Source organism: Sorghum bicolor, chromosome 3, assembly GCF_000003195.3.
Source record: "Sorghum bicolor cultivar BTx623 chromosome 3, Sorghum_bicolor_NCBIv3, whole genome shotgun sequence".
Taxonomy (NCBI): Eukaryota; Viridiplantae; Streptophyta; class Magnoliopsida; order Poales; family Poaceae; genus Sorghum; species Sorghum bicolor.
In genome coordinates, this window is record NC_012872.2 from 9,472,860 (window position 1) to 9,543,822 (window position 70,963).

General features: G+C 45.6%; 4 protein-coding genes and 1 long non-coding RNA gene across 6 annotated transcripts; 4 read left to right on the forward strand and 1 right to left on the reverse strand.

Moving 5' to 3' along the window:
- On the forward strand, window positions 13,830-18,436 carry LOC8085045 (uncharacterized sugar kinase slr0537). The gene is made up of 8 exons (XM_002455295.2): window positions 13,830-14,164; window positions 16,193-16,456; window positions 16,541-16,612; window positions 16,705-16,743; window positions 16,861-16,968; window positions 17,061-17,158; window positions 17,325-17,436; window positions 17,818-18,436. Exons 1-8 carry the CDS (start codon window positions 13,976-13,978, stop codon window positions 18,064-18,066), a joined length of 1,131 nt encoding a protein of 376 aa, XP_002455340.1. The 5' UTR covers window positions 13,830-13,975; the 3' UTR covers window positions 18,067-18,436.
- Window positions 20,059-23,396, forward strand: LOC8085046 (iron-sulfur assembly protein IscA-like 1, mitochondrial). The gene is made up of 4 exons (XM_002455296.2): window positions 20,059-20,249; window positions 20,457-20,699; window positions 22,815-22,932; window positions 23,010-23,396. The coding sequence occupies exons 2-4, from the start codon at window positions 20,519-20,521 to the stop codon at window positions 23,101-23,103; spliced, it is 393 nt and encodes a 130-aa protein (XP_002455341.1). The 5' UTR covers window positions 20,059-20,249; window positions 20,457-20,518; the 3' UTR covers window positions 23,104-23,396.
- Window positions 23,598-30,778, reverse strand: LOC8085047 (transcription factor bHLH110). The gene is made up of 7 exons (XM_002457483.2): window positions 30,183-30,778; window positions 28,892-29,543; window positions 24,790-24,993; window positions 24,531-24,596; window positions 24,345-24,410; window positions 24,097-24,156; window positions 23,598-23,990 (listed from the first exon to the last, which is right to left on the reverse strand). Exons 1-7 carry the CDS (start codon window positions 30,353-30,355, stop codon window positions 23,841-23,843), a joined length of 1,371 nt encoding a protein of 456 aa, XP_002457528.2. The 5' UTR covers window positions 30,356-30,778; the 3' UTR covers window positions 23,598-23,840.
- On the forward strand, window positions 25,006-29,010 carry LOC110433813. 2 transcript variants are annotated; one of them, XR_002451153.1, is made up of 3 exons: window positions 25,006-25,963; window positions 28,554-28,659; window positions 28,902-29,010. It is a non-coding gene; the product is annotated as an uncharacterized LOC110433813 (long non-coding RNA). The 2 variants fall into 2 exon arrangements; XR_002451154.1 differs by having other exon boundaries at window positions 28,563-28,659.
- Window positions 66,806-70,952, forward strand: LOC8072364 (omega-hydroxypalmitate O-feruloyl transferase). Its single transcript, XM_002455297.2, has 2 exons — window positions 66,806-67,562; window positions 69,715-70,952. The coding sequence occupies exons 1-2, from the start codon at window positions 67,059-67,061 to the stop codon at window positions 70,702-70,704; spliced, it is 1,494 nt and encodes a 497-aa protein (XP_002455342.1). The 5' UTR covers window positions 66,806-67,058; the 3' UTR covers window positions 70,705-70,952.

The following is a 70,963-nucleotide window of genomic DNA, read 5'->3' on the forward strand; positions in this document are numbered from 1 at the left end:
CGTTGGATCATATGTTGGTGTCAAAGAGGTGGCAGTGAAGGTGGCTTGACACGTAGGAGCATCAGGTGAATAGGATGCAGCTAAAGGACACCTGACCATCATATGCCAAACAAATTAAACGTGTCCAGAAGAATAGATGGAGCCACCTGGTGCTACAGTAAAGAAAGGTACGCCGTCAGACTACTTCAACCAAGAGTACGACTACTCCGATCAAGAGTAGATTGCTCCGACTATGTTTGCACGACACTAATATGTAAATCCGTAGTTGTGCTATTACCACGGGGCAAATCCTTACCTTCAAACTATATAGTCTTGCACTCTTGCTTCACATATTCTTACCATCTAGTGAAGTATGACTTTTAATTAATTATAATTTTGTATACTAGAATAATACGTAGATTTCCAATAGAGTTCACATGTTGTCTTGGGAAAGTTACAAAAGTATTGAGTGTTTCATCCATTTTCAACACTCAAAAATTCCTGTGTGTTTCATCCACTCTTAACACTTTTTTCTATTCACCATCTTGTGTTAGTCTCTAAATATGATGGGCTTCACCGTTTCTGGCGAGAGGTGGCTTCTACATTGCATCACGCCATTAGGTTATGACTTGGGGCCTCTACTGAGGTTTTCCCATTGCCAAGCTATATCATGGCTAGAGAGGAATGTCGACTCAGCAATAAAGACGGCTTGCGGGCAGGATGACAAGGGGTGTTGGTTTGGATGGTGGATGATAATAAGCGACGAGAGTTAAAGGCGATAGTCTAATGGATATGAGGTGGTAATTGTTGGAGATGAGGTGTGAAAGATAATACTAGAGTGACGTCATTATAGAGGAGATGAGTATTCCCAATTCAAGGGTTAGATGTTTTACCTTTTTGGTATTGTTGTAGCTAAAAATATGATGAACATATCTAAGGTTCTATTTGGAAATTGACTATAACAATCCCCACAAAGATGACGCGAGCCACACTTTCTCCAATTGGTGTTTTGCATGTCGTAACTCGCCAAAGGTTCGACACACGCTCTCCTTCACGCTTGCACCCCCATTCATTTTCACGTGTTGGCTCACTAAAATTTCAATGAACTTTTTTCCTGCTGCACTGACAACACATCGCAGCAGGCCTCATTTTCACGCGAGTCGCCTTCTAAACAAGCCCGCGTGAGCCACACTTTCTCCAACAGGTGTTTTTTGTGCCACAACTCGCCAAAGGTTCGGCGCACCCTCCACTCCATGTCCGCACCCTATTCATTTTCACGTGCTGACTCACCAAAAGTTCAACAAACTTTTTGTCTGCTGCACTCACGACACGACGCGACAGGCCTCATCTTCACGCGGGTTGCGTTCCAAACAAACTCGACGAGCCACACTTTCTCCAACAACTGTTTTTCGTGCCGCAACTCGCCAAAGGTTTGCACACCCTCCGCCACGTCTGCACCCCCATTCATTTTCATGCGCTGGCTCACTAAAAGTTCAATGAACTTTTTGTCTGATGTACTCACGACAAGGCGCGACAGGCCTCATTTTTACACGGGTTTCACACGTTGGCTCACTAAAAGTTCAACGAACTTTTTGTCCACTGCACTCACGACAAGGCGCGACAGACCTCATCTTACGCGGGTTGGCTTCCAAAGAAGCCCTTGTCGACGAAAGCTAGTCGGCAGTCTACCTTGGGGTATACCCACGGTAGTAGTTTATCGGTAGACGGTGCGCAAACTACGAACTCGATGGTGACGCAAGACACGGACAAGCTTTTTATCCAGGTTCGGCCGCCGAGTTGGCGTAATACCTACGTCCTGCGTCTGGTTGTATTGATTTGTGTTGAGAGAATAATGATGTCCTAGGGGGGTCCCTTGCCTCTCCTTATATAGTCCGGAGGACAGGGTTACAGATCTGGAAACTAATCCTAGTCGGTTACAATTGCCATAGATAGTTCGATATCAATTTCTATTCTAACCGACCAGAATCCTGCTTGATCTCCACGTCTTGTTTCCTTGCGCGAAACTCCAAGCTGTCGGACCAAACCTTGAGCTTGTCTCGTAATGGGCCAAGCCTTCTGGCCCAAGTCTAGCCGTAAGGGTATAGGGGTTTATACCCCCACAGCTAGTCCCCGCGCACCATGTATTGTGATGTAACACGCCATCTTGAGCTTCTTCGATCAGTGAGGCTTGACGTCTTCAATAAGCAGGAAAGTCGTCTAAACAGTTACAACGGTATTTTGACCAACTCAAAAGACAGTTGATCAACATTGACATCGAAGAAGCAGGTTGTTCGAAGAATGCATGGTGCTCTAAATTAAAAAAGATTTCTTTCTTGGTGAAGTGTGCCCACTTTACTTTTCTGAAAAGTATAGACCTCAAGAAAGCAAGCATATTCACCGCAAGGTGAAGTGTGCCCACTTAGTCCCCGAGCCTGGTAGTAGGTGACGTAGGTACGTGGTGCCAGGGTCAAAAGAAAAGTCCTCAAAGAAATTCTGCAACTGAGATGCATCGCCAGATGCATCGTACCGATGTAGTCCCCGAGCTTGCTGGAAGACGAAGTATGAGCCTTGTAGCAAGGTCTAAAAAATTAATTTTACCAGTCCGTCTGCAATTGAACAGACTGATCGACCAGTCCCCTGGTGTACAATAGTATGACCATCAGGACCCAAGTACCAAGTGCACTCCTTAGAATCCTGCGTTGCTATGCTGGACGACCAGTCCCCGAGCATCAAGCGCTTAGTGGTCGGTGCGATATTTTGAAGTTCCGAGTCGATAGACTGGGCGACCAGTCCCCGAGCATCAAGTGCTCGGTGGTCGGTACAGTCTTTGAAGTTCCGAGCCGATAGACTGGGCGACCAGTCCCCGAGCATCAAGTGCTCGGTGGTCGGTACAGTCTTTGAAGTTCCGAGTCGATAGACTGGGCGACCAGTCCCCGAGCATCAAGTGCTCGGTGGTCGGTACAGTCCCCGGATTGTTGACTCTCTGCCATATTTGTCTTCTTGTTTTTGAAAAGATCTTTCCAGTTAAAGTTGACGTGACGGGGCCTCCTGACGGGGTGTCAGATGGATGCATGAAAAGTTGCGTCTGGCAACTGTGCAGCCACCCTTTGCATGGTTTGAGAAAAGGAAACCATCAATTGGTACGAAAACTCCGCCGCATTAATCGTCTATAATCATTGAAAACCGAAACGCCGCATCCGCCGCACAGCCCACCCACTTCCCGAGAATACGGGAAGTGGGAGAGGTGGATTTGCGGGTTATAAGAGCTCGACAGTTCCGCCTGTACTGCTTACCCTGCCATTGCCTTCAAGCCTTCCACCCTTGCCTCTTTCAATCACCGGCATCTTCCTAACTCAAGTCCACTTCCTCACCTCCAATGGCGAAGAGCGACTCCAATAAGAGGGCCGAACTGATGGCCAAGGAGTGGAAGAAATCCCGCAGCACCACCAAATCTCTTGGTGACCTCGTCGATATGGGGCTTCTGCACAGCCCGGAGCTCGGCGGCTGGAGGGCACCGGAGGGGGAGAGCTACCCCGACCCCCGCGCCGGTGAGATCGTCGTGTTTGAAGATTTCATTAAGAGGGGATTTGGGGTTCCTGTTCATCCTTTTCTTCCAGGTCTTCTTTTGTATTATGAGATCGGGATTTGCAATCTGCACCCGAACTCAATTCTCCTCATTTCCACTTTTATCCATTTGTGCGAGGCCTATGTTGGCATAGAGCCGCACTTCGATCTCTTTCGTTATCTTTTCTGCTTAAGGAAGAAGGGAGCAGTTGGAGGCTCCAAGATTGCAGGTGGAGTATACCTCAATCTCCGGGACGGGATGAAGAACCGGTACCTGAACTGCCCTTGGAATACCTCTCTTACCGAGTGGTATAAGAAATGGTTCTACGTCAGGGAGGAGCCGGGCAGCTCCACGTTCTGTGACGTGGGGTACATCCCCGAGAAGAGGGTCAGTTGGACCGACCGCCCAGAATTCGACGGACAAGTAGCAGACCTGATGAAGCTGATCGACTGGTCGCGCTTGGACGGGCTAGGGGTGGTCGGGAACTTTGTTTGCCGCCGAGTGATGCCCTGCCAGAAGAGGGTGCACTCGGCGTATGAGTACGCCGGAAGCCAGGACCCGACCAGGATGAGGCCTGAGGTCCTGGAGAAGGAAGAGGTGCAGCAGTTGTTGAACGAATTGTTCAACTTTACTTACGGGGGCTTCATCCGTGGTAGTGATCGGGTGCAAGCTTTCAAGCTGGGGCGACCAGCCCCTAAGGTAATGTCCTTTACTAACTGACTCCTTAGCATTCGTTACATCGTCGGATGCCGATTTGTCTGTATTTCTCTTTGTAGATCGGAGATGTGGATAGGTGCACAGTGTATGTGTCACTAGCGCCTGGGATGGAGCCTTTAGAGGACGCTGCACGGTGTGATTGGTACACCAGCAGTGAGGAGGACCAGGCCCGCCCCGTCCCGACCACCGAGGAGAGGGTGGAGGGGAAAAGGCCACTGGCGGCAGATCCTTTGCCGGTACCGACATTGCCGGCGGAGAGCAGCCAAGCGCCGAAGCGCCGTCGGCTCGTGCGGATCATTGACGACGACGACGACGACGACGAGGAGGCCGCACCGTCGCTAGTTCGACGACCTCGGAGCCGCCCAGATAGTGCGCCGGCCACTACTGATCAGGTGGCCAGCGACTCTCCTGCTCCGCGTGTTGTCGAGATGGGAGCGCAGGTGCCGACTGGCCGGACGAGGAGGTTCACCGCGACCCACCGTCGATCGGACCTGTAAGTGTTCGACTTATGTTTTTTTTATTGTACTTTTGTTCTTTTAGCGCGGCGTCGGATGTCAACCCCGGCCATGCCGCCGACCAGGGGACGGGTGAGCCTGCCTGCGCTGCTGAAGACGCGGCGCCGCAGACCACGGAGCAGCCTGCGGCTGCAGCCGTGCCTGTGAGCACTGAGGAGCCCCCAGCCGCGGCACCGACCACGACGAGCAGCCCGGCCAGGGCTGAGGAGGCTACAGGGGCACCTCCCCCAGCGAACACCACAGAAGGGGAGGGGAGAGCCCCGACCCCTCCTCCCGCCAAGGAGAGCGAAGTCCCCACGCCGCCCCGAGCGGGGGCCGCTTCGACTGCAGGCTCCCCGGGTCTGGCCCGGGGGCCAGTAATGCCTTCGACTGCTACCGGGGGCAATACGACGGGTGAGGAGGAAACCCAGGCAGCCTCCAACGACGAGGTGGAGGAGATTCAAGGTCGTCCCCGCGATGGCCGCCAACACGTGTATGTGTGGCGCCAACGCGGGGATCACTTCATCGGGCATGAGGAGCTCGCCGAGACCGAGGAGGCCGCCAGGGTCGAGCGCGCGGCCAAACGCCTCGTCGACGAAGTCAAGGTAAGCGGTTCTTTGCACTATTGTACATTCTGTGCGTTGTTTTGCTTGGTTGTCATATGTTCGTTTTGTAGGGCGCGATGAAAACGGCGAAGTACTGGAAACGGTGCTTCGACCAGATAGAAGGCGTTGTGGCCGAGAACAAGGCCCTGGCCGCGGAGGTGGACCGGCTGCGATCGGAGGTTGGGGAGAAAATGGCCGAGATGAATGCCCAAGAAGAGCATCGTCTCGAGCTTACCCGTCGCTTGGCCGACCAGTACCGTCAGCGAGAAGGTTAGTCACGCGCTCTGAGCGCCTTCGTGTAGCTGTGTAGTTCGCTTTGCTGACCAGGTTATGATTCACTTAGGCCTGGAGGAGGAGGTGACGCGCCTCCGACAGGAGAAGGAGCAGCTCAGCCAAGAGCTCGCTGGTGCGCTGGAGTCCGGGCGCCGAACAGGAGAGGAGTTGGGTCGTAAGGACCGGGAGTTATATGGTAATACGCACCGCCTCGTTATCTGCCGCTTGTCGCCCCCTTTGTTTTTTGATATGTCGAAGATAACGTCCTGCTTGACTTGCAGTGCTCAAGGTGAACGCCAAGAAGCACCTGGATGAGCTGGTCAAGGACCGGGACTCCTGGAAGGTCAACTGTTGTAAGATCTGGAAGGGAGTATCCCCGGTCCTGGATCTGATCAGTCCCGAGCTCCCGAAGAGCCAGCCCCGCGCGCCGAAGTTGACTCCGGTGGAGAAGGCGCAACGGGCGTGGGACTGGCTCCAGCAATTTGTGAAGGACGCTGGGGAGTTCGCTGGCGCGCATGTCCTTAGCATGGTGCACGCCCACTACCCCCTAGTCGACTTATCCAGGCTGGAGAAGGGGTACCCCAAGGAGGTCGGCCCGCAGGAGGCGGACGAGCTTCGTGGTGGTCTGCTGGACTTGTCGTCGATGGTGATCGGCGACATCAATCTGTGCGGAATGGCCACTCCCCCTGACCAGCCAGGCTCAGACAGGTTGGCCAGGGAGCTGTCGGGCGCGTCTGTTGCGGGAGATGGGCGGTCGACGCCTGCGGTCTCGACCAGCCAGGTGCCGGTGGCCCCGACCCCTTCGTCCGGGCAGCAGAGCCAAACGGGTGATCAGCCCGAGCAGTTAGGCCGATAGGGTAGTCTGTAGGAATAGACTAGCGTCTGCCCGTTAGGGTATTTATTGTAAACTTTGTATGTAAAGTTTGTAATAAAGTTTGCTTTTGTCATGACTGTTATTTTGAGCGCTGTATAATTATCTAAGTGACGTGTCACCGTATTTGACTTTGTAGTCGCTAAGAGCTTCCGTTGCACAAGGTTTACCAAGAGTTCTGCGTGCAACAAAGGGTAAAATCGTCGCAGTTTGTCTATGTGCCAAAAGTTAGGCACGCGTGTCCCGTCTGGGTATGCCAATCTGTAGGACGTGGGTCGTGTGACTTCGGCGACCACGAAGGGGCCTTCCCAGGGAGTGGAGAGCTTGTGCATTCCCTCTTGGCTTGTTCTCCACCTAAGTACCAGGTCGCCGACCACGAAGGAACGGTCCTTGACGTTCCTGTTGTGGTATCGCCTGACTGCCGCGAGATACTTTGCTGTTCGGAGACAAGAATTCAAACGCTTTTCCTCCATGCAGTTGATTTCGAGTTTTCTGGCGTTGTTGGCTGTCGCCTGGTCAAAGTGTTCAATCCTAGGAGATCCGAAGGTTATGTCAGACGGCAGGACTGCCTCGGAGCCGTAAACCATGAAGTAGGGAGATACTCCTGTGTTTCGACTGGTCTGAGTTCGGAGGCCCCAGACCACGGCAGGTAACTCTTTCATCCATCGACCGGGTGCTCTGTCGTTCTCGGTGTACAGCCTTTTCTTTAGGGCGTCAATGATCATTCCGTTTGCGCGTTCAACTTGACCATTGGCCCGTGGATGAGCCACTGACACATATTTTATGACTATGCCCCTGTCATCGCAGAAGTCCCAAAATGTGGTGCCAGTAAACTGAGTACCCAGGTCGGTGATTATGCTGTTCGGGATGCCGAATCTGTGTATGATTTGATTGAGGAACTCCACAGCCTTCTCGGAGGTTGCTTTGACCAGAGGCATGTATTCGATCCACTTGGAGAACTTGTCGATTGACACGAAAACAAACTTGAAGTTGCCGGGAGCTGGTTTAAATGGCCCGATCATGTCAAGCCCCCAGCAAGCGAAGGGCCAGGACGACGGGATGGTTTGAATTTCGTGAGCGGGTACGTGGGTCCTCTTAGCGAAAAACTTACATCCCTCGCAGTGTCGAACCAGCTTTTCTGCGTCGTTGACCGCGGTTGGCCAATAAAAACCTGCTCGGAAGGCTTTTCCGACCAACGTTCTGGATGCGGCGTGATTGCCGCAGGATCCAGCATGTATGTCTTCTAGGAGCTTGGTACCATCATCCTAGGATATGCACTTGAGCAATACTTCAGAGCTTGCGTTTTTTCGCATGAGTTTACCGTCGACCAGGATGTAATTCTTTGACCGTCGAATGAGGCGCTCGTCCTCTGTTTTGTCCTGAAAGCCTGTCCCGTCCGATATATACTTGATGAACGGTGTACGCCAATCACGACCACCGGTTGTCGGAGTGGCATCGTCTACGAGCATTGCCTCGGTGGGTTGCTTTTCGACCAGGGTGGAGCCTACGCTTGGCTCGTGGATGTCCTGGACAAAAATACCCCGTGGGATCTGGGCCCGAGATGACCCTAACTTCGACAACGCATCTGCTGCCTGGTTCTTATCCCGGACCACGTGGATGTACTCTATGCCGTAGAAGTTGGTTTCCCATTTGCGAATTCTTTGCAGTAGAGATCCATCTTCTCGTGGGTTGCGTCCCACTCCTTGTTGAGCTGATTGATAACCAAAGCGGAGTCGCCATAGACATAAAGGCGTTTGACTCCCAGCTCAACGGCGAGCCTTATGCCGTGCAGGCATGCTTCGTATTCGGCGACATTGTTTGACGCTGGAAAAAGGATCCTAAGGACGTAACGCAGTTTGTCCTTGTTAGGTGACACGAACAGTATCCCAGCGCCGGCACCGTTGATGTTCAAGGATCCGTCGAAGAACATTGACCAGTGGTCGGAGACATCGGGAACGGGAGGCTCGTTGAGATCCGTCCATTCAGTAATGAAATCGACCAGGGCCTGAGACTTGACTGTGGTGCGGCGCTGGAACTCCAGGGAAAATGGGCATAATTCCATCGCCCATTTCACGATTCTGCCGTTGGCGTCTTTATTGCGCAGAATGTCCCCGAGAGGGAAACTGGTGGTTACCAAGACTCGATGGCCGTCGAAGTAGTGCTTCAGCTTTCTTGATGTTATTAGAATGGCGTATATGAGCTTCTGTATTTGTGGGTACCTGGCCTTGGACTCGTTTAAGACTTCACTTATGAAGTAAACGGGTCTCTGGACTTTATAGGCATGACCTGGTTCATCTCGCTCGACCACTATTGCTGTGGAAACAACCCTGTCGGTTGCAGCAATGTAAAGGAGTAGGTCTTCATCGGGCTGAGGCGCTATAAGGACAGGTGGTGAAGTGAGGAAAGCCTTAAGCTGAGTGAACGCGGCGTCGGCTTCTTCTGTCCAAGAGAATTTTTCCGACGCTTTCAAGAGTTTGAAGAAAGGGAGGCCTTTTTCTCCTAGCCTTGAGATGAAGCGACTGAGGGCGGCCATACACCCGGTAAGCTTCTGAATATCCTTGACGTTCTTGGGTGGTCGCATGTCGAGTACTGCTTTTACTTTTGAAGGGTTTGGTCGTATGCCGTCGCGACTGACAACGTTGCCGAGCAGTAGACCGGAAGGAACACCGAAGATGCACTTTTTGGGGTTGAGCTTCCACTTGTACCTATTAAGTGCCTTGAAAGTTCGGTCTAAGTTGTCGATTAGGGTGCTCGCGTCCCTTGTTTTTACGACCACGTCGTCTACATAGGCCTCGACGAGGTCATCACGAATCTCGTCGTGGAGGCACTGCTGGATGGCCCATTGATAAGTGGCTCCGGCGTTTTTGAGTCCGAATGACATGGTCGTGTAGCAGTATGCGCCGAAAGGAGTAATGAAAGATGTTTTGATCTGATCGCCTTCTTTTAGCGAAATCTGGTGGTAACCAGAGTAGCAGTCTAGAAAAGAGAGGAGTTCGCATCCGGCCATTGAGTCGACCACCTCATCGATGCGAGGGAGACCAAAAGGATCTTTAGGACAGTGTTTATTGAGATCAGTGTAATCAACGCACATTCTCCATTCATTATTCTTTTTGCGTACAAGAACCGGATTGGCGAGCCAATCGGGGTGATACACTTCTTTTATGAATCCGGCTGCTAGAAGCCATGTTATTTCTGTCCTAATAGCCTCCTTTTTGTCACGAGCGAACCGTCGCAGCTTTTGCTTGATTGGTCTTGCGGTCTTCGAGACATTTAAGGAGTGCTCGATCAGGTTTCGTGGGACGCCGGGCATGTCTGCGGGTTTCCATGCGAAAACGCTCACGTTGTCCCTTAGAAACCTGACGAGCGCGTCTTCCTATTTTGGATCCAGATTGGCCCCGATGAGGGCCGTCTTCTCGGAGCTGCCGTCGACCAGCTGCACTTCTTTGTACTCCTTGGATTTTGAATTCTTCCTGGCTGTCTCTTGTTCGGGCAATCGGAGCTGGTCGGGAGGTAGCTGCGCGGCTTGGGTTGCTGTTTCTGCCATGTGGATTGAGAGGTCGATTGCTTCGGTGATCTTGAAGCTCTCTTCTTCGCAGGTATACGCGGTGTAGACATTGCCTCTGATGGTTAGGACGCCCTTCTCCGTAGGCATCTTAAGGACCAGGTATGAGTAGTGCGGGACTGCCATAAACTTTGTCAGCGATGGTCGGCCCAGTATAGCGTGGTAGGTCCCGTCGAAGTCCGCGACCACGAAGTTGATGAACTCCGTTCGAAAGTGGTCGGGTGTGCCGAATTGGACAGGCAACGTTATCTGTCCGAGGGGCACTGAACTCTGACCTGGCAAAACCCCCCAGAATTGGGCATCGTAAGGTTTTAGTTGTGCCGGAGATATCTTGAGAGCGGGCAGGCTGTTGCGGAAGAGGATGTCGATAGAGCTTCCCCCGTCCACGAGCACGCGCTCGAATCTGATGCTGTTGATGCAAGGGTCCAGGATCAGAGGGAAACGACCTGGCTCTGGGATGGCGGCCCACTGGTCCTTCCTACTGAATGAGATCTCTCTGTGCGACCACGGGGGAAATTTCGGGTCTGCGATCAGCCCGTCCGTGCTGTCTATGTTGAGGCAGGCTCTCTTTAATAGCTTTCTTTCCCGCTTAGATTCGATGGAGACCTTGCCCCCGAAGATGGAGTAGACCACGTTAGTGGGGCTGACGTATTGGTGTCGGGGGTCCCTATCTTGGTCCTCATCCTCGTCTTCGTGGTCGTGCCCGTCTCGCTTGCCGTTTTTCTTGGCGGAGTCGTCTTGGGCGGCCCGCCGTGTATAGATGCTTTTGAGGACGCGGCATTCCTCCATGGTATGATTAGACTTTGGATGTAGTTGGCACGGTCCCTTCAACGTTTTGTTGTAGTCTTCTTGGTAGTCCTGCCGCCCGTTGGGGCGCTTGATCGTATTTACTTCGTGGTCGTAGTCGCGGGGGCGCTTTCCTCTGAAATTGTTGCGGTTGTCGCGCCGCCGATCCCAACCTTCTCTGTGATCACGGTTGTCGGGGCGGCGGTGGTTCCTGTTGTCGTAGCGACCGCGACCGTCGTCTCGCCGGGGAGGCTGGTCGGGACCTCTCACATCGTCTCGGATTAGTTTTTCTGCGTCGTCAGCATCGGCGTAATTTTTGGCCGTGGCGAGGAGCTCCGCCACCGTTGTTGGCCGTTTACGCAACAGCTTGTTCCTCAGCGCTTCATGGAAACGCAGGCCCTTGATGAAGGCAGAGATGGCCTCGTCGTGGGAAATCTTTGGGATTTTAAGGCGCATATCCGAGAATCGTCGGATGTAGTCGCGCAGAGGTTCGTTCTTCCTGTCCCTTATCCTTTCGAGGTCATACTTGTTTCCAGGCTGCTCGCATGTGGCGATGAAGTTGTCGATGAAAGCCTGGCGTAGCTCTTCCCAAGAGTCGAAGGAGTCCTCGGGCAAGCCAAGGATCCACTGATGACCAGCCTGGTCGAGGACTACGGGGAAGTAGTTGGCCATGACGTGCTCATCTCCTGCTGCTGATCGGACGGCGATTTCATAGAGAGTGATCCAGTTCTCTGGATTTTCCTTGCCATCGTATTTTTTAAGTTTTTCGAGCTTGAAATTGCGGGGCCACACGACCTGGCGGAGGTGTGCGGAGAATTGTCTTAGGCCCGGGGGGCCGTGTGTTGCATCGTACTCAATACGGCGCAGGTTTTCGTGGACTGCTCTCTCTGTGGCACGCGTGTTGATGCGGTCCCGGGCATCTTTGGGAGGGATGTTGTGCCGGAGATCCCTGTGTTGGTTTACTTCTTGACCGCGTCTGCGGTTCTGCTCATGGTGACCGTCAGTGTCCCGACCACCATCGTCGTGCCGTGAATCTTTTCGATGGTTGTCGGGAGAGCGGCTACGGCGACGCCTGCTGGGAGGTGGTGAGGTCCGGCTACGATTAGTCTGGTCGGAGGTGGCTTCTGTGTAAGAGACGTCCTGGACTCTCTTGAGCAGAGTGGCTGTCTGTCCCATTGCGGCGATCAGGTGTGCTCGGATGCTGGTCCGGACTCCTTGGCACTCAGGGGTATCAGGGAGCCGATCTAGATTAGCCATGGCGACAGCCACGTTGGCGCTTGGCGTCTTGTAGACTGGCTGGTCCCCGACCATGTCAAAAGCGTCGTTGAGATTATGCGGTGGAATTTGTTGTTGCTCGTCCGCACGTCGTCGGGCGCGATCGGCGTTGCGCTGCTCACGGAGTTGCCTCTGCTCATCCGTTTCTCCATCGACGACCGGTTCGTCGGCGCTGACGTTGAAGACAATATCTCCTCGCCGAGGGGGGAATACCGGGAAACGAGGGAAACCCGGAGGGTATGAAGGCAAATCCAGGTCGTAGTCCTCGTCTTCGGTGTTTATAACTTCGGTGGGGACGGAACCGGGCTCGAGTTGGTGCTGGAAGCCTGGCTGTCCCGTAGTTCTCGGATTGCCACCATGTTGACGTAGTGACGACCGTTCCTTTTCGGCGGCCAACCCGCCTTGCTGAAAACGGATTGGATGTGCCGTGAGTAAAGAGAGGCCGAGTTGTTCAGGCCGCAAGGATGATCTCCCTTCTTGAGCTTGACGGATCGTCCTGAGGGGGTTGAGGTTATTGTCAGAGACGTTCCCAGCCGTTCGTGTGTAACGACACGAGTTGGGTGGCGGGATTTGAAAAAATTCGTTGGAGCAGCTTGATCAGGCTGATGCAGGACTCCGTCTACTAGTTGGGAGGCTTCAAGTAGCTTGGAGTCAGCGCGATCAAGCGCTTGGAGAAGGTCCGAGCAGTCAATCTTCTTTCCCTTGTAGAGCGGGAACGGTGGTCGGGCGCTCGGTGCCGCCACGCGAGTGGTCGGAGACGGCGTGATCTCAGATCGGATCTGAGTTTCTTTCGAAACCGTGGTCGTGAGGCCGCCGCTGCACGTCGTCCACGTGATCTGGCCGACGGTGAACGTGAGGCCTTCAGGCACGGTCGCGGAAGCTGGGATCGTAACCATCTTGTTCGCCGGAGAAGTTGCACGCACACCCCCTACCTGGCGCGCCACTGTCGACGAAAGCTAGTCGGCAGTCTACCTTGGGGTATACCCACGGTAGTAGTTTATCGGTAGACGGTGCGCAAACTACGAACTCGATGGTGACGCAAGACACGGACAAACTTTTTATCCAGGTTCGGCCGCCGAGTTGGCGTAATACCTACGTCCTGCGTCTGGTTGTATTGATTTGTGTTGAGAGAATAATGATGTCCTAGGGGGGTCCCTTGCCTCTCCTTATATAGTCCGGAGGACAGGGTTACAGATCTGGAAACTAATCCTAGTCGGTTACAATTGCCATAGATAGTTCGATATCAATTTCTATTCTAACCGACTAGAATCCTGCTTGATCTCCACGTCTTGTTTCCTTGCACGAAACTCCAAGCTATCGGACCAAACCTTGAGCTTGTCTCGTAATGGGCGAAGCCTTCTGGCCCAAGTCTAGCCGTAAGGGTATAGGGGTTTATACCCCCACAGCCCTAAACCTCAGTGCTCACAATTTTGCTCTCACGCATGGGTGGTTGAGGGGTTTATATTTGTATGCATTGTTACAAGTGGTGCACTCATGGTTCATAAAACAGTGGTGCGGTAAGATTAAAAAAAACTGGTGTGGCTTGACCACTTGGGTCACCTAGGTAATTATTACAAGAAAAAAAGTTATTAGAACCTTAATAGCAGATTTATATCCACGTAATGGAGCATGATGCATCGAGATCCATGCAAGGGTAGTGATGAAGAGTGTCCAAGAAGCTTGTGTGTCCGCCCGGTCTCACCTCCTCCTATAAAACGGGAGCGAAGACGGCCCTCCCCTCGGAGGCTTGCAATCCCATCTGCTCCGGACAGAGCCTCGTTCCACACCGCCGGCGACCTTTTTCCTCCTCCGCTCGAGGAGTGGGCCGGGCCAACGGAGGGAGACCATATGGGCGCGGAGGCAGGGCATACGCAGCAGCAGCCTCCCTCCTCCCTCCGACCCGGCAGGGAGGCGGCGGCGGCGGCGGCGCCACCCGCGGTGCTGGGGCTGCAGCTCTCGGCGCTGATCGACCACGTCGCGCGCGTCGACTGGTCCCTCCTCGACCGCGTCTCTGGCGACCGCGGCGGCTCGCAGCAGGTACCTTTTCTTCTCCTTCCCTCCTTCCCTCCCTCCCTCCCTCCCTCCCTTCAACCACGCCCAGCACAGACGTATAGTTACAATTCGCTTCGCTTCAACTGTTCCATGTTCAATCGTCCATGTAATTCGCACAGATTGAAATCGCAACAATCCCAATTCGACCTTGCAATGCCCGGTTTGGTAGAGTCAGTAACACTCTACGCTGTATGATTGGCTGATTGCCAGATGCTCCCCTTCTTCCTATTCTTAATGTTGTTTGTTATCGGAGATTCCTTTCTATTTCAAGGGCCAACATATCCTCGGAATTCTACACCCCCTTCCCTTCCTTTTCTTCCCCTTTTGGGTTTCAGGATGGGTCGTTTGCCATCATGTGGTTGTTTGAGCATTTGAGGTAGGTTCTTGCTTCAGTGCCGAATTTTAGCTTTAATTGCGGCCCCACCATGTTCCTTTTCCTAGTTGTCGGCTGGCCATGTGAGTATGTGATGTTTGGATCGCTTGTTCTTCAACATCAAATGCATTCAAATTTTGTGATGGAATTACTGTATATTTTTCTGGAAAAAAGAAGTCCCTGCCACAAAAGAAACCTGTCTAATCTCAATTGGAATTTCATTCCTTATTGCTGCATCTCTATGCTTGAAATAGTTTGCAGCTAATTTTGTTTGGTTCTTCAGAAAAAAAATACTTTGACTAATGAATGGGTTGCTGAATTATGTTTTGTCTCCCTTGAATTTTCAATAAATTGCTTGTTCTTTCGTTCCACATGGTTCCACTCTTCCAGTAGATGAACAGAATAATTCAAAAGGCAAGTACTTTTGGGGCGTACAGGCAGATATTTCCTAAATTTGACGTGGTCACTCTGTGGCTCTATGCTTTAGTTAACTGCAGCTATTATTGATTAAATCTAGTGTTGCTTTCACTGAAAAAGGGCCTGCCTGATGGTTGGCATGCTCTGCACTGCACACTTCAGGAATGGTCAAGCATGGACTAACGTTTCTCAAATTGATTGGTCTGTTGACACCTAACTGTTTAGGCCCCAGAGTTGGTAAAAGTCTGTACTCTGTAATGAAAGAAACTTGTTGCTACTATCGACAGGGATCCTTGACTTTTTTATGCAAAGAAATATAGCCGCTGATCCAACATGTCAATTTTGATAATTAAATGTGTCATCGTAATATTTGATCTTCGCAAAGTTGTGCGGCATTGATCTGCGGGAAAAAAAAATTGTCCAGCATTCCCTTTATTTATCAGGGGAGAAAAAGTACACTTGCAATGGTCTTGAATCTTAATATCAGTTCTATATGGCTCGAGACACTCAGCCAAATAACAATTAGCCCCTCTTATGATGTGACTGCTGAGTCCTTGTGTAATATCTATATTGCAATTTTCCTTTTCTTATTTGGATAGATGAAATGATAATTTCATAACGCTTAGATTCCCACTTAGTTTTATAATGTTAAACCATGTACCTATATCTTTTGGATTGTGTGGAATAGGCTAGAGGTTTTCCCTCTTATCTATCGAATCCACTTACTCTGTTGTTTATGATCTGAGAGTCAAAGATTCTTCAGTTGATCATGCTGAATATTATCAATTTCCTTCCTGTTGGTTAGTATGATTCCAAGAGGAAGACATTTGGCTTTAGCTTGTAAACAGAGCAAAAGCACATGCATACATGTGCAGGAACATAACTATGCTATTTCTTCTTTGATGCCATTGAGAATAAATTAGGAAGCAAAGTTACCCAAGAAAAGTGGAAATTATATGTTTTGTTAGTTGATTACCTTCTGCAGCCTTTTAACTATTGTTTGGAGGTTGAAGAATCATGCATCCAGTCTACTTTATTGTACATTTTTGTGGTCGCATTTGCATCATGGATTATTCCTCTGAGCTTTGATTGGTTTTATATGATATCAAGAGTCACTACTACAGTGCAACTAACCTGGCATAGTAACATCATTGATGTTGGAAAGCAAAACTGTGTTATTGTGTTAGGTTCAGAGTTTCATCTGCAAATGATTCTATTTACAGGTGTCCATTGAGGAGCTGAATCATATTCTTGATGAAGTGAATGCCCACATCCTTCCTTCCCGCAATGATCTCACTCCAATAACTACAATAGCCGGTGGAAGTGTTGCCAACACAATCCGTGGGCTATCAGCTGGTTTTGGGATATCAACTGGAATAATTGGAGCTTGTGGAGATGACAACCAGGGCCTTTTGTTTGTCAACAATATGAGCTTTAGTGGTGTAGATCTCACAAGATTAAGGGCCAAAAAAGGGCACACCGCTCAGGTAGCCTAATATCTGAAGCCAGAATTTATCTTTTTTGCCCTTATTTTACTGCATAGTGGATAAGGCTGAAAAGCTCTATTATAGTGTGTGTGCTTGGTCGATGCAAGCGGCAATCGCACCATGCGGCCATGCCTATCTAGCGCAGTCAAGATACAGGTATCTCCTTATTTGATAGTGTTAAATGTTACATAGAGTTACTTATCTCTTAACAATATTATGATTGTTTAGACTGTTTGTCCATCTAACAGGCCAATGAATTTAGAAAGGAGGATTTCAAAGGCTCCAAGGTGCCTTTCTTCCCCCTTTTGGTGCACATTGCATCTTGTGATATATGTATTCTTCTTAGGAGAAACATTCAGAGCATATGTCTTTGTTAAGACTGAATTTTCACTGCTATGATGCAGTGGCTTATTGTGAGATATGCGCAACAGAACATGGAACAAATTATTGAAGCTATTAGGATTGCGAAACAGGAAGGCCTTTCCGTATCATTAGATTTGGCCAGTTTTGAGGTCTGTATGCATCTTTGTTATTGACGTATTGCTCAGTTGAAGTCAACTTTGTAAACACTGTCTCATGTTTCTTTGTGATTGGCTACATGCAGATGGTTCGTGACTCTAGGTCTAAACTCATTAATCTTTTGGAGACTGGTAACATTGACCTTTGCTTTGCCAATGAGGATGAAGCTAGAGAGGTTATAGGGTGAGTCTTTCTAAAATCGTATATTAATGCATCTATCTAAGTAGGAAAACAATGAAATAATTGTGAATTCAAATGGATAAAATTATCTGTTCACATCTTTTGAAGTGACATAGTGTAACCAACCTAAGGTATGTGCCTGGAGTTCATCTGTTGCTTTTATCTGCAGGGGAGGTCTGGAATCAGATCCAGAGGAGGCACTTGCGTTCTTGGGCAAGTATTGCAAATGGGCTGTGGTGACACTTGCTTCAAAGGGATGCATGGCAAAGCATGGCAAACAGGTGAGTTTTAATAGTTGGCCAGTTGTAGACTTGTAGTCTGCATGGTCAGTCAATAATGTCGGAACCCAATTTATATGATGATCTTCTTAAGAATGACAATTTAGTTAATTCCTCTAGAGAATGACAGCAAGTCTTTTCAGTTGATATACGACGCACAATACCGAAATCGTGGCAAATGACAGGCTGAGTATTTAGTATTTGAACCTCATAACAATAGTAATACCAGAATAAAAATGTACAGAGATTAGTTCCAGATGCATTCTTAAAAAAAAAAAAAATTCAACTGGTGAGCATGGAGCACTGACCACGTGTCCTTGTTTTTGGTGGTAAAATGAAATTGACGACAATTATGTAACAGCAATGATGGATGAATGGATGCAGGTGGTTCAAGTGCCGGCCATCGGGGAGAGCAACGCGGTGGACACAACTGGAGCAGGCGACCTGTTCGCGAGCGGCTTCCTGTACGGGCTGGTGAAGGGGCTGCCGCTGGAGGAGTGCTGCAAGGTTGGGGCGTGCAGCGGTGGGTCGGTGACACGGGCGCTCGGCGGGGAGGTGCGGCCGGAGAACTGGCAGTGGATGTACAAGCAGATGAACGCCAGGGGCCTGCTGCTCCCCGAGCTCAAGAACTGAGCTAATGCTAGCTGCCGTAGCTGTAGCTAGCTGCATGCTGCACCAGCTGTTGTATCTCTCTCAGCACTCCTAAGACTCGTATCATCGCCCAGGAGCAAAGAGGCTATTATCCGGCCTCCCATTGTTGATTGTTGCAGTTACCTTTCCCCTGATAGTCTGTTACTGTTACTAGAATATTGGTGTCCATGCTTGATTGCTGGCATGGCAAAGGACGGACAGCCGGGCAGGCAGGCAAGCACATTAGTTGATTTGTTGAAGTAACCGCAGTGCCACTCCTAAGACTGAATCAATCAGATGGAGTATATTGATTACTGCACTTCGTGTGTGTGGTAGAGTACTATTCCCTTGGTCTAAAATATTATGCCGTTTTATCTTTTATTGATACATAAAGTCATATGTAGATAACCGTATACGTCGACTTGAGTAGTATCAGGCCTTGTTTAGTTCCCTCACGAAATTTTTTGCGATAATATAGCATTTTTATTTTTATTTGATAAACATTATCTAATTATAGAGTAAATAGGCTTAAAAGATTCGTCTCGCGATTTACAGATAAACTGTGCAATAAGTTTTTATTTTTATCTATATTTAATGCTCCATGCATGTGGACTAAAATTTGATGTGACGAGGAATCTTGAAAAGTTTTTGGTTTTTGGGTGAACTAAACAAGACCTCAGATGTGCTTCAACAATAACACACTCTTATATAGACGAACAGGAACAGCACTGTATTTTCAACGTAAACAAGAAAAATGAATTAACATAGTTAACCCTTCTAGCACTGTCGTCAGATCTGTTGTTTTGCCTTTATTTTAATATGTATCTAGACACAACACATATTTAAATATATAGAAGAATTATATAACTAAAAAAATCAAAACACAAATTTCAAAGCCAAACATACCAAGACTTAACCAATGTTCAGTCAAAATATGCGGACGTTTAGTGTACAATAGTTATGTTTTTTTTTGAGGAATTACAATAGTTATGTCAGATGATAGTATTTAGAGTGCTCTTAAGATGATGTTGAATAGACAGAAAGCATAGCAAGCAAGAATTAATGGCCGATATTGACTTCTATACTAGAACATTTTTAGTGTACAAAAAGCTATAGCATCAGTAGGAAAAGCAAATTAACAAAATTAGCCCTGTTGTCACTTTTGATGGATGAGGAAAGAGAAGTACTCACTCTATCCTTAGAGCATCTTCAAGAGTTTTCAAAACCTACTCTTAATTTTGATTTTTTGGATTGAAAAGAAACCATTCTCTAATAACTCTGTATCTCAACTCTTAATCTTTCTGCACATGGGAAAATCAATCCAATCATGCATATGAGCATATCAATCGTCCAATCTGTAGAAGGACATGAGAAATAATAAAGAGTAATACACATGTACAATAGAGGGAAAATATAAAAGTGATTGGGTGATGTGAAAAATAGTCTAAGATTTCTAATGAAAACTTGCCTTCTATATTTTAGTAGCGAGATTTAGAAAATAGTTGGAGTAACCAAACTAAACTAATATGGTCCCAACTTTTTTTTCTTTGAAAAACTCATTGGTTTATCAGTTATTTTTTAACAATTGAAGTTGCTCTAATATGCAAGGGTACTTTATTTATTTATTTTAGTGAATCTTCATAACTTTTAACCAATAATTAGTTAAATTATTATATATACATAGATCCATTCAAGTTTCAGATTGAGTGAAAAAAACTTACGTTTGTTGTTGTTGTTGTTTTTTTTTTTTGGCCTGAGCCTGACCCGAGCGCGACATTGGGCTAATTTTGTCGGCTCGCGCCCAACTGTTAGGCCGTGTTGGATCCCCCAAATCTGTATCTGTATATGGAAAAAAAATAATCGGTTGTCAATGTTACTTTCGATCGAGTTAGGCCTGGTCCTGGGCCACTTGTGGGCCGAAAGAAAAGCCTGGCCGGTCGGGAGGGTCGGCCCGAGTCGACGACGAAACTCCGTCACGTCATCCCTCTCCGCCTCGCGTCTGTCTTCCAGACGCCTCCAATCCGGGCTCCCCAGCGTCTCGGAGAAGAGAAGCATCACGGCACGGCGGCGGTGGCGAGGAAGGCTCCCATCCCAATCCCAACCCAAATAGCAGCCGCCCAAAGAGGAGGAGCTCCAATCGTCGCGCGGGCGTCCGTCGTCCCTCCATTCATCGATCCAATCTGCAGGTGAGCAGCTCGTTCAGATTCCCAATCAACACCTCGAATCGCCTGCTCTTCCCATCCTACTGAATGAATGATGGAATTGGTTGCCTAGTTATTATTATATTGAATCAATTTGTTAGGGCACATCTTAACCAATCTGCTTATCAGAATCTCCATTTTGGTTCAATTTGATTGATTCTTGAACTTGTGCTTCTTACGCGATTCCGCTAGGACCCTGCATCGCGGCTTCTTCGTGGAGGAGAGGTTGCTGTGGAACCCGCCGCCAGTTAGCCATGTCGTCCTCCGTGCTGAGGGCCGCGGCCGACAGGGCCATCCGCAGGCAGGCCCTCACGCTGACGGACACCGCGGCGTCCAGGATCCGGCAGCTCCTTAGCCTCAGGCAGCGGCCATACCTGCGGCTCGGCGTCAAAGCGCGAGGCTGCAACGGCCTCTCCTACACGCTCAACTATGCCGGTATACTTACTGCTTCCTTGTCGTACAGATCAACTTCCTGCGCCAGTTTTTCATCGTTTGACATAAACAACATCCGATTTCGTCCACTACAGAAAGGGTGGGGAAATGAATAAAGTGATAAGCTTATGTTATGTGACACATCTTGCTTAATACTGCCCCCGTCATCTAATATGTAGAATTATGTATAAGACCTCATTGCAAATTTTCACTTCTGTTGTATCATGATGTTCAGCCAGTCATATACCATGTTTAGTGTTCTTACCATTTAGCTTTTATTATTTTCGTCACTGTTCAGGTGTATACTGGTATGCCAGATTAATTACCAGATAACTTAATAGATGTAACGATTAATAGAAATACTAGTATCAATTAAAAATGCTCATGATGACATATATAACTATATAACAACTGTGTGTGTAGAAAAATACGAAATAAGAGATTTTTTATAACTAAAGGTCATACATGTATGCACAAATTCACATAGCTTTCCCTACCATTTATAATTCTATATTAAAATTTTCAATACTTCATATAAACAAGATAACATTATTATAAATTGAAATGAAGTAAGTACTACAATGCATACCACTCATTGTGTACATGACAAATTTATCATAACATACTGTTTCTTGTGGCCGGAAAATGCTTTGATCTTTTTATCTTCAATGGATGTAAACATATGCCACTCGATGTAGCAATCTAGAATCAATCATTGGTACCAAAAATCGGAATTAGCAATCAAAATGGGATGAACATGAACTGAAGTACTAGACCATAGAACATTGTTTACCTCATTGGCTCACTGTGGCAGCTAGCATAGCAGCAGATGGGGGATGAGAGCGGTGGTCGCCTGGCCGGCTGGGTGCCTGCCGGATGCTGCCTAGGGCGGCTATTCTCTTTGGATGGTGGCCAGCTGAGCGCTTGCCGCCTGACTGCCTGGGGCCATCATTCCCCTTTAGGGCTGGGGGTCGCTGGCCATGGCCTTTGGGATTGTCCGTTGGGTACTGGCCTGCTGGGGGTGATGGCCGGTGACTGAGTAGAGCCAACCAGAGCAGGAGCTGGAAGATGCAGTCATGGAGATTGGAAATGTCGGATAACAGAGAGGTGTTGGGAGTTGGAGCATCTGCGCCACCATAGTCAGAGAACAGAGGGTGGATGTTGGTCCTTTGGGGGGGGGGGGGGGGGGGGGGGCGCTGGGCCTTCTAGAGTCCTAGGCCTCATATTCATGGGCTAAATTTACAGGGAGTCTTTAGCTTTTTAGGAGCTGGACATGGGCTGCAGCCCCCCCACCCCGGGTCCCAGATCGTCCCCTGATAATACCCGATTGGATTGGATGGTTTGGTCATGCTTGCAACTTGTTCAAGTTATACCCTTTTTTCACTATTGTAGCCTAAACAACGCTACCAGGGGCAGAGACAGGATTGCTACAAGAGGGGGTGCTTGGTATATTTTAAGTGAATAGGTGCTGAAGTGTTTAAATTTAGACTTCCTAAGTACTTTGGGTCATGATTCACATGTAAATTTTGCTTGATATATGCAGCTAGGGGGGTGCTGCAGCACACCCAGCACCTGTCCTTCCTTCGCCCCTGAACACTAAAAAACCCTTGTCGTCTCTGCAAAGCTCGACCTCTTAGTGTAACATTACTATTGGGTTGCCATGTTTAAGTATTTTAATACCGGAATCTGAATGGCTTTTCAATGGTTGTATTGGTTGCAATGTTCAATTACTAGCTACTTATAATACCCAATTGGACAGCATATACCTTTTGTTTGTCATTATTGCATCAGCCTCTTATTAATGCTGCAAAAAGCCTGGTGCCCTGGACATATCTGCAAAGTTATAGCTTCCAAGTGTAACATTAGATCAGATTAAAATTTGGTAGAAACTTATGGTGTGTTAGTGGAGCGACAGGTACCTTTATGATTTTGCCTACATCAATTGGTCCATGTAATGAGATGTACCAGTTATGAACATGCATGCTATCTAAAAGGGGCACTGAAGCATCTTTGCATTGTGTTGAATACCTAACAACTTTGTTTTGTTTTAACTGTTGTCTGCTGGTCACACTTGGCTGCTTCAGTTCTTGCTCAAGTACATTCGTACTCTAATTTCAGATGAAAAGGGGAAGTTTGATGAGCTTGTCGAGGAGAAAGGAGTCAAAGTATTGATCGACCCCAAGGCTTTGATGCATGTTATAGGCACCAAGATGGACTATGTTGATGATCCATTAAAGTATGGCTCTTACTACACTCATTTTGTGCTCACCCTGTTCTTCAGTTTCCAGTTACTAAGTAAAGTTCGTGTTGTAGGTCTGAGTTTGTGTTCATAAACCCAAATTCCAAAGGGGAGTGTGGCTGCGGTGAATCTTTCATGACTACAGGCAGCAAAGGGTCGACGTCATGAGGCGTTTTTCAGTGTAAATGCATAGCGAAGTGTCTGCAGGCTCCAGCTACAGGTTTTCTTGCATCTGTTGCGTCGCAGTTCATCATAATATAACACAGCAGTGGGTTCGTACTGGATATGCAACTAACTCACATGTACTTCTAAATTTCACCTCAAATGTTGTTATTACATGGTCTGATTATCCATGTTCTGTATATTTGATCACTCACGATTTTAAGACCTCAAATTTGTATGAAGCTTGGGCTCCTGTGTTTGCCGCAGTTCGTTGGGAAATTAAGGCCCGATTGGTTTTCTCCTGTAAAGTTTAACTCATATCACATCAAATGTTTAGACATATGTATGAAGTATTAAATACATACTATTTATGAAACTAAAACACAGCTAACGAGTAATTTGTGAGATCTTTTAAGCCTAGTTAGCCAAATTAAACGAAAATACTACAGCACATGTTAAACTTTAACACGGTAAGACAAACACCCCCTTAGCCGTCTGGATGTTTGTAAATCATCTCCAGTCGCTCTGCCTGTGTGACTATCTGAAGGAGAAGAGATTGTACATGTACTGACTGGTATTTACGGCTAAGCAAAAAAAACTGAAGGCGCCAAATAGACAGACACAAGAGCAGAGGATGTCTTTTTGCCCAGAGAGCTGATATTAACCGTCGATGAACTGAGATTAACCGTGGATTAGTTCGTGGTACACTGCTGTGTTGTGTCTCTAGTACTAGCTGACATGACCTAGTTTCCCCTAAAATTTGGTGGCACCCAGACTCCATTCTCGTTGGTCACGTACGACGTGCACGACAGAGGCACCAGGCAGAGCCCTCTGCTGCGGAGGTCAAGCCTTGTCTCCTCCTGCTCCCCAGCAGCATTCGCGTTTGAACACCCCTGATTAACAACACACCACAACGTGCACAGCATCGGATTAGTATAAAAAATTTCTCCGAAATTTCGAAACCAAGTTTGATTATTTAGATGTATATATATGGTGTACCCGCTGTGTCGGCTTGGGCTTCTTACTTCTGGAGGATTTCAAGTAGGGGCGGCTCAAAGTCTGCAGGAGATCGAGAGTGATTACACTGCTGTCAGGAGAAAATCCTACTAGCAAATGCTTGCTAGCAGCAGTACACTGAAAGAAATAGTATTTCTTGGCAATAATCATGCTTATCAGTCTGTAACCGTGGCTAAACACTGAGACTCATGGATCAAGTGTGGCTGCGAAGCCATCAGTTGGTTAATTACCTCGACTTGATCTTGAAGAAATTTGATGTAACCAATGGCCTCCATGAGTACAGATGCGGTATCAGTCTGCACATAGTAGTCAGGTATAGAGTTAAGAATAATGTATATAGTCCTACTTGTCCTCCAAAATAGTACTGAATCGTGAAGGATAGCAGCAGAAAATTTTGCTATACATTAATTAATTACCTTGCCAAATGGTGAGACGAGCTGCTGAAGAGCAGCGATTCGGTCCCCTAATTTCTCTTTCCTTACCTAATTAATCAGAGAACAGCCATGCCATGAGTATAATAAACTCCATGCTTGGATACATAGATTGTTACTGTCAGCTGTGCTCGTGCTGGTGGGTGATCGAAATGACGGAAATGACGAAACGAGACGACTAGACTAGACGAGACGATGGGATCTGCAGACGTCGCAGGCAGGCAGGAGTATATGCTACTCCTACCTTGAAAGAAGGGACGATGGTGGTGGAGGAGGAGGACCGCTGCTCGACTCGAGGCTTCTTCGACGACGGCGCCAGCTGCGACGACGGCACCGGGCGTGCTGCTGCTGCTGCTGCTGCTGCCCTGCTTTGACACGCCGCGTCGTGCTCCGCGCTCCAATGGCGGCCTCCTCCCGCAGCATCCACACAAGACGACGACGCACCCATCTGCATGCAAAGCTCACACACGCATGCGCGCGTACATCAGGAGTGCGAACGTACACATCATCACGCGTAGAGAGAGCAACGAAAACGATGAGAGGCTGACAGGTGGGCTATGATTGGTTCTTTTTTTTTCATTATTTTCAGTACCTCTATTTTTCTTCCGCTCATGAGTCATGAACACTCACGCAGCCCTTGTACAATTTAAATTAAAACTCATAGAATGTGACTACTTCTGAACTTTTTTTTTGAACAACATACTTCTTTGAATTGCTAGTAAAATACTTTTCATAGACTATGGAAAAATAGCCGCTCCTAATTCCTAATTTGATTGTTTGTAATATAAGAAATTATTTGTATGGGAACATTTTGAGTTTGAATGTTGGAAATGCGAGACATGAGTATCATCTCCTATCCAAATAGTAGAAACGACCACCCCATCCCCCTACAACCAAGAGTATGTCTAATTGTCTATACGGCAAATGGGTAATTTAAGGGTAACCATCACAAGATCTTTTTGACCCTTAGATATAAGGTCTAGATCAAATCTCTCTCTCTCTCGCCACCTTATCTTCTTTCTTTCTTCTTCGTCCTCCACCCAATGCTAACCTCGACCTGGATCTCACATGTCACATCACTTGTCCCTCCCCCCGCCTTTGCCTTAGCGCCTGGCTCCAGTGGCTCTTTGAACGTTGGATCCGTTGCCTATCAGGCCCAGTCCTAAATCCATGAGATGTGCCTCCTTTTCACCGTCTTCTTCATCTTCATTTAAGCTTCCCCGCCGCCTCTTCCGACCGTCGCCGCAGCCATGCCAACTTGATGGTGGCTAGCCCCATCATTTCCCCACCCAATTGCCATCCCCCCACTGCCTAACCAACGGTGCCATTGCTGCCTCGTCCCACACTGCCCTTGTGCCCGCCGCCACTACTGGCCCAGCCTTCGCCCCCAACAATATTGTTATACACGCCGAATTTAGGTAAGCCTCTAAACCTCAAACCCTAACCTTAAACTTGTCGAAGTTGGACTGTGTTGGAGAAGAAGACCACGTGATATTTTTGGATTAGGCCGAAAAACTCGAGTGAAAAAGCCACACGTGACATTCTTGGATTGGTTTGAAAAATTTGAGTGAGAGAAGGCATTGAATCACTCGAGTGAAGTTTAGCTTTACTCCTAACGAAATATTATCTAGGATCATCTCATCCTAAAATCAAAGACAAGACCATCTCATCCTAGATTATTGTCTCTAAACCAAAATCTACCCTTAGTTTTTGGTTTAGAGACAATAATCTAGGATGAGATGGTCCTGTCTTTGATTTTAGGATGAGATGATCCTAGATAATATTTCGTTAGGAGTAAAGCTAAATTTTACTCGAGTGCCTTCTCTCACTCAAATTTCCACAACAACACTCTTTTGCTTGACTGGGTGCAGCACTATGGTCACCTTATCTATATTCAGACCCATCACTGGATCAACTAGATAATAGGAATAATCTACTATGGAGGGTATATATGCATAATGTGTGTGTAATTAGTCGTATGTGATGTGATGACAAGGCGCCAGCACTGCAAATGGCTTTATTAGTCCTGCAAACTAAATAAAGCCTGTGACTAACAGCAGAGATCTACTAATAACAGATGCATGCGGAATTAAGTGAAGATCGATGCAAGTGCAGCGAGCTGAGGTGCAGGCCAGGGCATATGCATCGTGCTGGTATGGGTGGTACGATCTTGGGCGGAAAAAGATGACGCAGGCGGTCACTCCGATCCTAAAGCTGCGTGGATGCAGAGCAAAAGGAGAGCCTGTACTCCCCCTCTTTGTACAACGTGGACCGGCCGGCGCGGGGCCTACCTGGTTTAGCCTTGCTCCCCCTCCTAGTAGCTTTGCTTCGTGCAGGAGAGGACTACTGGAGGAGGGCGAGCGAGAGCGAGCATGCACTGGCCGGCAGCGCACCGCAGCACACTGCAGATCCATCAGGGATTCACTGGGACATGTATGCATGCATGAGGAGTAGGACATCATATCATGCATGCATGTGTAGTAGTAGCTGGTAGCAGGCACGAAATGAGCTATAGCTGTGTGTGTGTGTACCCACACCAGGCCACCATAAGCTACACCTAGCTCGATTGATTCTCATCAGTATCAGGATCTATCGTCCTACCATATCTAGTAGCTGGTGATTGAGGCTGGGGCTGTCCGTGATCAGAGAACAGCTAAATATAAATGGTCCTCAAACTGAAAGCTCAATGTCTTTTGGCATACAAATGTTGTTCTAGTAGTTATTACTGTACTCCCTCCGTCCCAAATTATAAGTCATTCCAAGAATCTTGGAGAGTCAATTTTTTTCAAGTTTGACCAAATTTATATAGCAAAATAATAATATTTTTGGTACCAACTAAGTATCATTAGATTCTTTGTTAGTTATATTTTCATAATGTACATATTTTATGACATAAATCTTTATATTTCTCTCTATATTTTTGGTCAAACTTGAAAATGCTTTGACTCTCCAAGATTCTTAGAATCACTTATAATTTGGAACGGAGGGAGTACATGACAACACTGTATAGCCAGTATAGGTAATAAGGTAGCTAGCTAGGTACTCGTACACTGCATGTGTATATATACGGCTCATTGTTTTTATTTTTGGGCTTTAAAACTAGATTGGCTATTATTTTCTCCGGAAAAATATATTATTATATTTATAACACCAAAATCTGCAATATAGTCTGGAAACACATTGAAAAGGGAGTTATAATCCTGTTATGTATGCTAAACATATATAGGAGTATAGTTTGACTAAATGTTGGTAAAAATAATAAAAATATACATATAAATTTTGTTTTTTTTCCTCTAAGACATGCGTGCGCAGTGCATATTATGTATAGAAAGAAAGAAAGACACAATATGAGCAAAACAGGCACATGCATACTGTATATACTAGAGGCTACATATAAGAGTACAGCTAACTGTTATTGACTTGAACTCTCGCCTACTTTTGCATGATATGTACTCCCTCTGTCCCAAAGTATTAGCAACATTTTTATACCTTCAAATAATTAAGTTTATTAAGAAATATATTCAACAATTTATCTATACTAATTATGCATCATAGTTTATATATATATATATATGGTTAAAGTTAAAAATATTTAATTTCTTAGAAAGTAAGAATAATGACACACTTTATGGGACGGAGGCCATATGGTTCTCTAGATACATGCATGCGTATATAATCACTGTACCATCCACATAATTGATGCTTTCAAAGAACTCGTTTTGCCTTGGCAACCAACAGGCTATAGGCCACCATATAGTTTTGTGGAGGTGGATGGATACCATCTATCTTTATTTATATGCCACAATATATAATCATAGAAAAAGATTTTATGCTATCTTTTAGAGTTACAAAATGATTCTATATATATTTAAGTTATCTCCTATCAATTTAATACCTGAAGTCAATTAATTAGAGATCTCAAGACAGTAGTGCAAAAAGGGCTATATACTTTTTCTCGAATTTTCTCGAACACAAAAAGGGCTATATACTTACTGATTGAGTTCTAAGACACTGCAGGATGCGTATCATCGGCTGTTCAGCCAAAGGAAAAAAAGATCAGCATAGCAGCTGGAGCTGATGAGGCAGCTGTCCGGTTTGATGCATCGATCCTGAGGTATCCTTAAATTTCTAGATCAAATTTGAACCAGATGCTAGTGTTTATGGTGCTGGATATACTGTTGTTGCTAGCACAAGCAAACTATACACTTATTAGCCCTACAGCTTCATTGGTAGATAGGCAGCTAGCTAGTACCCTCATCCTTCTCCTTTGATTTTTCTCACAGAGGAAAAAAAAAATACTGTGCAAGCAATGCCAGCTCTCAACACCGTACTTTAATTTGACTGACCTGCTTGTAGTTGTCAATGGATGGTCCATGGGGATGAGCAGCACCAGCAGGAGGGCCATAGGGCACATGCTCTGATCTCAACAAAGGCACCATGCCATTATGGAGCAGTACTGAAGAAGCTTGGCTAAGCAGCAGGGTCTTGCACAGCCTCGACGAAGCCAGTATCTCGAACGCGTCGCCCGGCAGAGGTGGCGGCGCCGCCAGCTGGAACAGCCTCTGGTGCGGCGGCGTCGGCGTCGGCGTCCGCGAGATGTTGACGCTCGGGAGCACGGCGGTGGCGCCGTCAAGGTCGGCGGCGACGGCCATGGCAGGGAGGCCGCCGCCGCCGCCGCCGCCATCGAGGACCATATCATCATGGCAAGCTGCTATAGCTGTGCTCGCACACGATGACCTTGATGAGTTGTCCTTGATCTTGTTGTGACAGTTATCGTGCTGCTGGCCGTTCATGGGCGGCATGGACGACGACGAGGTGTCTACGAAGCTGTTTCCGCAGTTGCTCCATTGGAACCCTAGGTCTTGCATCATTAGTAGAGAGCTGAGCTGGGGAGAGATCACTGGAGAATGATGGCTGATGCTGTGACTGTGATGGTGGCCGCCTTGTGCTGACAGGAGCACCTCAAGCTCCTCGCAGTGATGACGATCAGCACAGTTTCTGCAGTAAAATGAAAGGTGTCAAATATATATAAATTTCTGTAAAGAATTCCTCTGGCCATCAGCAGGCCAAACAAGAAGTGGAGGACGATGCACAGTGTATGTATGTTTATATCTCCATATATGCATGTGTGATATGGTGGCGACGACCGTCCATGACCATGACAAAAGGAAAAATGCACAGCGACCTTTCGGAGTCGCGGAGGAAACCAACAAATTTGTGGATGGAGTCATACACATACGGAGTAAGTTGTATCTGTTCCATTTATCTCTTTCTGCCTAGAGTTGTCATTTTGCCGAGCTACAATTCCCTAGACTCCATAGAGACAATGTACAGGGAGGGAGACTGGGAGAGAACAAGCATGCAGAGGAAAACTCCAAATCCTAGGAAGAATCCAGTCTATTAACAAAGAACATGAATGCATACTTTCCTTTGAGAGAGAGAGAGAGAGAGAGAGAGAGAGAGAGAGAGAGAGAGAGAGAGAGGAAGGGGAATAGGTCAATAGGATGACACACAGTAGTGGATAAAGAACAAACCAAAATACATTTCAAGACAGTTCAATTTTGGCACTGAGAATTGCAAACATATATAAATAAGCTAGAAACAGTAGTAGTGCTAGCTAGAGCTGCAGGTGCTTACAGGGTTAGGGGTTGCTGGCACCATAGCTGGTTGCCTCCAAAAATGGCGCTGTGATGGTGAGGAGCTGGAGCAAATGGCTGCAGGGAGGAGGAAGAAGAAGAAGCAGGCCATGGGAGGTCATCTTGCACGAGATGATCACTGAGGTTGGAGGAGGAGGACGAAGCTGCCATCATGGTGCTTGTAAAGGGGATCTTAATCGATCGATGCTACTTCCAAGAGGGGGAGAAAAAAAGAAAAGGTCGTCGCACTAGTATAGCTCTATGGTGGTGAGCTTTTAGAATCTCTCAAGAACACACGCCCCACCAATGGAAGCTCTATCGGGTTAGAGAAATGGAGTTGCCCATAAGGCTTCATCGCTTTACCCGTCGTCCCTCCCTCCCTTTGTGTAGTATCTGCTTGCATTGGGTACCTTTGTTCCCATTCCTCTCCTTTTAAGGCATCAGCTTGTGCCAAGAAAAGCTTTCTCTCTCATATCTCTCTCTCTCTCTCTGATTTCTCTCTCTCTCTCTCTCTCTCTCTCTGATATCATCATTATAACATTTCTGCTAGTAGGATCTGGGTCTTTAGATCCCGAAGCATGGGCTTCAAAACATGCATAAGGCACCAAAGAGACAAGTCTTTTCTCCCCTCGGGTGTATTAGCCATATATAGGGCTAAAACGCCTAATCGATCAGTCACTACTGCTGGTACTAATGCGTGGTACAAATTGTTCTTGAGAAAAGAAAATGGTCTACAGAAAACGGCCAAAGTAATGTCAATTATTATTTGTCTTTGGCGTCTGCAATAAGTATTTGTCTGTCTGACGACTCGACGTGTAGATGTCAAATCATGTTGCTACCAAATGGAAGTAGAAAAGATACCAAGTTGAAAATGGACTATATATGGTTTACAGATTCATTTAACAAGATTATTACCCGGCCAGCCCATGCATCCACCATTAGTATTGGAATGACTTTGGACCAATACCAATATATAGCTAGCACACGTTGTTGTGGCTCTGTTTGGATCACCGGACTAAGGTTTAGTCCATCGTTGAATAATAGGTTAAACATGGATTAATTAAAATTTCCTTTTTTTCTAATGAGTTCTATTTATCAATCAGCCTCTATTAGTTTTTGTTAGACTATAACTAGTTAATGTTTAGGTCTTCTATTTGGCATCGAAAATATGGACTAAACTCATCCAAACAGGTCCTAAAGTTAATTAAAGTTTGTCATATCAAGATCACTATTATATATTTCTCTTCACATGGGAGGGGACTCTTTTAAGTTCACCATGATCTCTTTCTTAGCCGTTTGCTATAAATGCAAGGTAGTAGCTGACAGTGCTCAAGAATATATTGAAGCTGGCACTTGCATTTCAAAATACAGGATTGGGTGGCATTAAATTAAATTTTTTCTTTACATTTATATGAGTTAGTTTAATTATACTGTACTCCACCACCACCAACTTTTTGTGCATGTGTGTGTGGTTGGAATAAAGGGACTACTACCACCCCTTTTCCTCAAGGAAAAACACTCTTTTCTGTGGCCTCGGTAATTGTGATGTATGATTCCACGGCAGCAATGCATTGCAAGGGGTAGGGAGGGGCTGCAAAAAAGTTGGTCCCTGGGCCTTCTCCATGCCAGTTCTCCTCCTCCAATGCAAGAGCAAGACCAAGAACAAAACTGGAGAATGCCCAACATCGATGCAGTACCCGGCTGTCCTACAAGCCCCGGAAAATTAAACGGAAAAGAAAACAAGAGGACTGATCAGGATGAGCCCCACATCCATTCATGTCGGCCGGGTCACTGCAGAAAATAAAGGGAGAAGCTGCTAGCCAGGCCAGGCCAGGAGATTGTGATGAGATGCCAATGCAAGTATGGGCACGGCAGGCAGATACCTTACCGCCGGAGGGCCTTTCGATCCCATGTATTGCATTCACTGTTTCTCTCTGTCCTTTTTTACTGCAGCTCTAAAAGTGTACTACTCCGTAGTATATATATACAACTTTGTTGAGTTGTGCACACTGCGTCTTCATTCTTTTAATCAATAGACTTTAAGAAATCCATCCATACATGCATGTGTGCAGCATGCTAGCTACAATATCTAAACATGCAATGCACGTACTCTAGAACATCTATTAGGGTGCATGCAAAGTTTCCCAGAGCCAAAAAAAAGAGAAGGTGGTTTAACTATTGATAAAGACAAGGGTATGTAAAGTCCATTCTCCAAATCTCCAACTTGCACAACACTCCGATTTTAACTCTAAACTATGAAATCAGGTACTGAAATTCCTCTCTCTTAAAATCAGAAAAAATGGTCCTCTAGTTGGTTTCAAAGATATTTTTCTATATTCTAAAAACATAGTTAAAACTCTAAAATTTTATTTGGAATAGAAAAAAAATACGAAACTAGTCTCTAAATTGGTACTAGTTTTATTTTTATGGTTTAAGATAAATTAATTTTGACATTTTAGAAATTATACCAGATTATATATATATATATATATATATATATATAGCGGTATTCTACACCCTAGGTGTAGAATATTATTCTACACCACAAGTCAAAACTGAGCAGAAAAAATACTGAGCAGTACTGAACAACGTTCAGTATCATCCAGCACTACACCTAGGACCATGAAATACTGAATAATACTGGAACGCAAATACTGAATAATACTGAATTCTGTTCAGTATAACAGTATATATAATCGCCTTTGAAACCAATTAGAGAACTAAATTTGTCTAGTTGCACTAGCTGAAGGGTGTCCGGTACCCGGTTTTGTACTTCAGGGTTGAAAATCTGACCGTCGTGCAAGTTGGATGTTGAAAAATTGACTTTACCCTAAACATAGAAGTTTACCAACATATTTTCATAGATATAAATGGGTGAAGTTAACTTCTATTATGCATATCAATTAAGCGGACATCATACACATGGTTTCATGATTTTTTTTGTTGAGAAACATGAGCTCAGATAAGTGATCTCAATGTATTATTATTTGGTTACTCCCAAGCTGCATGTTAATTTTTATTCTACTCCACCTGTCCCAAAATTTAAGGTGTTTTGATTTTTGTTTCAAGTCAAACTTCTTCCGTATGATCTTTAGTTCATAAAAATACGTAGCACATTTATAACATGAAATTAGTTCCATTAAATTCATATTGCTTTTTAATATATTTTTTTGTTGTGGTAGAAAAACATTGCTACTTTTTAAATAAATTTAGTCAAATTTGTGGATGTCTGATTTATGACAAACCTAAAAAACATCTCACATTTTGGAAACAGAAGGACTAGATGCCTATATAAACATTCTTCCCTGTGGTGCCTAGCTGGTCCATATATCTCAATTATTTCTTAAGGGCCTGTTTAGATTGGGAACGAAAAATTTTTGGGTGTCACATCGGATGTGTCGGAAGGATGTCGGGAGAGGTTTTTAGAAACTAATAAAAAAACAAATTACATAGCTCGTCAGGAAACTGCAAGACAAATTTATTAAGCATAATTAATCTGTCATTAGCATATGTGGGTTACTGTAGCACTTAAGGCTAATCATGGAGTAACTAGGCTTAAAAGATTCGTCTCGCGATTCTTAACTAAACTGTGTAATTAGTTTATTTTTTTATCTACATTTAATATTCCATGCATGTGTCCAAAGATTCGATGGGATGGATGAAAAAATTTTGGGTAGGAAACTAAACAGGGCCTAAACAAGGCCTAACAACAGATGCCAACAATCTCGTGAGTTAAAGTATGCTCACATCGACCAGCTGCATGTTCCCGGCCGGCACACCAGTCCAGCTCGATTGGGTCTTGTGCAAACATCACATCGATAGAAAAAGAGGAGAGCCCTACACTTCCTTAAAGGAGCTGAAAGCCAACAGAAAGACATCGGGAGAAAAGAAAAAGAGTGATTGAAAAGGCTCAAATGTGACTATGGACCTTTTAAGCCTGCCTTTAAGTGAGTTCTTTTCGGAAGGGCAGCTCGACCGTCGTCCGATTAAACCGGTCTCTCTGGCACTTACATGCATGCATGGTTAGATCAACATGACTCAGAGCACCATTTTATGCTATGATTGCAACCTTTTGAAGGAGCTTCTAACCCATCATGACCTAATCATATTATGCTGTCTTTCGTTCATTTCAGACTACTAAAAGGTCAAACCGTAATAATTTTTGTACCATTATATATTATTTCTCATAGGGCATGATAACCTAATTATTATTTCAGCATGTAGCTAGCTTCTAATTAACTAAATTTGTTGCCATTTTCACAGAATTTTTAAGATCTCCTTCGGTTGCACTAGGAAGCTTTTGTCTAGATGAGAAAAATAAAAAGAACGCAATAATGTAACACCCTAAAATTTTGAATTTTAATTAATAGGATTTAATTTGAGTTATTTAAGAATTTTAGTGAGCATTTAATGTAGCAAATAAACAATTTTTGTGAAAATTAAAAATTATCATAAGCTTAGTAACATGATTATGTGCATTCATGCTGAGACATAGTTTATTTTGTGTTGATTGTATTTGGTTTGTATTTAATTGTCCCCAAAATCCTTTTTGAAAAAAAGATTTGAAAAAAAAAAAAACGCTCGTCCCCTACCTCTGTTCGTAGTCGACCCGGACTCACGAACCGGCCGACTCAATCCCGGGAACAGCGGGATTCTCTTGCCTTTTGTGCAAATCAAGCCCCTATAAAGCCCTAGGTAAACCCCGCGGCTCCCTCTTTGCATCCAAGTTGTGAAACCGAGCCCTAGTCGCCGTATTCTCTGGAGTTCGGATCTCGGCGTGGCCGATCTTGTTCCTCTCCGTGGCAAGCCCTCTCCGTTCTCTCTCGGACCCAACCAAGCGCTTAGACGAGATCGTGGTGAGCTCCTCTTCATCCCGGTATTTTCCTTTCAAAAAACGGTGCTCGGAAAGGAGAAGTCGAGGAGCTCCGGCGAGCTTCGGCTCTCCGGCCATGGTGGCCACCGCACCGGAGCTGGTGACGGTCGGTTAAAAAAAAAATGCTTTTTCTGCTATTTACAAGTTTGCCACTGATTTTGTTTTGCTCATAAAATATTCGTTTTAACTCCGTTTTTATCCATTCAAATTCCGTTGGATTCGTATTTACGATCTCTACATGTTAGAAATATTAGTTTACTGTTTTGAAACTTTTTAATTCTGCAGTAGTATTTAATTAATTATTTCTTTATAGGAAATCTTAGAAAATTCATATCTCTCACGTTTTAATTCCGATTTTCGTGAACTTTACGTTTGTGTGATCGTAGCGCTGCGTAGAATATTTTGGTGAACCTTTATATTTGTTTTACCACTGTTTGGTGTATTGTTCTAATTATAGTTTGTTTGCTTCGTGTATGATTGTCTACATTGGATTGCGCGTTGTTGTTTGATGATTGGGATTAGACGGTGAGCCGTACGTTGGTGACCAAGCCCAAGCTTTTGAGGACCAGCAAGCTCAGGAGAGCTTTGAGCAAGGCAAGTATGTCACACCCGGATGTAAAAGAGCATTCGGGTGCCAAATCACATGTGCGCCAGGATCTCAAATTCACACATATGGACCGACATCATCAATGGTACAAAACACAGTGTTCAAACGAATTACATAAATGAGAGTAAAAGTACCATTATTACAAGCCAAATGTTCATCAAAGTGCGGAGGGGAAACATAAACTAAACTGTTCCATAAATAAAGGGAAAACTAAACGCCGACGTAGCAGGACCACCTTGCCACAGGAAGGTCGACGGTAGAACCACACGAGCCGAACAACCAGGAGACTCAGGGTAGTCCTCAGGGAAATCGCAATTGTGCTCCTGATCGTCCGAGCAACCTTTAATGATTATAGCAAGGGTGAGCTCATGCCGAACTCAGCAAGCACAGACGGAAAGTAATGACATGCAAGGCTTAAAACAAGGTAAAGCTGACTTGGTTTGACTGCGGTAGCATTTTAGTTGATCACTTTTAATTATAACAATTACTAAAACAACCTATTACTAATATGAGTAGCATAAACCCAACCCTTAATTAGTGTAGGTAGTAATTAGCATCTTTTCAAAAGACTATCCTAATTATTATAGTGATCCAGGGATTAACCCCAATTATTAACACAGGATAGCAATCCTGCCATCACGGAATAGCCATTCCGCCAAAACACGAGGTAGCAATCTCGCCAAGGTCCATCTCCAAGTAACCAGTGAATCCAATTTGCTCATCAAGTGAGGGTCTGGGCCGCTCGTGACCGTGAGCACGGCTGATATATCAGTTTTACACTCTGCAGAGGTGTGCACGTTCACTCCAAGTCGTGATTCCCATTTGCCCGGGGTCGCGACTCCCCAAAACACTTCCAAGGTGAGCAGGCGGGGTCTCACTACGAGACCTTTCACAGGGTCCAACTAATAGGATGCCACTCGCAAGTTTTTGCCGGGGCGCTCGGCAGTCGATACCCATAGCCATGGCGTACCGATCAACCGACAACTTAATATTCATTACCCAAGTTACTTCCTCACGCCTACCCGGAAAGTAACACCCTACTAGTGGAGGTCCTGCTAATTAGTCAAGCCAGAGCCATATAGCTTGGAGCTGCACTGTAAGTCCCAGGGGGCCGCTCCCTGACTAAGTCCTTACGGAGAGCAGAGACGGGTACGCCCGGCAATCCGGACCATCAACGGTACCCGCTCCCCCTGTCACCACCATCATCACGATGCTCGCAAGCATCCAACATCGCCATCACCGCAGTGACCAAAGATTCAGCACAGTTTAAGCATCAAGTTAAGTAGAGAGTAATTCTTGTTTAGACATGTGTATAAGATGAGTAGAGCAGCTAAGCAGACCTAGTATAGCCTAGTCAACCCAAATACATAACCCCAGGTGAGCAAGGAATAATAAGTAAAGCTAGTCATGTCCTTAGGGTTTGCATTCATTGGACACATGCATATAAAGTAAACGACATTAATGAGTAGGTTCAAAATGATCAAACGGTGTCTGCACTTGCCTTGGTCGAAGTCGGGTTGCTCGAACTCCGCGGGATCCTGAACCTCTTCCTCCACGAACGTCTCGTTGGCTATACGCGACAATCATCAATCATAGGAACAATACATGCAAGCAAACAAACTTAATCAGAAACAGTACACCAAAGCATGCGAAAACAGAAAGCAACTGCCCTACTGCATTCTACTCGACGAAACGAAACTATAGCGACCAGAATCACCTAAATCGGAGTTACGACGCAAAAGTTATGGCTAAAACAAGTTAAATGGCATTTCTGTAGATAAACTGAACTATTTTTCGTAATTAAAACTAATTAAAACTGAATTAAAACTCATTTTGGATTAAATATATAAATTCTAACCGAACCAGGGGTTAAACTGCGAAAACTAAGGGCATAAACTTAAATATTTTTAAAAGAACTGGACTGCGGGTTAATTTTGAACAAGCCCGAGGGCTTTTCTGCAAAAGCAGCAGGGGGCGCGCGGGACCGTGGCCGGCCTGGCCACGTGGCAGCTCGCGGCTGGCCCGGTCCATGGCGGCGCTGTGGACCGGGGGGGGGGTGTGGCGGTCCACCGGTCCACCGTGGACCGGGACCGGGGCGCGGGGCGGTGCTGGCTGCGTGGACCGAGTCCACGTGGACCGGCCGCACGGGGGCGCTGGGCCGCGGTCCACGGTGGACCGCGCGCCGGAGCGGGAGCGGACGCAGGCGGCGGCGCCATGGCCGGCCGCGGCGAGCTTGCAGCGGCGGCGCTGCAGGGCACGGCCAGCCGAGCCGAGGGTACGGGCGGGCGCGGCTCGACGCGACGAACGCGATGGCGTGCATACCTTCGCGAGTTGACGACGGCGAAGAGAAGCTTGTCGGCGGCGCTGCGAGCTTCGGCAAGAACGGCGGCGGCGCGGGTTTCGAGGCTAGGGTTTAGGGGCGCGTGCGGGCGGCCGAGGGGTGCCTTAAATAGGCTAGGGTGGTCCCGGGGTTCTCGATCCACGCGCGGCACGGAAGCCGAGAAGGAGGCGGCGCGGCGGTTGCGCACCCCGTCCGAATCGGACGGAGGTTGAAGACGACGGTGGGTCCCACCTGCGGGGCCCACGCGTCAGCGGCTGCGGGCGGGGGCAGCGCGGGTGCGCGCGGGGCGCGGCCGCTGCGCGGCTGGGCCGCGGCCCACTCGGGCGCTGCGGGAGAGAGGCGCGGGCGCTGGGCCGAGGGAAGGCCGGCCCAGGGAGAGGGGAAAAGCTTTTTTTTTTTTTTCTTTTATTTTTTTTTTTAAAACCGATTTCTCCTATTTATTTCTTTCTTCCAACAAAATAATTCAAGCACAAGCAAACAAATCAAACAAAATAAATGCAGCGGCATGAATGCACACGAACAAGTTTTCTACCTTATATTTAATTTTATTTAATTTTGTAAATTATTTAATAATTCTCTAAAAATTCAAACTATGCCAAAATTAAATCAAATTTGAACTGAATTTGAAATTCAAAAATTTGGAGTGTTATAAACCTACCCCCCTTAAAGGAATCTCGTCCTCGAGATTAGGATGAACCAGGGAATAACTGAGGGTATTTGGATATTAGATCTTCTTCTCTTTCCCAGGTTGCTTCTTCCTCGGAATGGTGTCTCCATTGTACTTTACACATCCTGATAGTTTTACTCCTAGTAATTCTCTCTGCTGTGTCCAGGACTTTGATAGGACTCTCTTCATAAGTTAGATCATCCTGTAAATCCAGTTCCTCTAGTGGCAACTGTTCCTCAGGCACTCTCAAACATTTCTTGAATTGGGAGACATGGAAAACATTGTGCACATTGGATAAGCTGGCAGGCAATTCAAGCTCATAAGCCACTTCTCCTTTTCTTTCCAAGATCTTGAAAGGACCAACGTATCTTGGAGCTAGCTTTCCCTTGACATTGAACCTCTTTAGACCTCTCATCGGAGACACTTTCAGGTATACATAATCACCTGCCTGAAATACAAGTTCCCTTCGTCTCACATCGGCATAACTCTTCTGTCTAGACTGAGCTGCCTTCAGAGTCTGTCGGATGAACTGAACTCTTTCTTCGGCTATTCTCAATGAATCAGGGCCGAACACTTGCCTTTCACCAGTCTGGTTCCAGAACAATGGAGTCCTACACTTCCTTCCATACAAGGCTTCGAAAGGAGTCATCTTAAGACTAGTCTGATAACTGTTGTTATAGGAGAACTCAGCGTAGGGCAAACTAGCATCCCAACTATCCCCATACTGCAAAGCACAAGACCTGAGCATATCCTCTACTATCTGGTTGACTCTCTCTGTCTGACCATCGGACTGAGGGTGATAAGCAGTACTGAATCTGAGCTCGGTTCCCAAAGCATCATGTAGCTTCTCCCAAAACTTTGATGTAAACTGTGTACCTCTATCAGACACAATCCTCTTAGGAACTCCATGCAGACACACAATCCGTTCCATATACTTTTCTGCTAACTGATCTCCACGGTAGTTAGTTCTGACCGGTATGAAATGAGCTACCTTGGTCAATCGATCTACTACAACCCATATTGAGTCATAACCTCGTTGAGTTTTCGGCAATCCCACTATGAAGTCCATGCTGATCTCATCCCACTTCCACTCAGGTATCTTCAACGGTTGCAACAATCCTGCTGGCCTCTGATGTTCCGCTTTCACTCTCTGACAGGTGTCACATAATGCCACATATTCACCAATATCTTTCTTCATACCAGGCCACCAATAGTTTTGCTTCAAGTCCTGATACATCTTAGTACCTCCTGGATGAATAGAGTAAGCAGATTCATGGCACTCCTTCAGTATCACATCCTTGATTCTCTGAATATCAGGCACACACAATCGGTCCTTGTGCCAAACAATTCCTTCTTGATCAACTTTGAATCCAGGTGCTCTACCTTCCTCTATCAGCTTAAGTATCTTTTTGATCTCTTCATCCTCTTTCTGACCTTTTCTGATCTCTTGCTCAAGAGTTGGTTCAATGTCCATGGAAGTACCTTGGGTATTAGTAACAACCCCCAAATTGAGATACTCAAATTCTGCCAGTAGTTCCATTGGTAACTCCGTGGCTTCCAACATATTCACTTGACTCTTTCTACTCAGAGCATCAGCAACTACATTAGCCTTGCCAGGGTGATAATGAATCTCCAGTTCATAGTCCTTGATCAACTCTAACCATCTTCTCTGTCTCAGGTTCAAATCATTCTGAGTGAAGATGTATTTCAGACTCTTGTGATCCGTGTAGATATCACACTTATGACCCAGAATATAGTGTCTCCAGATCTTCAGTGAATGTACCACAGCTGCTAACTCAAGGTCATGAGTTGGATAATTCACCTCATGTTTCTTCAACTGCCTAGATGCATAGGCAATCACCTTTCCCTCTTGCATCAGTACACATCCCAAACCTTGCTTGGAAGCATCACAATAGATAGAAAAGCTTTTAGTCACATCTGGCAAAGTCAAAATTGGTGCAGTAGTCAACCTCTTCTTCAACTCCTCAAAACTAGCCTGACACTGTTCATTCCACTTGAATGGCTTACCCTTCTCTAACAAAGCAGTCATGGGCTTGGCAATACTGGAAAACCCTTCAATGAATCTCCGATAGTAACCGGCCATTCCAAGAAAACTTCTGATCTCTCCAACAGTCTGAGGCGGACTCCACTTAAGAACATCTGCCACATTCTTCGGACTGACAGCAACTCCACCATTTGAAATGACATGACCAAGAAAAGACACTTCCTTCAACCAGAAGTCACACTTACTCAGCTTGGCATAGAGCTGATGTTCCCTCAATTTCTGCAACACAAGCCTCAGGTGATCCTCATGTTCTTCCTCAGTCTTGGAGTAGATCAAGATATCATCAATAAAGACTACCACAAACTTATCCAAATACTCCATAAAAACTTTATTCATCAGATACATAAAGTACGCTGGAGCATTCGTCAATCCAAAAGACATAACTGTATATTCATAGAGTCCATATCTGGTGGTGAACGCAGTCTTTGGAATATCATTAGGTTTAATCCTCAACTGGTGATAACCTGACCTCAGATCTATTTTGGAAAACACACAAGCTCCTTTCAACTGGTCAAACAAGTCCTCTATTCTAGGCAAAGGGTATTTATTCTTAATGGTGACCTCATTCAAAGATCTATAGTCTACACACATCCTCTGTGTCCCATCCTTCTTCTCTACAAAGATAACTGGAGCTCCCCAAGGTGAGGAACTAGGACGGATATACCCCTTAGACTGTAACTCCCTTAGTTGTTTCTTAAGTTCTTCTAACTCATTAACAGCCATTCTATAAGGTCTCTTAGATATGGGTGCAGTACCAGGTAATAAATCAATAACAAATTCAATCTCACGTTCAGGTGGCATACCTGGCAAATCCTCTGGGAACACATCAGGGAACTCTTTCACCACTCGAATATCTTCTACTGACCCACTGCTCAGATGGTAAACTGTTCCTTCGCTACTAGGTGACATAGAAACTCTGACCTCAATTCTGTTCCCACTAGGTGCGGTTAGAGCTACTGTCTTCTCAGCACACTGAATAGTACCCTTAAACTTGGACAACCATCTCATTCCCAATATCATATCTAAACCTTCTGAACCCAACACAATAGGATTGACAGGAAAATCTACCCCCCTTATTTTAATGCTCATTCCCGGACACAAAGTATTAGTATGCATCTTTCCCCCAGGTGATTTAACTATCATGGTGTTTTGCATGGTACAGGTGGCTATACTATGTTTCTCAACAAACTGTGCACTTATAAAAGTATGTGATGCTCCAGTATCAAACAAAACAGTAGCTGGGCAAGAGTTGACAAGAAACATACCAACTACCACATCTGGAGCCTCCTCCGCAGTTTCCAACTTCACATGATTCACCCTTCCATTGTTGTTGTTACTCCTCTGCCTCTGGGGGCACGCATTCGCGTAGTGTCCAAGCTGACCACACTTGAAGCAGGTATTTCCAGTGGGGGCGGGGTTGACATTGGGCTTCATTGGGACAGTGTTGGAGTTCTGGCGAGAGCCTGATGGTGCTGGGGCATTCTGGCGAGGCGCCTGACTAGCGGGGTGCTGCACTTGGTTGTTGTTGTAGCGCTGGCTCGTCTGCTGACCCTGGTTGCTGTACCTGACGTTCTGTTGCTGTCCTTGGTTGCCTGACTGATATGCAGGGCGAGACTGAGGGCCCTGCTGGTTGTTGTAACGGGGACGACTGGCACCAGCCTGCTGCTGAGAGGAATTATACTTCCTCTTCTTGTCTTCCATCTTGCGGCGCTTGCTCTCAAGCACCAATGCCCTGTCCACCATCTCCTGGAAACTGGCATACTTGACATTCGACATCATGTAGGACAGACCATCATTCAAACCTTCCAGGAAGTGGTCTTGCTTGTCTTCATCATTCTCCACTTCATTGGGGCAATACCGCGACAACTGAGTGAACTTGTCACGATACTCACAAACTGTCATGGAGCCCTGCTTCAGAGACAAAAACTCCTTCTTCTTCAGCTTCACCAATCCAGCAGGCACATGATGAGTCTTGAAGGCGACCCTGAACTCATCCCAAGTGATAGTATCCGGGTCCTGATGTGCAAAGCAGTATGAATCCCACCAGTCCTGTGCGGCTCCCTGAAGCTGCCCAGAGCCATACAGAACCTTCTCCCTGTCATTGCACTGAGCAATGACCAGCTGCTTCTCCACTGCCTTAAGCCAATCCTCAGCTTGCATAGGATCCGCTGAGTGGGAGAAGAACGGTGGACGTCCCTTCATGAACTCTCCACGCTTGTCCCTAGGTGGGGCAAACGCGTTGTTACCTCCTGGATGTTGATTCTGATTCTGATTTTGGTTCTGCTGCATGTGGTTCATAATATGGGCCATCCCTTGCATCAGTTGAGTCTGCATAGTCATCAACTGCTCTATGGTCATGGGCTGATTCCCAGGAGGAGGAGGGTTGGCATTAGTCCCGCTCTGATCATTGTTGTTGTTGTTGGACTGTCCATTGTTTCCTCCATTGGTGTTGCTCCTGGTGTGGACAGGCATCTGATATATAGAAATAATAAAATCAGATGTAGTTCATATGTGTAAACCTGAGTTGTAATGTAAACTGCAATGTAATAATCTTTCCTCAAAGTATGACCCAGCTGATAGTTACTTTCCTTTCTCAGTTGATAAACACAGTACTCACATCAGATGTAATATATAGATAATGAACTGATCATGATAGTGTAAGACTGACAAGATAAAGTGATATGAAATATGATAAGGCACAAATGAAGGAGACCGATGATAACCCAAACTATCTCAAATAAACTTAATACTTAATCTTATTCTTGATGCGTTGTGGACATAACCCACAACTCATCGCACTCATTACAGAGAACCAAATCACACCATTAACACAATAATAAATCAAGTTCTCACACAGACCAAGCAAAGCACACTAAGCAAACCACTAAACAATAGACTCGCATAACTAAGATCGTGCTAACGTTCTAAGCGTGGCACTATTTATTACTAAGCTGGGAATAGCTCCTATTCTATAGTAGTACGAGCGCTGGCATCCCCATAGGCTGGATCTTCACGAGGCGGAGAGAAAGCAGGCCACTTAGGTGAAGGCGGTGGCACTCCAGTGATCTGAGCCTCCAGCTGTGCTATCCTCTTCCTGGCGTCGTCCAGCTCCTTCCTGACTTGCTTCAGCTCCACTAGTGAATTGTTGAGCTCGGTGTTAGTGACCGCCACCAGCTTGACAGTCCTGTGCACGCGAGGGTCTTGCTCATCAGTGGTGGAAGCAATAGTCATTGCCAACTCTCCACGGCGACGGCGAGGGTAGTAGCGACGCTCATCCTGGCTGATCTCCTCGAAGAAGTGATCACGGTATGCGTAGAAAGCCTGGCGAGCAGCATCATTAATGCCCGCCATCTGGGTAGACCTCTCAGCCACAGCCTCATGTATGGACATGATCCTCAGTGCCCTCAACGTCGGGTTAGGCCTGCCGACGTGTGCCCATACCTTCCAGTACGCCGGGTAGTCGGGGTGACTCCAGTGCTCACTGCGGTACTCCACTGAGAACATGCCATGTCCCAGCTGCTGGTCAAGGAGACGCTTCAGCTCGCTGTGGAAGAAACACTCTCCACCATCCCGGGTGCAGATTGTCACAATCCACCCATCATCAGCAGCAAAAAGTCCATCTTGACCTCCAGGTCCTCCAGGTCCACCGGGTCCTCTGGGTCCTCCAGGTGCATCCTCATCATCATCATCCTCATCATCATCATCCATGTCATCATCACCGAAGGGATCATCTCCTCCAGGTGCCCAGCAAGGCGCCCTTCCATGCACCACCAGAGCTTGAGGTGGTTGCTGTCCTTCATAGGGTTCCGCGTCTTGGAGGTTAGCACCATCATCAAGATGCTGGTTAGGCTGGAACACGATGTTATCCACGCGACCAGTCAACGAGAACTCCACAGCTTGAACGGGGCGGAAACGGATAACGCTCTTGCGGCAGGTCAGGTGGCGAGTCATCTACTTATGCATAAGATCATAGACATGCAGGAAACGGTTAATAGATCATGACAATGATGGATAAATGAATAACATAAATGAAGGTAAAAGTGTATGTGTAATGAGGATGAACCAAGATTATACAATGGATGGACAATATGAACTTTGGTGGTATTTATGGTAAGATATAAAAGCAAGTAATGAAGGTATAAAGTGAAAACAAGGTAATGAAATTTATTGTCAAGGTAGAAATAAAACATAACTCAAGTAATAAATGAAAAACAAGGAACAAGAAGGTAGTATGAGTAGAATGATAATAAATGACAAGGTATAAAAGAAAGGTTCAAATAACAAGTAGTAAAAGTTGAAACAAGAATATAAATGCAATATGAGAAATAGAAAGCAATAAATGATAACAAGGTAATAAATACAAGAAATAAGTGAATAAACCTAGCTGTTAGTAAAAGTAAGTAGATAAGGCCAATAGATAAAGTCTAATGAGACAGGTTAGTAAGGTAGTTAATAGATCCAATGGTGTATTCCACCCAAAAGGGACAATCTAAACGGCTGTTTCTAACTAGGCTGCGTGATCCTACGGTCAACACGGCTTTGATACCACTTCTGTCACACCCGGATGTAAAAGAGCATTCGGGTGCCAAATCACATGTGCGCCAGGATCTCAAATTCACACATATGGACCGACATCATCAATGGTACAAAACACAGTGTTCAAACGAATTACATAAATGAGAGTAAAAGTACCATTATTACAAGCCAAATGTTCATCAAAGTGCGGAGGGGAAACATAAACTAAACTGTTCCATAAATAAAGGGAAAACTAAACGCCGACGTAGCAGGACCACCTTGCCACAGGAAGGTCGACGGTAGAACCACACGAGCCGAACAACCAGGAGACTCAGGGTAGTCCTCAGGGAAATCGCAATTGTGCTCCTGATCGTCCGAGCAACCTTTAATGATTATAGCAAGGGTGAGCTCATGCCGAACTCAGCAAGCACAGACGGAAAGTAATGACATGCAAGGCTTAAAACAAGGTAAAGCTGACTTGGTTTGACTGCGGTAGCATTTTAGTTGATCACTTTTAATTATAACAATTACTAAAACAACCTATTACTAATATGAGTAGCATAAACCCAACCCTTAATTAGTGTAGGTAGTAATTAGCATCTTTTCAAAAGACTATCCTAATTATTATAGTGATCCAGGGATTAACCCCAATTATTAACACAGGATAGCAATCCTGCCATCACGGAATAGCCATTCCGCCAAAACACGAGGTAGCAATCTCGCCAAGGTCCATCTCCAAGTAACCAGTGAATCCAATTTGCTCATCAAGTGAGGGTCTGGGCCGCTCGTGACCGTGAGCACGGCTGATATATCAGTTTTACACTCTGCAGAGGTGTGCACGTTCACTCCAAGTCGTGATTCCCATTTGCCCGGGGTCGCGACTCCCCAAAACACTTCCAAGGTGAGCAGGCGGGGTCTCACTACGAGACCTTTCACAGGGTCCAACTAATAGGATGCCACTCGCAAGTTTTTGCCGGGGCGCTCGGCAGTCGATACCCATAGCCATGGCGTACCGATCAACCGACAACTTAATATTCATTACCCAAGTTACTTCCTCACGCCTACCCGGAAAGTAACACCCTACTAGTGGAGGTCCTGCTAATTAGTCAAGCCAGAGCCATATAGCTTGGAGCTGCACTGTAAGTCCCAGGGGGCCGCTCCCTGACTAAGTCCTTACGGAGAGCAGAGACGGGTACGCCCGGCAATCCGGACCATCAACGGTACCCGCTCCCCCTGTCACCACCATCATCACGATGCTCGCAAGCATCCAACATCGCCATCACCGCAGTGACCAAAGATTCAGCACAGTTTAAGCATCAAGTTAAGTAGAGAGTAATTCTTGTTTAGACATGTGTATAAGATGAGTAGAGCAGCTAAGCAGACCTAGTATAGCCTAGTCAACCCAAATACATAACCCCAGGTGAGCAAGGAATAATAAGTAAAGCTAGTCATGTCCTTAGGGTTTGCATTCATTGGACACATGCATATAAAGTAAACGACATTAATGAGTAGGTTCAAAATGATCAAACGGTGTCTGCACTTGCCTTGGTCGAAGTCGGGTTGCTCGAACTCCGCGGGATCCTGAACCTCTTCCTCCACGAACGTCTCGTTGGCTATACGCGACAATCATCAATCATAGGAACAATACATGCAAGCAAACAAACTTAATCAGAAACAGTACACCAAAGCATGCGAAAACAGAAAGCAACTGCCCTACTGCATTCTACTCGACGAAACGAAACTATAGCGACCAGAATCACCTAAATCGGAGTTACGACGCAAAAGTTATGGCTAAAACAAGTTAAATGGCATTTCTGTAGATAAACTGAACTATTTTTCGTAATTAAAACTAATTAAAACTGAATTAAAACTCATTTTGGATTAAATATATAAATTCTAACCGAACCAGGGGTTAAACTGCGAAAACTAAGGGCATAAACTTAAATATTTTTAAAAGAACTGGACTGCGGGTTAATTTTGAACAAGCCCGAGGGCTTTTCTGCAAAAGCAGCAGGGGGCGCGCGGGACCGTGGCCGGCCTGGCCACGTGGCAGCTCGCGGCTGGCCCGGTCCATGGCGGCGCTGTGGACCGGGGGGGGGTGTGGCGGTCCACCGGTCCACCGTGGACCGGGACCGGGGCGCGGGGCGGTGCTGGCTGCGTGGACCGAGTCCACGTGGACCGGCCGCACGGGGGCGCTGGGCCGCGGTCCACGGTGGACCGCGCGCCGGAGCGGGAGCGGACGCAGGCGGCGGCGCCATGGCCGGCCGCGGCGAGCTTGCAGCGGCGGCGCTGCAGGGCACGGCCAGCCGAGCCGAGGGTACGGGCGGGCGCGGCTCGACGCGACGAACGCGATGGCGTGCATACCTTCGCGAGTTGACGACGGCGAAGAGAAGCTTGTCGGCGGCGCTGCGAGCTTCGGCAAGAACGGCGGCGGCGCGGGTTTCGAGGCTAGGGTTTAGGGGCGCGTGCGGGCGGCCGAGGGGTGCCTTAAATAGGCTAGGGTGGTCCCGGGGTTCTCGATCCACGCGCGGCACGGAAGCCGAGAAGGAGGCGGCGCGGCGGTTGCGCACCCCGTCCGAATCGGACGGAGGTTGAAGACGACGGTGGGTCCCACCTGCGGGGCCCACGCGTCAGCGGCTGCGGGCGGGGGCAGCGCGGGTGCGCGCGGGGCGCGGCCGCTGCGCGGCTGGGCCGCGGCCCACTCGGGCGCTGCGGGAGAGAGGCGCGGGCGCTGGGCCGAGGGAAGGCCGGCCCAGGGAGAGGGGAAAAGCTTTTTTTTTTTTTTCTTTTATTTTTTTTTTTAAAACCGATTTCTCCTATTTATTTCTTTCTTCCAACAAAATAATTCAAGCACAAGCAAACAAATCAAACAAAATAAATGCAGCGGCATGAATGCACACGAACAAGTTTTCTACCTTATATTTAATTTTATTTAATTTTGTAAATTATTTAATAATTCTCTAAAAATTCAAACTATGCCAAAATTAAATCAAATTTGAACTGAATTTGAAATTCAAAAATTTGGAGTGTTATAAAGTATAACTTGGGATTATCCTTGTTACCTATTCACTTATAACTACACCTATATGTCATATGCATGCTATCACCTTGTCGACCTTAGCAAAATCATAGATGATTGTTACCTGTATTCCTTGCTACCTACTTGATATGCATTTGGTGTAGATGTGCTAGTGCTTGATATAATCCATGATCTTGTAAGATGATTAATAGCTATGCAAAGAACATAAAAGAATGACAAATAACTGTATGAGATCTTGTCTGTACGTGATCACCCGGGATAACAGTGCAACCATGAGGGCTATTATGGCTCTGGCTTTAGCTCAGTATGAAGACCTTTTCTAGCTTGTTAGCGGTTACCCGAAAGGGCGGAGGGGCTGAACCGACACGGGTATAGTGCGAGCCCCTGTCCCTATGTGTATAGGCTGCGCGTCATTGTGCCATTCGGAAGGGGGGTATCTATATCTGCTCGCAAAGGAAACCTTGCGGCCCTAACTTGTTAGACGAACTTTTGAAAGGCTTCATAGTGATCCCTGCCGACCTCCCTAGGAAGGGGGTTAAGAGATTAGCTACCTCGGGCGAAAGGGTAAATCATGACTCATGGGTAAAGATGTACAACCTCTGCAGAGTGTAAAACTGGTATACTAGCCGAGCTCACGGTCAGGAGCGGCCTTGGGGACATCTACATTAAGATGATGAGCTTGTTATGTTATTATGTTCATTTGATTATTGTTTATGCTATGAGTTAATTATGCTTACATTTGATCATGGGATTAATGGATTATTTAAGCTTCCTTGACAATTGCTATATAATTATGAACATGCTATCCACTATTAAAAGCTAAATGCAGTCAAACCAGTGTCAGCTATTTGAGCCTCATGAACCCCTGGTTATACTTGTTGAGTACGATATGTGCTCACTCTTGCAAATTTCCCAACACCTCAGGTTATGATAATGAAGATGACTGGAATGAGGATTACTGTTATGAGTACTAGGTTTGGAGTCAACCAGTCAACAGTGTCCCTGTGTGGAGCTTCCGTCGAGAGCGTTGTTTACATCTTGCTATCATTTATGTATAAGACTATGTGATTTCTTATGTTTCGCTATGTAATAAACACTGCAATGGTACATTTGAGATTTGTCTACTTATTTGTGCGACTATTCCTGGGGCACATATGAGTCTTTTATGCATCCTATTTTGTTCTTAAAATATGGGTGTGACAAATTGGTATCAGAGCTTTGTTGACTGTCGGACGCAAGCCTAGTTAGAAATTGGTCGTCTTAAGGTTTTGAAATTGCTATAAAATCCTTGCTCTATAAACCTTGATATTTTCTTCTACACTATATCCTATTCATCTTCACCTTGTTGTTTATTTTAAAGACTTGTTCTCATCCCCACTCCTTGCTTTGAACATGCTTTTAGAACCTTCTCTTACCACCTGCTTACATAGTTGAAAGAGAATTTTAGGAATCTTTGCCCTTAATAGGAAGAGAACGATAGTACCGCAAGTTGAGTTAATGCTTGAAATGTGAACCTTTGATGCTTGGTTTGGTTTGTTATTATGCTTATGCTTGATTTGGATCTTTGTAATGAGTGCAATGATCTTGTGGATTTCCTCTACAATTTCATTTAGTTTATAGGCTTAAGGCATAAGGATTAATGAACTAAATAGTTGGGGTTGGTTAAAATTCTGTTTCTGTCCTTTGCTGTTTTATGGAGCAGTCTGCAATGAATCTGGTACATCTCAAAATCTGTTCATGCAATGTCCATCAAATTTTTCTGGGAACAAGTAGACTTCCATATCTTTCCAATGCCGCAAGAATGACCATATCATCGATTATGAGCTGAGAGTTATGACTGTTTACAGTTGAGGTTTCTGCGCAGTCTGGAATTCTGGAACAGTTTCGGTTGTACCCAGTTTTTGGTTAACCTCACGTTGGAATCTGGTAATATGATCTAAATGAAAGTTGTAGACAATTTCTTTATCTTTCCAACGGTGTACAACATGTATCCTTTTGAATTCTGGAACTCGAGATATTACTGATTTTCTGATCTGCTGATGTTGGATGTTACCCAGAAAATTTCAGATTCGGTTAACTCTTGTAATTGTCATGTTGGACATTACTAAGATGTGTTTATATACCTTGGAATGCAGATGGCAGCAAGGGGAAGAGGCAGAGGCAGAGGCCGTGGCAATGGTGACAATGCCCCAATTACTGTGGAGGAACTTATGCAAACTCAGAATCAGATGATGCACGTCTTCATGCAACACCTACAACAACAACCTCCACCAACATCACCACCTGTTCATGTGAGAGATAAGCGGGGGGAATTCATGAAGGGAAGACCTCCGGTATTTACACACTCAGCGGACCCCATGGAGGCGGATGATTGGTTACGTGCTGTGGAGAGGCAACTAAACATAGCACAGTGCAATGACTTAGAGAAGGTGTTGTATGCTTCTGGACAACTTCAGGGAGCAGCTCAGACCTGGTGGGAGTCATATCAAGCTGCTCGTCCCAACAATGCTCCCCCTGTCACTTGGTTAGAATTTTGCAGAGACTTTAGAGCACGACATATCAATGAAGGAATGATGGAGCTCAAGCAGGAAGAATTCAGATCTCTCAGGATGGGTTCTATGTCTGTGGCTGAGTATCATGACATGTTTGAGCAGTTGGCTCGCTATGCTCCAAACGAAGTCAGAGAAGATGCTGACAAACAACGTCTCTTCATGAAAGGTCTTTACTATGAACTCAGATTGCAACTGGCTGGAAATACCTACCCTACATTCCAGGCTCTGGTGAACCGTGCCATTGTGTTGGATAACATGCGCAAAGGTCAGGATAAGAAGAGGAGGATGCTAGCACAAGGGTCTGGAGGCAACAACCGCCAACGTTTCAATTCTCAGCAGAGCAATCAACAGAGGTTCCAGGGACCAGTTAGTCAATGGGATCGCAACCAACAATCTCAGCGTAATCCTAATCATCAACAGAGTGGACAGCAGACTTCCCGCTCCGGAGATTCAAATGCCACCTCTATGAAGAGAAGTGCTCCCAATACCCCTACTAGGTGTTTTCGCTGTGGGAAAGAAGGTCATATGTCATATGATTGCCCGGAGAGATTCAACCAGCGGAACAACAACCAAAAGTCTAATTCTCATGGAGCAAAGGTGAACCATGTGGCTGCAGAGACAGTACAAGAGGGACCGGAGATTATGATGGGTACGTTCAGTATCAACTCTATTCCCGCTACAGTTTTATTTGATTCTGGAGCTTCGCATACATTCATATCACAAGCATTTGTTAGAGTTCACAGCATACCACTAGTTGCCCTGAAAACCCATATGCTAGTAAACTCACCGGGAGGGACTATACCAGTTTCATATTGTTGCCCCTCAGCAAGTCTTTCTTTAAGGGGGGTAGATTTCCCTGTTAGTCCCATGGTTATGAGAACCTCAGGCATAGATGTGATATTGGGTTTGGATTGGATGAAGAAATATGCTACGGAAATTAAGTGCAAAGAGAAAGTAGTAGTTGTGACAACACCTAAGGGAGAGAGAATCAGTGTGGATGTAGCAGTGCAGGCTCCACCCACAGCTACAGTGAATCAGCTGGATGATGGTGTTGATCTTGACGACTGTGTAGGGAATAAATTTTCAAATGAGTTACCAGGTATGTTACTCGACTAGAGACATGAAATTGCTAGTGCAATGGGATTGGTTTTCACGAGGAGAAACAACTTGGGAAAGAGAAGAGGATTGGAGAGAATCAAATCCACAAGTGGTTTGTTTATACACTGCTCAATCTCGAGGACGAGATTCTTTTAAGGGGGGTAGAGTTTGTAACACCCTAAAATTTTGAATTTTAATTAATAGGATTTAATTTGAGTTATTTAAGAATTTTAGTGAGCATTTAATGTAGCAAATAAACAATTTTTGTGAAAATTAAAAATTATCATAAGCTTAGTAACATGATTATGTGCATTCATGCTGAGACATAGTTTATTTTGTGTTGATTGTATTTGGTTTGTATTTAATTGTCCCCAAAATCCTTTTTGAAAAAAAGATTTGAAAAAAAAAAAAAACGCTCGTCCCCTACCTCTGTTCGTAGTCGACCCGGACTCACGAACCGGCCGACTCAATCCCGGGAACAGCGGGATTCTCTTGCCTTTTGTGCAAATCAAGCCCCTATAAAGCCCTAGGTAAACCCCGCGGCTCCCTCTTTGCATCCAAGTTGTGAAACCGAGCCCTAGTCGCCGTATTCTCTGGAGTTCGGATCTCGGCGTGGCCGATCTTGTTCCTCTCCGTGGCAAGCCCTCTCCGTTCTCTCTCGGACCCAACCAAGCGCTTAGACGAGATCGTGGTGAGCTCCTCTTCATCCCGGTATTTTCCTTTCAAAAAACGGTGCTCGGAAAGGAGAAGTCGAGGAGCTCCGGCGAGCTTCGGCTCTCCGGCCATGGTGGCCACCGCACCGGAGCTGGTGACGGTCGGTTAAAAAAAAAATGCTTTTTCTGCTATTTACAAGTTTGCCACTGATTTTGTTTTGCTCATAAAATATTCGTTTTAACTCCGTTTTTATCCATTCAAATTCCGTTGGATTCGTATTTACGATCTCTACATGTTAGAAATATTAGTTTACTGTTTTGAAACTTTTTAATTCTGCAGTAGTATTTAATTAATTATTTCTTTATAGGAAATCTTAGAAAATTCATATCTCTCACGTTTTAATTCCGATTTTCGTGAACTTTACGTTTGTGTGATCGTAGCGCTGCGTAGAATATTTTGGTGAACCTTTATATTTGTTTTACCACTGTTTGGTGTATTGTTCTAATTATAGTTTGTTTGCTTCGTGTATGATTGTCTACATTGGATTGCGCGTTGTTGTTTGATGATTGGGATTAGACGGTGAGCCGTACGTTGGTGACCAAGCCCAAGCTTTTGAGGACCAGCAAGCTCAGGAGAGCTTTGAGCAAGGCAAGTATAACTTGGGATTATCCTTGTTACCTATTCACTTATAACTACACCTATATGTCATATGCATGCTATCACCTTGTCGACCTTAGCAAAATCATAGATGATTGTTACCTGTATTCCTTGCTACCTACTTGATATGCATTTGGTGTAGATGTGCTAGTGCTTGATATAATCCATGATCTTGTAAGATGATTAATAGCTATGCAAAGAACATAAAAGAATGACAAATAACTGTATGAGATCTTGTCTGTACGTGATCACCCGGGATAACAGTGCAACCATGAGGGCTATTATGGCTCTGGCTTTAGCTCAGTATGAAGACCTTTTCTAGCTTGTTAGCGGTTACCCGAAAGGGCGGAGGGGCTGAACCGACACGGGTATAGTGCGAGCCCCTGTCCCTATGTGTATAGGCTGCGCGTCATTGTGCCATTCGGAAGGGGGGTATCTATATCTGCTCGCAAAGGAAACCTTGCGGCCCTAACTTGTTAGACGAACTTTTGAAAGGCTTCATAGTGATCCCTGCCGACCTCCCTAGGAAGGGGGTTAAGAGATTAGCTACCTCGGGCGAAAGGGTAAATCATGACTCATGGGTAAAGATGTACAACCTCTGCAGAGTGTAAAACTGGTATACTAGCCGAGCTCACGGTCAGGAGCGGCCTTGGGGACATCTACATTAAGATGATGAGCTTGTTATGTTATTATGTTCATTTGATTATTGTTTATGCTATGAGTTAATTATGCTTACATTTGATCATGGGATTAATGGATTATTTAAGCTTCCTTGACAATTGCTATATAATTATGAACATGCTATCCACTATTAAAAGCTAAATGCAGTCAAACCAGTGTCAGCTATTTGAGCCTCATGAACCCCTGGTTATACTTGTTGAGTACGATATGTGCTCACTCTTGCAAATTTCCCAACACCTCAGGTTATGATAATGAAGATGACTGGAATGAGGATTACTGTTATGAGTACTAGGTTTGGAGTCAACCAGTCAACAGTGTCCCTGTGTGGAGCTTCCGTCGAGAGCGTTGTTTACATCTTGCTATCATTTATGTATAAGACTATGTGATTTCTTATGTTTCGCTATGTAATAAACACTGCAATGGTACATTTGAGATTTGTCTACTTATTTGTGCGACTATTCCTGGGGCACATATGAGTCTTTTATGCATCCTATTTTGTTCTTAAAATATGGGTGTGACAAATAATCAACATACACTATTTAAAATTTTAAACAACATGAAAGATTACACAGCTTGTAGTGCATGTGCCATAAAGTAATAAATTACTAAATACGTCCCAAATTATAAGATGTTTTGACTTTTCTAGATTACAACTTGGTAGCTTTAAAAGTTGATTTATTTGCTACCCTTTGTGTAGGTAATTCTTTGGACGTCAAAAACAACACCGTACCTTAGCCTAAAAACCAATGCAATGGACGGAAGTCCCTAAGACATGCACGCAACAGGCGCATTCTATAGGTTTCTATCTTTTACAGAAACCGTTTTATTGGAGAAGCAAGAGAGACTATACAGACTTCTCCTTCTTTCGCTAGTCTTAGCTAGCTTTTGCATCTTAATTTTAAAATAGTGAAGAATTGTGCCGTTTAGGAGAGATTTGTTTTTCTCCGTATGAAGAAGCTAAGGTAGAAGCTTTGTTTGGAGAGCTTGAATAATATTTATAGTTTGCATTGGACTGGGTTGCTTAATTCTGTATACAAATAGAAAATCTGAATTTCTGCTAGTACTTAAAACTTAACTCTGATATCCTACAAGAGTTTGTAGCTTAGGCAGAGCCTAAACTATATGCAACCTAGCTAGGTCCATTATCCTACAAGAGTTTTAGCTTGGGCAGAGCCTAAAGTAAGTAAGACCATTTCAATAGGGGACATATAGATGATAATATTACAATATTTAAAAACACTATAAACTAACTGTGAAATTAACTAACTGTGAAATTAAGTACTAAATAAGTTTTTCACTGCATCTTTCCTGAACTAATTATTTGAATAAGATGAGTGAAATGATCAACCCTTTGAATATATAACGTTGAGCATCCCGTTTCTCATGCACATTTTACTCTTATTGTAACATATGTAGGGGTAACTAATTTTATACTGGAATGTAAAATATTATGTAACTCTGAATCAAATCGCTGCACGTAGCCAAGATATGCATGCATGGCACGATCTGTGATTGTTTAATTACTGTTTATGCGGCCGTGTTATAGTACGATCGATCACGTTGGAGGTTTAAATAATTACTATTTACTACAACATCTCAGTATCTAGTATTTAATTGGGTGCACCCATGCTAGCTATCAGAATCAAACAGGCCTGAGAAAAGGGTCGATCATTGCTTTAATTTGTTCTTGTGTTCCTCTAAAGGTGATTGAGAAGAAGACAAAAGGGGTTCTGAGGGAATATATATGCTTTCCAAGCAAAATGCTACGACTCCCCATGCGTAACTGCATATAGTACACTACCTGATGGGATCAAACTGTCTGTGTGAGAACCATTGGTGGTACTATATGTGCAACTGTGCATCTGTCTTGAGAACATTTGTGGTCTTTAATTTGAATTTAAAACTCCATTCAAGTCACTACTGAAAATATCAAAAACATTTTGTTGATGAGTAAAATATGACAGGAGACTTGAAGATGAATTGCACAACTCAACTGCTATGTGCAACTGTGCATTGATAAGAACATTGGTAGTCCTCGATTTAAACTCCATTCAAGTCACAGAAAATATCTAAAACGTTTGTTGATGACAATATGACAATAGATTCGAAGATGAATTGGAAAACACATGCAGACAAGAAAAGAGCAAAGATGATAAGATTTGGAGCAATTCGGGCTATATTGGCATTGTCCAAGAAAAACCGGCCTAGGCTTGTTTGTGCAGACTAAACATGCCTAGGCCGGTTTTGGAAAATTGCCTACGGTGCTCAGAAGTCCTAGCTAGTTCTGCAAACCATTCTGAGCCAGCTTTGGCAGCCTGGACTCGAAGACATGTTTTTTCTTTGAAAAATTATCCAATCTCGTGGGAAACTTGTAAATTGCATGAGAGAAAGGTTTCCTACTAAGAGAAGACCACCTTCTTGTCTATATACTAGAGGATCACGACTATTGAGTATTCATCTATCCAATCGATAAATAACACATGTACTACACCATTTACCTCTATTTTCCCATCTACTACTGCTCCTCGTTCTTCGTTGTTGCTACATGGCTAGTGGTCCAGTGACATTGAAGGGCATCCCATTACCGCCACACGCCCTAACAAGGTCCCTCGCTCCTAGGCATGTGGGGTTTTGGGTTTCAAGAGACTTCATTATTATCGTGTCTTGCGTATCGTGTTTCCAACGAGGCATCTTCGATGATGTTTCTTGTGTATCGTGCTCATCACTGGAGGCACAAGGTAAAGTGTTCGTCTACAAGCCTGATGTAGTCGATGGCCGACTAAAGGTTGGCCAGGCTGATGTAAGTATTTGTTTGCGCTCATCGCTCTAGACAAGGCTATACACCTGCTAGCTACCACACATCCGTAGGGCAGACCATAAGCCAAGGTGTCTAATAGTATAAACACCATATTTACACTACGTGATACTACTCTAATCTAGCGTGGTAGATCAGACTAGCTAGAGCATGCACCGTGTTATAAAGAATCCAATTATACTAAATGAGACTAAGATTGTATTTTTAACTATAGTGCAACTAGATATCAAAGGAACAATAATATTTTTGTTGCACACACAAATGAAGTACAAGAAACTTAAGTAGAAAGATATTATATCAATAACCAAAATGTCATACAAAGGATCAGAAAAGATACAAGTGCTATATCAAATTCCCAAAGATTACTTATTTGGGACCCGAGCAGACTTCAACTCAACTCTAGTTCCCAACTAAACTAGCCTAAGTAAAGAGAGTAACTTTTGAGTGATTCCTTCTTATTGTGGTGTGTTGCACCTGGGGAATGGCACCCAGTGGCGGTTCTAGAGTAGTAGCATGGGGGACAGCTGTCCCCCCAAATTTTTTTGAAAAACATTTAATATGTATACTTTTTAATAATATATACATGTATAATATATTGTTATACATAATTGCTAGTCTACTCAGCTTATATAACAACATTAACACTTTATATTCACAACTATTTTATCACTGATTAGTGATCATATTGTATTATGTTTATATCGATGAACTATATCGTTTTCGTTCGTACCCCATGATTAAAATCCTAGATCCGCCACTGATGGCACCATACAAAACCAAGAGGAGACAGACGATGCAAAGTGCATGAAAATGAAAACCGCCATGGGCTTCGCAGCCTTGCTTGATATATGAATGGATGGATCACATTCATGTTCTCTCTCTCTCTCCCCGTCGTCGTTGCATTTTTTCCTTGGGTCGTGCATGGCAGCATGGGGTCCAGCTGCCTGAGCGAGGGAGGTGACGCGCGTGGACATGAACGGGGCCGGCCGGCCGGGCGTGCAGGCCCGTGCATGCATGCATCGCATATGGTTCCGCCGATGGGATTGGGATTTGGGGAGGCAGCAGGGGCCATGCATGCATCCACGGCCGGGGCGCCGGCGAGGCTCTCGCGCGCGCGCAAACTCGCTTCGTTTTGGTCTGAAGCCGATGGGCGATGGAAAAAATCAAATTAAAGCCCCCGCAATGCAAGGACGTCGTACGCGTGTGCGCATCATGATGCTTTTGCACATCCATGAGGTGGATATATGGCAGCACTGCGAGTAGCTACGTACTACAATAGTAAGGCTTCCTAAAAAATTTACAAAATTTTTCAGATTTCCGTCACATCGAATCTTTAGACGTATGCATGAGGTATTAAATATAAGATGAAAATAAAAACTAATTGCACAGTTTGGTCGGAATTGACGAGACGAATCTTTTGAGCCTACTTAGTTCATAATTGGACAATATTTATCAAATACAAACAAAAGTGTTACTATTTCTATTTTGCAAAAAAATTTTGAAGTAAACAAGGCCTAAACTGTGCATGCGCATTAAGGATGCAAAATTAAGTTGATGATCTGCTTGATCTATTTGGGATTTGGCTAGCTAGGTCTAATTTATATCATGTACTTAGAGATTAGAACGCGAAAGCAGAACTCTAAACAAATTTAGAACGCAAAAGTTGATGATCTGCTGGTGCTGGCCGATCGAACAAACAATAAATCGCTCCAAACACGCTGGAGGAAGCTAGCTAGCTAGACGGAAATTCGAAACACTAGCTAGCTAGCAGGAATGTACTGCGACTCTCTGGTAGTAGGAGTACTAGTAAAGGATAAATGCATGGATGGTCGGACGAGGGATAGATAGATGATGATGACGAGTTGGACGGCCGGCGACGGGCGGGCCGGGGCCCCAAACGCGCCGACCAACACCCAGGCTTTCCGGGCTCAATTATACGCTCTCCCGGCTGGCCGGGTCACACAGATGTTGTTAGCCTGCACCCTGCAACTGCATGCAATAGCGCAGCAGTAGTAGTACTGCACTGACTGAAGCTGCATTGCATTGGTAGCCCTGCCTGGAGCTGAGTGACCATGCATTACCTGCAGGCTGCACCAGCGCCGCAGGTTGCATCAGTAGCACGCGCGCGCGCGCGCGAACAACCACCAAACCCCATCGAAACCTCAAGTTTGCCTTGCCAGCATGCCTTGTCCTTGGTACAGTACGTAGTAAAAAAAGCCATCCATCCCACAACTAAACAACTAACATACATATATACATCTCCATCTCATGATCGACTTGTTGCTGTGATCGAGCTATAGCTACCGGCATGCATGTAGCTTGGAGTTGCAGAGCTAAAACTACCTGATTTATTTGTACACATACGTCTGGTCGTCTGGATCTGGCTGCAGATAGTATGTGCGCAATGCATGTATGTCATCTGTGTCAGCTAGCGGTTGGTACAGCACCACTTTGGATGTAGTTGTATTCGCATCAATCCACATGTGTTGGTGTGGATTAAAGTAGAACTTAAACTAAATTTCACTCCAAGACATGTGGATTGAGATAAATACGACAACATCCCAACAAAAAGCCGTACGAGTACAACGGCACATCTGCATGCTGATCCGGCCGCATGCATACCGGTAGCTAAGGCCTTGTTTAGTTCGCAAATTGGCTTTGTCGTTTATACGTATTTAATCATAAACTAACTAAATTTAAAAGATTCGTCTCATAAATTACAGATAAACTCTGCAATTAGTTTTTGTTTTCGTCTATATTTAATGTTGCTGCGTCCAAAGATTTAATGTGTGACAGTGAATTTTGAAAATTTTTGAAACTAAACCAGGCCTAACAAGCTCACAGCAGCAAGTCGCAAGCATATGAAAGATCGGAGGTGTACTGTGTCTCCCCGCAATCCCTGCATGCATGGCTGCATATACATACGGAGTACAGTAGATAGTAATAAAGTCTATTGTGTGAGATTCATCAAAGTTTGTTACCTTTGTGCGACTTGCGGTGCAGCAGCTAGTTTCACCATTTCATTTCGTCGTCTAGCTGTTGTAGTTTTGCTGCGTGCGTACGTGCTTGCTTTTGCATTTTCCGCTGTCTCATACGACAACAGTAAGCTGTTGCATGCGATCGAGCTAGGCTAGGTGCTCAAGCGCCCTGAACCCCTGCGCTTGCCATGCTAGTCTGGATACCGCAGGCCACGCCACTGGTTATAGCTGCTACGCTCAATCATTGTTTCGTTCACTGGCCTGGCAGCAAACCTGCACCACGTTGTTAACCGCTTGTTGCATTGCATTGTTGCATGTACATACTAGTAGTAGTCTAGGAAAGCAGTTTTTTTTTCCTTTTTGCGCCCTTGAGGGCATTACTCTCCTGATATGCACCATTGGATGTGCATCAAGATACGTGCACATAGGAAGAGAGACAATATACACATGCTCTTAAGGGCAGATTTTAATCAATTTTCCTTGTAGAACACAGTTTTTTACGTATGTATATGTCGTATAATGATGACCTTGATGGATGTGTTCTCGCCACCCGGCCTATACAATGCAAGGTACATACAAAATGCAGCACAATATACAAGTTATGACGTTACGGGATGCATACCTGAAGTGTAGAAATAGAACAATGCAAACGTACTGAAACCACGCATACTTCACACATACAAAATGTAGCGTTCCACTGCTCCATCAACCAAATGTTGATATATGCAACATCCAATGGCAGACATTCCTAGCTAGTTGGCATCCTCTAACATCAAAATGTCCCTTGTACAATCCCTCAATAAATTTAGATAGAGTGTCGTCATCTTCGATGGATGAATTGAGGATGGGTTCTTATGGCTCTTCCTAGGCTAGCCATCGACAAAAAGAAGTAGGCTCTGTTGCATCATCAGGTTCACTAGCCACTCTAAATCGTTATTTTGGGATAATTGACTATTTGGATTACCAAACCAATCTAAACGTCTTGAAATAAGCTCCGTATAGTCCGATATTGACATATGTCATCAATATTCATGTATTGTAATGAGTTCATTCACAGTACCGTATTAGCCGCCTCTATATTGCGACTAAAGGTACGTTTGCTTATGTTCCTATCTTCACCTCGAAAATACTTTGATTGCCTTGTAACATGCCCTCTAACCGAGGTAGGGACTACATGTAGGGTGTATATATATGGTGGAGCTATGACATCCAGTAAATGAGCAAGTGATAATGAACATTGAGAAATCCATCATCTTCACCAGGCAATGGGGCAAGGAGAACACATAAAGTCTGGATCACATAAACCATAATCTTCAATCGCTATATAGATATGTACGATTTCCAGTGGCCCCTATTTTTTTCATCAACAGTTATATCTAAAACCGCCTATACAAATAGTTTCAAAGATGAACAAACCCTATAAATTAATTTGTAGGTGTGTTTGATGTTACCGATCTATCCTAGAATTGTCCTATATTTTTAGAGATGATCGGTATTACCAACCGCCCTTAGAAATGCCTCTATTTGTTGGGCAGGTGGTTGTCGGGGTCAGCATTGCTAGATGTTAGGGTTCTCGGTTAGGCGATTAATTCTGCCTCTCGCTGTCTCGCAGAGAGCCTCACGGCGATCACAACTTGGTGTTGGCAGGACCTGAGGAGAACGTGGGATTAGGGAAATGTCAGATGGTACTGAATAATGGGCCATCAGGTGCGGCCGATGGGGAATGGGTATATCTACACGAACTTTTTTTTTAGAAAAAAATATTGGGTATGACTAGGAATACGTGGACACAATAGACCCGTCCCTTAGAAATGAATCATTATCTAAATTAGGCTTCGTATTCTTTGGGTATGCTCAGGGCCTAGCTAGGGGGCGAGCCTCACCTCGCCTCAGCAACACCTGTCCCGACTCTTCCTACGGGCGCCATTAGTGAACATGAATTTCAGGGCTCAAAAAATCGGGTTTCCTTGGTCCAGCGCCTGCAGAAATGTTTAACCAAAAAGATGCTAGATGTAGACTTAGCTGCTCGGTTTCCTTGGCTTCCTGTGTTAACCAAACCTCCGTCAGATGGAGTCCGATCCAGCAGGCTTCGATCATAGTTTACCTGGCTTTGCCGGCGCTTGGACCGAACTTTGCCTGCAAGAAAGTTGCATGCAATGGCCATTTGTTGGTCAATCCAGTTCAAGCATCTGCAGAAGCTGGCCTGGGCGCTGACACTGACAGGATGGACGGAGAAGCTACGACGACACCAGATGCGCGTTTTGATTTTGACCGACGACGGCCAGGGAGACTCAGAGAGAGAAGCCTCTCCCGGTCCCGGCCCGCCGCCGCGGCGTCGACGTCGGCGTCGATCCAGGCACTGCTCGCGACGGCTGGCTGCCTTTTGACATTTCGTTTGCCTGCACACATCTTCCTTCCCTGTGGCGCCGTCAGGTCTGAGTAGCCTCCTCCCTGATCCATTATAGACGATGCTGGTTGCATCATCCAAAGATCGATCCAAAGGCTGCGCAAAATTGATTATTACCCGACGACCAAAGCACTAAAAAAGCTGCTTGGCTACGTACTCAACTGAAGATCTTTAATGAGTTGCGTCGATCGCCCTTTGACTCTTCTCATCTGCCTTGGTTGGTAGGTATGCGACTGAAGCCATGCGTATGTATATATGCCTCTTACTCTCTGATCAGGCTCTCGTTAGCCCTCCTACATTTGCACGAAGTCAAATCTTTTTAACGCTGACCATCAACACCAAATAAATAAGAGTATATATACTACTGATAACATAAGGTTGATGTTAAAAGATTGATGCCAAAGGACCTTTAGTCTAGTTGGTCAGAGTACTCCGGCAGCAATCCTCAGGCTCTGGGTTTAACTCCCCGTGGCTCGTCTGTCCCATATTCAAAGTACTAGTGGGCGCTGCCTCAATTCTCACTTGGGCGACCGAAAAGCCACCGTGTAAGGGTGGGGCTAGGGTCCAAGGGTTTTTTCCTAACTTTTCTGAGCTTGGTGAAAAGGTCTTCTTTTTATTTGGAATGTTGTGGGGGACAGTCTTAACCCCTCGTCCATCTCGAAAAGCTACCATGTAATAGGATGGGGCAAGGGTTCGAGGGTTTTCTCAGTCTGGCGAGAATGTCTTGTTATTTGGAATGTTGTGTGGGGGCAGTCCCTCGTTTGTCCCATAACCAAAGCATTGGGGGCACCGACCCAATTTTCACTTGAGCGACAGAAAGCCACCGTGTAAAGGTGAGTGGGGGTTCGAGGGTTTCTTGATCTGGTGAGAAGGTCTTCTTATTTGGAATGTTGTGGAGACACTCTTAACCCCTTCAGATCGATTTTTTTTAAAAAAATGATCATGAAAAATGCTTTTATAGATAATTACATATACTCCTCTTGTCCGTGATTAAGTGCACACATTATTTCAAATTTAAACTTTATTATCTTTGACTAATAACTAGCCTAATTATATCAAAGGTTTGTATTATATAAAGTTAGTTATATTAGATTTGTATTTATAAATACTTTCTAATGATCAAACTTTTGTTTCTATAGTTACATATTATAAGAGAAATTATAGGTTAAAAATAAAATATGTTGTTGACGCCGCACGTACTAGATCAAAATTGCGCCTCATACTTGGAGATGGAGGGAGTACTATAGTGGTATTTCTATGGGGATATTGCTAACAAAATTATTGTGTTTACAGACCATGGGCTGATGATACCCTAGGACTCGCCGATAGTACTTCCGATCCTACTATAGAAGAGAACAAGTTGCAGTGTCCATTATTCAGATATTCGGTAATGGCAGAAAGACTCTCCATCGGTCAGTGGTCCCAGTCCCATACCCAGAATTTCTTGGCACACATGGAGAATACCAATGTTGGAGCATCCAACAAATTCAGTCCAGAATGCAGGCTACTAGCTCTCTACGACTACGTACGATTCAGTGTACCGTATGTACGAAGAACACGCCTGAACAAATCCATTGGTGTACCTACTCGGAATATATAGTCAGTACAGTCGCAAGTTATCAATGAGTTCAGTGATTTGTATTGATCCCATCTCATGGACCGCCTAATCACAAAGTTAAAGTGTTAAACTACATACACTAGTCAAACTGAAACCGTGCATGAATGCCTGTGTGTCACTGTGTGACCTGCTAACGACGACGTATGGAGGCTTGACCAGTCTTCTCCAAGGGTCGGTTAGTACTGGAAAGGGCGGCCGACCCAGTTACTAGAATGGCCCAGGCCCATGCATTTGTAAGATAACCCATGTGCTTCACGGGAAAAGAATTAAAGAACTACTATGGGCTGCCAAACATCAATTCTTTAGCCCATCAGACCCCCAAGCCCTACTATCGTTATCCAATGCAAGGCTGCGATTGCAGGAAAAAAGGTCGGTGGATCCAGTCTTCTTCCTTGGATTGGGCCCAATACCCAATCGTTTTTTTTTCAAAAAAAAAAAGTGGCGGGTTCAATCCCTTTGATTCCTGTGGATCGGCCTTGTTTAGTTCTATCTTTTTTTAAATGGACACTGCACTTTTATTTGTATTTGATAATTATTGTTCAATTATGAACTAACTAGACTTAAAAAATTTATCTCACAAATTACAGATAAATTGTGTAATCAGTTATTTCTTTTATCTATATTTAATGATTTATGCATGTGTCGCAAGATTCGATGTGACGAAGAATTTGAAAAAATTTGGATTTTTTTTTGAACTAAACAAGGCCTCATTTAGGACACGTTCATATACGCTTGGATTGGTTAAGAATTGTATTGTACCACCCAACCCCTTCGCGTGAGAATTGTATTTTTGTAGATCGTTTGCACCCCTCTCAACATGGTTTCATCTGACGTGGAGGAGAGAGGAAATCAAAGACTACACTGCCCTATCGACGAAAGAATCACTATTCACTAATATATTTGTGCCTACATAGGTAGGTTGGCCCACGATCCGTGAAACTTTTGTTTGCTCCTCCACGCTCACTACCGCCCTGGTTGCGATTCTTCTCTCTACCTAGTCCTTACTGCAGATTGCAGAGTTGCTAGGAGTTCCAGCATAGCAGCAATGCCAATAGGAGTCGAAGAACAACAACGACACAAGTGCTTAGGTCTACCGGTAGGAGTTGGAACATATATAGGCGCGGCGGCATAGGTGCTTAGGCATATGACTAGGAGCTGGACCGATCAAGGTGGGCACATTTAACCCAAAACCGAGGATCAAACCAAAATGCTAGTTTTTTTGGTTCAGCTTTGGTTTTGACATCTAGGAGCTTTGATTATCAGTTTAGTGATCGGTTTTGCCACGAAACCGAGTCGAATAATCATCCAAACCAAGAAGCAACGCGGGCAATCATATCAGTGAGGTGGCGAGTATAGGATGCCACAGGCGTGCGTGTGAGTTGCGAGCAGATCGGCGTCACGGTGGTGCAAGCGAGCGGCGAGCAGAGCGTCGCGACCGCACATTTGAGCGGCAAGTCGGGACGCGGCGGCGTTGACAAACAAGCCGCGAGCGGTGGAAGGGGATGGCGTAGGAGAGTTCTTAATTTGGCATCTCAGTTTAAACCAAAAAACCAAACTGATTAAACTGAAACTGAAATCATCGTTTTCTCTTTTTCTTTATAACCGATTGGTTGCAAGGTAGCTTTTCCAAAACCGAAATTTTCATAAACCGAAGAACCAAACTGAATTCTCGGTCCAATTGCCCACCCTGAGACCGAGTCAACGTCAGGCATGCACGACTGTGGCAAGCTCCTTCGAGTTTAATCGCAGTTCAATCTAATACTTATTCTTGTCTTGGCGTCATTCTCTTTGCAGCCTAGCTAGTTTTCTATCTACATGAGCCCAACAAGGCCCGTTGGACCTCCTCTTCCATTTTCTCTAGTTCCTCGATCATGGCCTAGGTCAGGCCTGATTTTTTTTTGAACCGGGTTAGGTGGGGGGTAACCAAGCACTGGCGGCACACCATGGTGATCGATGGGCATGTGCCCCCCTCGAAACTATATGCCGCCAAGACCAGGCGGGTTGGCGCTCATGTCGCGCCAGGTTGAATGGCGTGTTCCAATAGTTTGGCCGTGCTAGGGATATCGGCATGACCAAACTAGGTAGTTTAAAAATTTAAGAGATTTATTTTTAGAAATAATTTTTAAAATAGATTTAAAATAAAAAAAATCAAATCTTATTGGTCTAGTCGATTTTGTACTGTCTCCTACGCAAATCTTGACTCAGACCTAATTAATACCAATCAACCTCTGCATTGTAAAGGCTGGGATGTTCACCTAATCGAATACTAACGGTGCCTGATCAAACACCTATCTTTAGACTAGTCTTAATAGAGTTTTATGAGAATTTCATGATATTGATAAATAAATTGATATAGTATAAAACGGAGAAAGAGATGATACAGTTTTATGGAATGATGAAATGAGCTCTAAAGAGCATCTTCGATTGCCATCCGACTTTCTCATCTTTAATGTTTTTGAAAAAATAAAAAAAAATCCTCTCCAATAGTTTGGTATCTTCTCTCCCCTATTTTTCCCAACCTCACAAAAATTTATCCCGACCGCGCATATATGCGCGCGGCCTAGGAGCACGTATCTGGAGTTTTCCGGCCCGTCTAGTAAGGAGGAAGAAAGACAGAGTCCTAGGTGAGAAAACGCAAGAGAGAAAGATCTAATGAAAGGGTTTAAACGCGTAAAAAACATATTTAAGTTTTTTGATACAAAATATAAGACCGGATCATACGAAAAAGTGCCAAGAATTTTTTTTAGGATAGAAATTTAGTAAACTCTTGGAGATGACTTTACTTTTTTTCTCTTCATACTAATTTAGGAGTTGACAAACACCATATTTGAGAGAACAAAATATGAGGATCTCTTGGAGAGGATAAAAAACTTGTCTATTTGATTTGAAACAAAACCGGTCTTTACATGAAACCATTGTGAGACTGGTCTCATACCGGTGTACCGTAGATCCCCGCCCCTGGGCCGTGCGTGGTAAGGGTCAAAGGCTGTGGCAAACGCTTGTGCTAGCCCAGCTTTTCCAGATGCTTGTGTCAAATCTCTGCCTGCTCCAGCCTTCGTACTCTTTGGCTCTTTGCAGCAACCAGCGGAGCCCTTGGCCTTACCAATATTTAAGGAGTCCTATAAATTGGGTTGCACTAACGAGGGGCACCATTTCCTAAACGGCTCGCTAGTATCATGGCAAGCAATCAACACCATCTATAATCCGGGCATCCTTTGCATTGTGTTTAGGTTAGGAAAATTAAAAGACCAGCAGCTATTGCTAGTAACTACTCCTATATATATACATAACCGGCTGGCAGGCAGGCCCATGCGATTAACGCGGCGGCAGGGCAGGGCAGGCGCAGCCATGGAGAAGGAAGAGCCGGCGGCGGCAGAGCTTGAGATCCCCGGCGAGTGCCAGTACGCGGGGGATCCCGTGGTGGTGCGGCCGAGCCAGCCGACGCCGCGCCACACCCTGCACCTCTCCAACCTCGACGACCAGCGGTTCCTCCGTTTCTCCATCAAGTACCTCTACGTGTTCGCGTCCCACGCCGCCGTGTCCGCCGACGCGCTGCGGGCGGCGCTGGGAAGGGTGCTCGTCGACTACTACCCGCTCGCCGGCCGGCTCCGGCCCAGCGACGAGGAGGAAGGGAAGCTCGTCGTGGACTGCAATGCCGAGGGGGCGCTCTTCGCCGAGGGACGCCTCCCGGGGCTCACCGCCGCCGACTTCCTCCGCGGCCGCGGCGGCGCCACGCCGCACAAGTCCTGGAGGAAGCTGCACTACAGGGTGGAGGCGCAGAGCTTCGTCGCCGTGCCACCTCTCGTCGTCCAGGTGAGTGACTGAGTCTGAGTGGGGGCTCTCTCTCATTTACTTAGTATAATAATTAATTCTCTCTTAATTTGTTTGGGGTTGTTCCAAATTCTTCTCTTGGTTATAATCACAATTGTTTTATTTATTACCAATTAAACAAGTTCTGGATTGAGAAACAACTAATCATCATTTGCCAGTTGCCACCACTTAAGCAAAATTACCACCTTGTTTGGAGTCTAAAAGATTTGTGGACACTTTGGTGTGCTTGAGATGGTTCCAGTAGATAAAGCTGAGCTGATGTAAAAGGTCACACAGTTGCCACAAGCAACATGGCATGCAACTATTCCTACCGCTGGTCACTTTTTCCTGATCGCTTGCTTAATCTTCTCATGGTTAAAACATAAATAATCATGTCGATCTAGTTTATGTTATCATTCACACCATGCTTGTGCTAGGATGAAGCTTTTGTCCCCTGCAGTGCCACAGCTTTGGGCAAGTGATGGCCTGGCCTGGCAATGGCAATTCTTAAAGTTAGCAAAAGGTTGGGATAGGGTTAGGAGAGTCCAACCCTTGCTTCCACCCTTTCTCTAAAGGCCTTTTTAGGCAGACAAGCATATGGCTAGGCTGTATCTTTGTCCATCCGAAATCTCCCTTGTCCACTTGAGTGAAGTTTTATATCGGTCCTGATACCATGCATGCATGCATAATCTTCTTCGATCCCCCAAAGTAAGTTATGCTCCAGGGAAATCAGATCAGATGAGAATATTATGATCCTTATTATATCTTCCCCCAATGCCCTTTCAAAATGTCATTGTTACTACTACCATGTCCTGTCCTTGTCATACATACGTACTGATCTGCAAGTTCAGTACATAGCACAGTCTACAGTGATGGTTGGTACCGGAAGGGTCATGAACGCAATTACTGTAGACTGCAGTGCATTGCAGGTCATTGTATAGTCCTGCTGTAATTCAGCAGAATCAGAGTACTCTTATACGGAGTACTATGCCTGACCAAGTGACCCTACCCCAAATCCAAATTCAATTCAGAATTCAATAGCCCCTGCTGCCTGCCTGCTTTTCCTTAGGGCTTTGTTTGCTTGTTTCGGATTTATGGCCTGAAATTATTCCTGATTAAAATGATTCTGTAATTTGCATAATAATTCATCAGCTGGATTGGTTCCTGCCTCCGTTCTGAAATTAGGCCTTGTTTAGATGTGAAATTTTTTTGGATTTCGCTACTATAGCATTTTCGTTTGTTTGTGGTAAATATTATCCAATTATGGACTAACTAGGATCAAAAGATTTGTCTCACGATTTACAGACAAACTGTGTAATTAGTTTTTGTTTTCATCTATATTTAATACTTCATGCCACAAAATTTGATGTGACAGAGAATCTTGAAATTTTTTTTAGTTTTTGGATGAACTAAACAAGACCTAACTGAATGGCCTCTTAGTGATCTTAGGCCCTGTTTAGATTGAGAATGGAAATTTTTTTATATGTCACATCAGATGTGTCGAAAAGATGTCGGAAAGTGTTTTTAGAAACTAATAAAAAAACAAATTATATAGCTCGTCAGAAAACTACAAGATAAATCTATTAAGTATAATTAATCTATCATTAGCACATGTGGGTTACTGTAGCACTTAAGGCTAATCATGGAGTAACTAGGCTTAAAAGATTCGTCTCGCGATTTTCAACCAAACTGTGTAATTAGTTTATTTTTTTATCTACATTTAATGTTCTATGCATGTGTCCAAAGATTCGATGGGATGGATGAAAATTTTTTGGATGAGTAACTAAACAGGGCCTTACACTTGGCGCTGCATGCATGTGGGATGGCAATGGCCTGATGTAATGCTGCTCCCTGCACCTGTAGCTTTCAGTGAAAACGACTGATGGCAATGGGCAATGGCATGATGTGCTGCTAGTGCTGTAGCGTGATGATGTTCAGTTCACCACTGTTCCTTTGCATGATCCCTTCCCTGTCGTATGTTGGGGCGTCACGTAATAACTAGGATTAAAATCGGAAATGATGGCTGATCAAACATCAAAGTGGCATGAGCACGCGCATTTATTCAACTATAATCGATTCTTGGTGACTCGCTAAAAGCAAAACAAATCAAATGTTGATGACGGCATGACGTGGCACGTTCACTCGCGCTCCCCAGGTCACTTGGCTCGGCTGCGGCGGCATGGTCCTCTGCACCGCCATCAACCACTGCCTCTGCGACGGCATCGGCACCGCGCAGTTCCTCCACGCCTGGGCGCGCGCCGTGCGCGGCGGCCAAGATGCACCGGGCGCCGGCGCCGACGACGACGACGACGTTGCCCTGCCGTTCCACGACCGCCGCGCACTGCGCCCGCGCTGCCCGCCGCGCGTCGCGTTCACGCACCCGGAGTACAGCAGCAGCCGCGGCATCAGCGGCGCCGTAGTCGGCAACGGCAACGGCAACGGGAACGCGAACGAGGCGGCGCCGAGCCTGCTGGCGCGCTTGCTGGGGCAGCCGCTGGCGCCCGTGTCGCTCACCTTCACGGCGGCGCACCTGCTCCGGCTCAAGCGGCAGTGCGCGCCGTCGCTCAAGTGCACCTCCTTCGAGGCGCTGGCCGCGCACGTGTGGCGCGCGTGGGTGCGCGCCCTGGACCCGCCGGGCGCGCTCCGCGTGAAGCTGCTCTTCTCCGTGAACGTGCGGCGGCGCCTGAAGCCCGAGCTGCCCCGGGGCTACTACGGCAACGGCTTCGTGCTCGGGTGCGCCGAGTCCACGGCGGCGCAGCTGGTGACCGCTGCCCCGTCCTCGGCCGCGGCCGCGCGCTACGGAGTGCGGCTGGTGCAGGACGCCAAGGAGTGCGTGGACGACGACTACGTGCGCTCCATGGTGGACCTCCTGGAGGAGCGGCGCGGCGCCCGGCCGGACCTGGCGGCGAGCCTGGTCATCTCGGCGTGGACGCGCCTGGGGCTGGAGGACCTCGACTTTGGCGCCGGCAAGGCCGCGCACATGGGCCCGCTCACCAGCGAGATCTACTGCGTCTTCCTCCCTGTAATGGGCGACCCGCAAGGCGTCACCGTGCTCCTCTCCGTCCCGCAGGCCGCCGCCGACAAGTTCCAGCACTGCTGCCTCGAATTCCTCAAGGACACCGACGTGGACGCAAAGCTCAGCTGATCGAGCTATATCATCCGGCTGCTAGCTCGATCACCATGCATTCTGCATGGTACTTATATATCAGAAAATGAGTCATGAATACTAATTACTCCGGCCAATCGAGTTGAAAGAATGATCATCCGCCTATGATCATAATCATGCTTGTATGCACTCCGATCCGTAGCAATATCAATCAATGGGTGATGAGCTCCTTTTTGTGTTATCATCAATTAGCTGCTCATTGCACATATTTTTGTCTGTCTCTCTAATAAACATGTAG

What these genes read in the sequence shown, in the direction of transcription:
- LOC8085045 (XM_002455295.2), top strand. Translation starts at nt 13,976, where the DNA reads ATGGGCGCGGAGGCAGGGCATACGCAGCAGCAGCCTCCCTCCTCCCTC. An exon ending in AGGATTTCAAAGGCTCCAAG is followed by an intron (nt 16,744 to 16,860) that starts GTGCCTTTCTTC and finishes GCTATGATGCAG; the next exon opens with TGGCTTATTGTGAGATATGC. An exon ending in GAAGCTAGAGAGGTTATAGG is followed by an intron (nt 17,159 to 17,324) that starts GTGAGTCTTTCT and finishes TTTTATCTGCAG; the next exon opens with GGGAGGTCTGGAATCAGATC.
- LOC8085046 (XM_002455296.2), top strand. Translation starts at nt 20,519, where the DNA reads ATGTCGTCCTCCGTGCTGAGGGCCGCGGCCGACAGGGCCATCCGCAGG. An exon ending in CTACACGCTCAACTATGCCG is followed by an intron (nt 20,700 to 22,814) that starts GTATACTTACTG and finishes CTCTAATTTCAG; the next exon opens with ATGAAAAGGGGAAGTTTGAT. An exon ending in TATGTTGATGATCCATTAAA is followed by an intron (nt 22,933 to 23,009) that starts GTATGGCTCTTA and finishes TTCGTGTTGTAG; the next exon opens with GTCTGAGTTTGTGTTCATAA.
- LOC8085047 (XM_002457483.2), bottom strand. Translation starts at nt 30,355, where the DNA reads ATGATGGCAGCTTCGTCCTCCTCCTCCAACCTCAGTGATCATCTCGTG. An exon ending in TCGTCTCACCATTTGGCAAG is followed by an intron (nt 24,411 to 24,530) that starts GTAATTAATTAA and finishes TACTATGTGCAG; the next exon opens with ACTGATACCGCATCTGTACT. An exon ending in TTCTTCAAGATCAAGTCGAG is followed by an intron (nt 24,157 to 24,344) that starts GTAATTAACCAA and finishes GATCTCCTGCAG; the next exon opens with ACTTTGAGCCGCCCCTACTT.
- LOC8072364 (XM_002455297.2), top strand. Translation starts at nt 67,059, where the DNA reads ATGCGATTAACGCGGCGGCAGGGCAGGGCAGGCGCAGCCATGGAGAAG. An exon ending in TGCCACCTCTCGTCGTCCAG is followed by an intron (nt 67,563 to 69,714) that starts GTGAGTGACTGA and finishes CGCGCTCCCCAG; the next exon opens with GTCACTTGGCTCGGCTGCGG.